Below are 72,089 nucleotides of genomic sequence, written 5' to 3'. Positions count from 1 at the left end.
TGTACCTTAAGATTTTTTAGTTGGCAGTGGTCAAAGCGCCCAGCGTCGTTTTCTATATTTTTTTTTCTATCTGTTTGTAATCCAAACAAAATAAATCTAGGTTTTTCAAGCAAGCTACTAGACTTTATCGTCCATGAATGTGAAGTATTTCTAGGTAGTACAGGATATTCACATAGATCCCAGGTTCTGAACGCACATGATAACGTTTTACGTGAATCTATCACTTTCAACAGTTTTAATTTTTCTTTATCATTAACTCTGATTATAGGCATCTTCCATATCACTTTAATCAATTCAATCGTAATTTTTTTATTTTTTTCAACGTTTTCGGAGGTTCCGGTTTGCGTCATACGTAATACGTCTAAATCGGTAGACAAGCGATTTAAAATCAGTTGTTGATTGCAATTTAGTAATATTTTTTTATAATCTTCGCAAAATCCGAATAAATGTTTTAGAGGTATACAACCAGTAAATACATCGTTGCTCATAAAATTTTTATTATCTTCGCCGTCCATGCCCGAGTCCCAAGCACAATTGTCTAACGTATTCAAGTCACTTGGTGTATATGAACAGTATGCTTTCAGGCAGGACGATACTCCGGGTGATTTCAATTTTTGTATTTCTATTCCGTTTATTTCATATTTTCATATCGCATTTCAGAGAATAAAAATGTCAAACCATTATTAGTAAAACGTACGTCTCCTTCAGCATCTAAAGGTTTTCTTAGCTTTCCTTCAATGTAAGTTTCAACGTAAGTAAGTATAGTAAGTATAGTTTCAATGTAAGCTGGTTACATAAAACGTATACCAAATGTCTAAGCGAGATATCGCATTTGAACTACACAAACCTGCTAGAAAAAATTACATAAGACGTATAGTTAATGTATACGGAAAAAATGATCTATGGCCATTTTCCATTTTCCGAATCTTTTAAGTACTCAGATAATAATATTTTATTTTGTTGTATTTGCCTGAACCAATTTTGTCCTAAATGAAAGGTACAGCCAAAAATTTTACATCGAGGAAAAATTTGCATACCGCATTATGCGCTGCCTTTTCAAAATCAGCATGGAAATTGATTAAATTAATTTCATTTCTCGTTATTTCTTAGCATATATTGTTAAATGATTCAATGATTGCCACATTTGTATGTAAGTATTTGTGTGCTTGTTACGTAAAAATTATTATTTGATAATAATAAAATTTGATATAAAAATTCACCACAAATTCCATCAGGACCTACTGACCAATTTCCTTTGAGAGCGACAGACCATTACAATTATCATCCAAAGAGAAATAAACATTATTGGGCAAGTCAAATTTTGAAATATTAGGTAGATCATTTGTAGTATTAATAGTATTCGTTGAGTACACCGAAGAAAACATATCAGCAAACATATCAGCAATTTCAGTTTTATTAGACGAAACATAACTGTTGTGAGAAATTTCCATAGACATACCATTATTTGTACGATTTTTTTAAACATATTTCCAAAAATCACTTGGGTTTTTTGCTATTGAAGATTCTACATATTTGTTATAAAGATACTTTTTTGACATATATTTGAAATGAGCACGTAGCAATGAATAATTAGTATAGTTTTGAACATTAGGATTGGATTTATACTCAACATGTGCTTTTTTCTTTTGTATGTTGTTAAGTTTTAATTCTGAATTAAACCATGGTGGGTAAGTAGTACTCCAAAAGTTACTTTTGGGTACAAATTTTAAAATACTTATATGTAAGGCATCAAGCAAGGTATTGAAAGCAATCTCAAGATCTAGGGTAGATAAAGTTGTATTCCGATCACAGCTCCCAATAAACGAGATTACGTTATAGTAATTAGTTTTACGAAAAATATAAAAGGAGTGATGGCTATCTAAAGAATTTGTATGATCAGAGTGAGGAAGAGTTAAGTTCAACGAAGGATGGTATGGGTCACTAGGGATTACTGGTTCCAAGGATTTTTCAACTGAGAAAGGAATATTTCAAAAAATTAGATCTAGGGTTGATCCATGACTATTAAAATTTTTATTATTTTGGAAAATCCCATTAGATGCAAACGTTCCGGGTATACATGCTGCACGAGAACTGCAAGTGAATGAGTAATTAAGACCACAATCATCATTGTCCCATAAAATTTCAGGTGAATTATAATCACTGCAAATGATGAACTTGTAAGAAGGGTAATTTTGAACCAGAGATTCAATGGTCTGGGAATGGGTGTGATAGATATTAGAAAGAGAATTGGGAGGAATATACACACCTCCAATCACAAAAGAATTTGGACCAATCGTGCAAAATACATAAATTTGTTCAACACTCATGTTTGAAATAGTTATAGAATTAGATCGTATGTTTTTTGTATACCAATAAGAACACCACCACCTCTGGTACATAAACTAGTTAATTTACAGCGATCATATCTATATAGTATATACATTATAATTAAGAAATCCAAGTTCGCAATTAAGAAAATTTTCAGACAACCAAGTTTCAGTAAGGATAATGAAAGAATAATTTAAAGCAAATACATTACGTTAAAAAGTTGAAAGTTTTGTTCTCAGCCCGCGGCAATTTTGATAGAATCCAGTTAATGAATAGGACGTTGAGGAGGATGAAGTTCGTTTTTTGACCGGATAGTCCCCACCTTCGGTGATCCATTTTCAAAGTAGATGCGCAAATTCAATTCTCCCCGTGCAGCACGTGACGCCATTTCTTCGTGACAGGAGTGCAATTGTTGTCTTTCAAGTTCGGTCTTATCTTTTACAAGATTGAAACCATTTTGAAGTTGAACACCTGACCGCTTATGTGGTATACCGGTATTTCAGTATACGCGGTATAACCAACTAGGTAAGTTTTACCCCCGTATTCTCTAGTTAATGACACTCTCTAAAATGAATTAGAATGGCACTGTTAACTAGGGAGGTACGATGGGTTTGCGGTAAATCAACTATGCCTTACCCTCGTACTCTTTAGTTAATGACACTCTCTAAAATGAATTAGAATGGCACTGTTAACTAACGAGGTACGATGGTGTGCGCTTGTCGATTCTTCGCTCCTTTATAGTGGAAACGACTCGAAGATTACCTATACCCGTGGTACGTATATCTCGGCGCTGTTTCCTATATAAAGGTAGGAACGCAAGGAAGACTTAAATGATATCCAACTCGGGTTGTCCTGGTCGGAAACACTTTTTTATTAAACTTCAAAAACATAAAATAAACAATCAAAAATTCTATTAATTTAGTCCGTACTATAATCGCCGCTTCACACGTGCGATCGTCGTACCTACACTCTCGCCGACTCACTCAGCGACAGCGGGACTCCCTCTGCCCGTGCGTACGGCGGTCTTATATACCACATTTTTCTTGTCGCCTCAGCACATTTTGCTTCACTGGCCTCTTCCGTGTCTTATTTAAAAATATTTTTCTTTATACATATTAAGTAATAATTTGGACGACTGTCTACAATATACGACAGTTCATTATACTGGTACAGCAAGGATTTTGCTTCCTCTTTGGTAGCACAAACTAATTTCAATGAGCGAGTATTATCTGGACGAGGTTTTCCAATCCTTATAAACTTAACATTCAATGGAAGGAAGTTTCCAAGTGGCAGTAAAATATTAGAAATTGTTGATTTATCATATGCAGTCCGTTCGACTACCAAAGATGTTGACTTAGGCACGCCATGAGCAATCACGTTGAAAGAACAGCGGTCAGGTTAAAGTAAATTTCTTGTAGAATAAGGTTAGTAACTGCAGAAGGATTAATTGAAAGGCTTTTTTCTTCAAGGCTATTAATTTTCAACTTAAACGTAAAAATTTCCTCTTTTAAAGTTTCATTTTCACACATCTGCTTAGAGATTTTTGATACTTCTGCTTTAAGACTATTAAATTGCGAAGATTGTGAACTACAAAGTGCTTCATTAGAGGCGAGAACTTCAGAATTGAAGGAAAGAATAATATTCAACAGATCCTCATTAGAAGTAGAACCTTTGGACCTTGTAATACGGTCAGTGGAAGTTTTGGAACTTGCGTTGGGTGCTTTCGGCGTAGTCATATCAGAAAAAGAAACAATAGTACTGTTGCGTGCCAGTATCAGATTTGAATCCAGATGGTTAATTTGAATTAAAGTTAAACTTAATAACGAAATATGTCTTTATTGCATATAAATAAAATACATGTAACAAATAAAATAAGTGGCTGAGTGACTTGAAAGTGCTCAGTTGTTGATAGCTTTGGTACATCTGTCGTTGCTGGTCTTCGGGCTCCCTTATATATTGTGGTGCGTCTCTTGTTTACGTCGTGTGGTCGCCTTCTGGGCGAAACCAGGTGTCCTTGTTGTTGTTGTTGCAAATTCGGACACGAATTTGAGAATGGGCAATAACATCTCAAATGTATCATTAGTGCACTATAATTATTGGTGCGCTTAATATCCCGACACAATACGGTCATAGTAGCAACCGCATTGCCCTCGACACGAGGCATGGTTATACTAACTTAGCCTTGATATCTTGTAGATATCTTACAGATACCTCATAGACCATAACACCTCCAAACAAAAAAAAAAGGTTCATGTCTGCAAGACAGAAATCTTTACAATTTTTCTTAAATGCACTCAGTTACACTTACAATTTCAGTTTTACATTGGTAACTTAATAATAATGTTAGTTATATCAAATATAAATCAATTAAGAATACAATATACAGAATGTTAGTATAGTATATTTTATTAATATATATATATATTTTTTTTAATATTTAAATCTCCTTCACCTTGATTAATACAATTAAAATAATAAAATAAATTCGTGAATAATTAATTAACATTACACACGAACGTTACGTTCTACCCACATACCAAATTAAATAACTGAATAACTGAATCTACACATAAGATATCAATATTATAAAATGCTTTATTAAGTTTTCATATCAATGCTTTTTTTTTATGATAATATGATTGAATATATTATATTTGGTATATTATTCTACATCCATTCTCATAGATCATGAAATTGTTTTAGTATAGTTACTTTCTCTTCTTCCGTATACTCTACGTTTTTGCGGTTTTAGTTTATGCAAACTATAATTCTGATTTTAGTCTTACGAAATATGTATCGTAACATTGACCTTATGTTTTACATTCTAACTCGTCTGTTCGCGCCAAACAATTAGCGCAACCAAGTGTCCATGCCCGACGACGATCAGTCTCCTTATCTTCTTCCTTTTAATCGTTTCCCTTCTCTTTCATCCACCTCTCCATAGTTACTTGTTGAATTATTATAATTGTTTTGTTAATTTATTATCGTTGTCGTATATGTTATCTATGTAAGTTATTGGTCAGATGTTGCTGTCCATTATCATTTTTTGTTGTTTTATATCATTATTTATTCTTATCATTGTTTGTAGTATTATGCGGCCAACGCCCTAATTATTATTATTATTATTATTATTATTATTATTATTGTTTTTTCTCTCATAGTTTTTGCTGAGCTTTTTTGTATTGTAAGTCGCATTGAGCGCAATCATCACAGCAATTATTGCTATTACATTGTTGTATTTATTATTTATATTCGTTGTCAATGCGACACGAATTTCATTATACTTGTCTCGCCATTCAGGCGTAAAATTATTGGAGTTTTATTTGTTGCGATCTTCTTCATCGTCCGATTTGTCGTGTGTGAATGTCACTACATCGATTCCTACTGAAGGTTAGAGGTTAGTACGTAACACTATACATCGCATACTCGTCGATTACGATCCCTTCGTCTGGTCATCGTGCTGTTCATCTCCCGCATAAGACCGCCAGCACTCGCCGTGGTGTGTGGGAGGCCGCCCAGGTCGTCCAGATCAGCAACCTCTTCGTCAACATCTCAAGACTTCAGTAATTTAAGTCTTGTCCCTAATTGTGTAAGCTCGGTGATCATTGCACCATATCGATCCGACCACCGAGCCCCCTCCCCATAATCAACTTGCACTTTTCCTAAATTCCCTCCCGTTCTCTCCCGTTCGTTCGGTCAGTGGACATTAGGTTGCCGACTTGCCACCATTCAGGCGTTGGCATAGGGTTGCCTATCGATTGCCATTTACGGCGTTTTAAAGGTTATGGCCAATGTACCCAATTTGTAATATTCTCGATATGTCGAGTGGTCCTTCGGGTAGTCCCGAGTGAGGGCTCCTACATCGTCATTCATACCTAGTTTATTCCTTACTATTTATTTAATTCTTTTTTATTCCACAAACCTTTCTTAAATTTATTCATTAATACTATAATCTTATATTTAATTAATCATTTGCTTTGTCATTATAATACTGTTTTACATTATTTTTATGTATGGTAATGCCTCGTCGGCCACGTTGTATAACTATATTTTCATCTCCTATTACTTCAATTACTTCATATGGTAACAAATGATCCCAATTATTTAAATTCTTATCCACATAATGTCTTAAGTACTCGGCCAAAGTTCTATGTGATCTTTCGAGACCTCCATTTGTTTGTGGTCTAAAAGGACTAGTATTAACTTTATTTATTTTTAACAATTTGCAAACTTCCGTAAATGTTTTGCTAAGGAAATCCGTTCCCTGATCTGTCAATATCGTTCCCGGTATTCCATGTACACACACGAAATGTAGAACAAATGCTTCCGCGACCGCGTTTGCCTGATGATTAGGTATTGGTACTCCTAGCGTGTATTTAGATAAGTCATCTTGCATTGTTAAAATATAATTATTACTAGACAAGGTCGTTGGTAATGGACCAACAATATCTAAAAATATTTTTTCAAATGGTTTTGTACTTGTTGATGTAATAGCCATTGGTTGCTTTACATGCCGATTTGAAATTGTATTTACTTGACACGATGTACAATTTTTTACGTACTTTTTAACATCATCTTTCATACCTATCCATCTAAATTGCTTCTGTATGCGTTTAATAGTTTTGTTAACAACTAAATGACCTCCTAGTTTAGAATCGTAAAACTGTTTTAGTTCAATATCGCCTAATAATATATTTTCGTATATTGACTTCTGACAATTATTATTTTTTTTTTATGTTAATAGAAATATTATATAAAGATTGCTCTGTATTACATACGGTGTATTACCTATTACTTTACTAATCGGTAAAAACAAATTAATTCCTAACTTACGTTTTACTTCATATTTTATTCCTAATGTTAAATTTTATTGTTTTGTAATTTTTGTCACTATATAATACTCTTTTAATGCTTCTAAAAGTGTACCTATAGTTTATTTTACATTACCTTCGAATAAAACCATATCTCCAAAATTTTTATTAACCTATTTCCTAATTATATTCTACTCTATTATTTATTATTTTTATTTATTACTAACTTATCGTTAAGTCCTGTACTATTGTCTCCACTTTATTACAGGTATTCTATATTTGATCAACCTCCTTGGTATATATTATCTGATTGAAAATTACTGATATGATTATTCGTGTTATAATTTCTTGTATTATTTGTACGTTGAAAATTATTATTATTTTGCTGTGAAAAATTATTATTATCTCTATTATTAGAAAAATCGTTCCTGTACTTATAATTATCTCTTTCTGAATTATATTCTACTTCTTCTGCTTTTGCCAATTGCCTCTAGCGTCTTAGGGTTTCGTGCCTTTACAATTGTTTTTATAGGACTTATCAATCCTTTTATAAAAATAGTTAATGTTTATTCTTTTAAAGTTTCGTGAATTACTTTTGCTTCTAATTCCTCTTTATTAAGTGTACACGCAGTACATAATTTATAATACAATTTTTCTACTCTATGGCAATAATCATTGACGTCCTCATCATGACGCATTTTAATGGAATTTAATTGTATCTGCAAACTTGAAGCAGTTGTTGTATCTTCAAAAGCATCCATCAAATAACTCTTAATGTATACCCATTTAGTAACATTTTTATATTTTATCATTTCTTATGCTCTACCAGATAACCTAGTTGTTATAAATTTAACTAAAGTCGGTGCGCATTTTTCTTCAACCAAATTTACTGCCATATCACATGCATTTATGAACGGATAGATATCGTCTTCTCCCGTACACATAGGTATAAGCTTAAATGCTTCCTCTAATTTTATGGTAACCATTTTCTTTACACGCGGTTTTCTCCCGAACGTTAACTCAGTATGTTTAAAATCGTACGTAACCTTGCTACGTGTAACCTTTTTATTGTCTAAACTTAAACTTCTCTCCAAACTGTGTTTTATTTTCACGCTCTGGCGTTCACTTGGGTTTCTAAATAGACTAGGGCGTTCTTTCGGGCTTCCAATAGGGCTAGGGCTTCTACTAGGGCTTCCCAAATTAATCAACTGTTGGGTTTTATTTAATACGTCTAAACTCAAATCTGGAGTTTCTAAAGACGTCTTATTCGATGGATTAGCTACTTCCAAAGGAGATGTACATGTGTTCTCCATAAATTGCTTTCACACTCATTTGATACGTTTTACAATCAACTATAATAATATAACTCAATAATATATGCCCTTTAATAATTCTCAATAATTCAATATGCCCTCAATTATAATATAATAACTTAATATTTCTCAATAATAATTCAAATAAATCAATTGCCCTTTAATAATCAAAAAAAAATTGCTAAATAGTTTTTTTACGACCTACTTAAATATATTCAGTTTCTTAAATGATACTTTTTAGGTTTTATACTTTTGTTACATATATCTGTCTAATAATTTAATTAACTATTCACTCACAATAATGCGATGTTCGTTGATGTTGTCATCCTGTCTGATACTTTCTGCAACGTTGTATTTGAATGGTCTTCTACGTATTATGGAGTTATCAACGAAGAAGGGTGCACAGTCTTCCTTGTTTATGGTAGCCTTTGACAGTTTGCCTCCTTGAAAAGTGAATCTTACCGACTGTGCCAAATTGTTGAGTGCCAGTATCAGATTTGAATTCAAATGGTTAATTTGAATGAAAGTTAAACTCAATAACGAAATATGTCTTTATTGCGTATAAATAAAATACATGTAACAAACAAAATAAGTGGCTGAGTGTCGTGAAAGTGCTCAGGTGTTGATAGCTTTGGTACATCTGCCGTTGCTGGTCTTCGGGCTTCCTTATATATTGTGGTACGTCTCTTGTTTGCGTCGAATCGTTGTCTTCTGGATGGAACCAGGTGTCCCTGTAGTTGTTGTTGCAAATTTGAACACGGATTTGATACTGTGCAATTACATCTTAAATGCATCATTAGTTCACTATAATTATTGATGCGCTTACTATCCCGACACGTTTCATGGTCATAGTATAGCATATGCATCTCCCTCGACACGAGGCATGGTCATACTAACTTAGCCTTGATATCTCATAGCCCATAACATTACACAAGAGAAGATTATGGCTGAGTATTGCAAAAGCAACGAGCGTTTAAGTCTCCAATAAGGTCCACCGAAATGTCAACCAAAGAGTAGTGGTAAAGAAAACTGAATTATGTTTTTGCCGGGCGTTGAAGTTACTAAGAAACAGCTGACGTTGCGAATATTGTTTGTAGAATTGATATCGTAAAAATGTATTATGATAACAGAGTTTATGAACTCGATAAACTAACAAACGGATACACAAACAAACTATTTAATATTTGTTTAATACTTGCTTTATACGGAGAGACAAAGAACCCCACAACGTACAATTGGGCAACGATTAGTACTTTACACTACCACAACAACGGATAACAAATAACTTGCATTTAAACATTTAAATTATAAAAAAAACTGAGGACAGTATATATCGGTTCACTGTTATCACACCTGTATTCAACTATGAACTTTTTCAACTCGTCCGATAACGTTAAATGGTTAAAATGGCCAATATCAGTAGGATTTGGTAATGCTAAAAGCTTAGTGAAAAAATCTAAATTTGAAATATTGCCATTTGGAGAAAAAGATAAGGAGTTGGATGGTTTTTCCTCTAAAATTTCGTTGGTCAATAAAGGTGGGTAACTAGATGATGTTTCATTTGCAATAGTGGTGACTGAAGAAGACGGCGAAGTAGTTAATGGAATATCTTGTACAGAAAGTGAATTCCAAAAACTAGGTTTTTCAATTTCGAGCTTTTTGGTAAAAAACTTTGAAACAGATGGTAACAATTTAGTTTTTCTCTCTTCCTCTGTTTTACGTTTTCGTTTACTCGCTCCACTTTCAAATCTTTTCTTTGGATCATTCATAATTAGATAAAATTTTCAAATTCAAGTTGTACAACACTAAAATTATAATAATATAGTACTTAAAACAATTTATTTTTCTTTCGATATTTATTAAATTATATTATATTTTATAAATCAATATTGCCCCAGTAGATAAAAACAATAATACATAAGGTTTTTTAGTGGTTATATGAGTTTATGAGTAATATAACAAATAACATAATAAAAACATGCAGAAGTGACTCGAAGGAGTTATGTATATTTGAATCACTTGATTCACAAAAATATTAATGGGCTGGCAATTTTATATGAGGATATAACAATGAGGTATAACTGGTATAAGGGTAATAGTCTTCTATGATTAATTGTATATACCAATGAAAATATGAAATACCCATTATTTAACCACTAAAGTAACAACTTATAAATTCACTGTCTGAATGCAGTAAGAAAAATTGTTAAAAGGTGGGTATAGTATAAAAATAATAAATTTGATTTGAGGAAAAATTTTCAAGAAGACGCCACTAAAAATATGAGTAAAATATTAAAATGTATAATACAGTAGACGCCGCTTATAAGACTCACGGATATAAGGTTCAGTCGCTTAATAGACTCAAAATCGTCTAGAACGGTCCGGACGTATGCAAATACATTAAAAAAAAATCGGTTATAAGACTCAACACTTCGGTTATAAGACTCAAATTTCGTATAATAAATAGTAAAAAATAAACTTTTTTGGTTATAATTTAGAATTAAATTGGTATTGAAAAATTAAATAATATTCGTGTTGATTATTTCTAGTTTCTGTTGGTACCTTATAACGTATATATAATAATTTTTATCGCAGATAAAAGTTCACATTTATCGCAATGATTATCGTTATTATAGTGTACTGATTATCTGGCGGCTGCACAGTTATCGTAATTACGGGTACATAAATACACACACGTACACGTGCACATGTACATACTCAGTTATCATTGCAGTCAACGGTATAATTGTTGTACAATGAACGATCAGTCGGTATTCGAATTTCAACGTGTGCTTTTATTGTTGTTAGCATGAGTGCTAATACGCGACGTGCTCTTAGTTTGAATGACAAACTAGACATTTTAAGAAAATATGATCAACTTCCAAAGATGGGACAACGTGATGCAGCAGTTAGGCTGAACATTTCACAATCGGTATTGGGTAGAATATTGAAGAATAGGGAAGACATTGAATGTGAAGCATTACAAAATGAGTCGCTAAGTCGAAAAAGGAAAAGATGTGGAAAGGATGATACTGTTGAACGTGCATTGAAAGAATGGTTCGTAAAAGTTAGAAATAAAGATGCTCGCGTGTCAGGTCCTTTGCTTCGCCAAAAAGCTGAAGAATTGGCAGAAAAAATGGGGAAGGTTGACTTTAAAGCGACAGAGGGGTGGTTCCATCGGTGGAAAAAAAGAGAAAAAATTTGTTACCAAAAAATGCACGGAGAACAAGGTGACGCAGATTTTACGGGTGCACATTTTTGGCTAGAAAATGAATGGCCTTCACTCATCTCCGAATTTTCACCCTCTGATGTGTTTAATGCTGATGAGACTGGCCTGTACTTTAGAGCACTACCTGAGCATACTTATGTTCTTCAAAATAACAAAGCAAAGGGAACAAAATCTTCTAAAGAACGAATAACGATCTTGTGTTGTGCCAGTATGACGGGAGAAAAAAAGAAACTGCTTGTTGTCGGGAAAAGTAAGCAACCTCGTTGTTTCAAAGGAATTAAAGCTTTACCTGTTGATTATACAGCGAATAAAAATGCATGGATGACTCAAGAAATCTTTAGTCAGTGGTTGATTAAATGGGATAATGAATTAGACAGAAAAATTATACTTTTAGTAGACAATTGCACAGCTCACAATGTAAGTTTAAACTTGAAAAATATAAAACTGGTTTTTTTACCGGCTAATACCACATCACTTATTCAGCCTTGTGATCAAGGAATTATTCGTACACTTAAAGCTTACTATAGATTAAAAATGAGAAAAAGGGTAATTACTCTCATTGATGAAATGTTTGAATGTGAGTCAACTTCGACTTTAAAGGCTAATGACCTTTCCAAGAAAATCAACATTCTCGAAGCCTTACACTTTGTCAACGAAGCGTGGAATAATATTAGTGATGCGACTATTCGAAATTGTTTTCGTCACGGAGGCTTCGTCAAAACTGAGGAAGAGGACGAGGAAGAAGAAGAAGATGACCATAGTAAAGACCTCGCTGACAAAACATATGAGGATTGGATGGATATAGATCATGATCTCCAAACTTCTGAAGAGTATTCTGAGGACCAAATTTGTCAGTCTATTATAAATGAAATCACCAATAACAACGATGAGGAGAATGACGAAAGCGATGAAGAAGAAGTCGACGTCGTGGTTAAACCACCATCAAATAAAGAGGTTCTGGAGGCTTTAGACGTGATAAGGAGAGCTGTCCATCACCGTAGTAATAATTTTAATATACAATACGAATACGAACAGTATATTTTCGGAATATTGGAACAAAATAAAAAACAAACTAAAATTACAAATTTTTTTCAAAAATAATTTTTATGATATTTTTATTTGTAATATTTACCTATTATAATTTAATTTTTTTTTATCGGGATTATTAAATTTATTCAATAATAATAAAGTATGTAATGTGTAATATATGTTAATGTATTAAAATCAAAGCAAAATATGTAGTAAAATAAAATTTATAAATACGTAATTAATTTTTTTTTTCACTTCGCCTATAAGATTCATTCGGTTATAAGACTCACTTTGTGCTGGTCCCAAAGTGAGTCTTATAAGCGGCGTCTACTGTATTATAAAAAGTAGCAATCCTGTCCACAACAATATAATGTAACGTGATGATTTGCGTACATGGTATAATAATAAAATTGTCGATTTAGGACTACAAGATATATTTAAAAAAATAAATGTATTTTTTAGAAAAAAAATTTAAAAATTATGAACTTATTTAATTTTATTTAAAATACGTAGCTGCCTAAATTAGAATCAAATAATATTATTTTTAAGACGTCATAAATATTTATACATTACACTCCGTTGGGACGTAATGGGAAATGTTCAAAGCCATTAGTTTTAATATTAAATTGTTTTATTCTAGTATTTACGTAACACCAATGACCAACAATGATTGTATACGAATCACAGTTTAATATTGTCTATCAATACAAAATAAATTTAAAACTACTTACCGTAAACAGCGTAAACACCTAGTAACAAGACTGTCTCATAAAATTGTTGGAATGAAATGGAAAAATTTATTTATGGTTGTTTTTTTATCATTAAAACATTAGCATAGGGAAATTCCCAGTATTCTACAATCTATACTCTTTAGTATACTAGATATTATTTGATCTAATATTCGAGTGAAAACGTATTGTCGTCGCATGCCTGCGATAAGACATACTATCTAAACATAATATTAGATACTCGTATAATATCTAATAATATCTATTATTATTTACATTAATTACTAATAGTAGTCTAAATATCAAATATTATCGTGTTGTCATCGGATAATCCGTATACACATTCAGTTATAACTTATCAGTACACTCTAGATTATTTCAGCATTCAATGTTTTTATTTACTTGAATTGAATTTTTTTTTAAATAGTACAGAATTTCACTGCGAGGCCCCTTTAGCGATGAGGCCCGCGGAAAACCCCGCCTTCAATCATATGTAGTTCCGCCACTGGATTGACAGTGTTCATCAAAATACAAAGTATTAAATTGATTACAAATTGCAAATGGTTTGTTCATTTCATTAACAAATACAGACTTAATCAGTCCAAATAATGGTAACATAGAGTTATGCTCTTGACATAAACTGAGAACTATAGGCATATTTTTACAGTTATATACAATTCCTTTTAACCTAATCCATGAAAGAAATACTATATTATCTCTATAAAAATCAAATTTAGTAGAAACAAAAGTAGTATTATTAATATATAACGTGACAACTTCAGGGGACAACGTTTTGACAGGGCCAATATCTATATTAATTGAGTACATATTATAAGTTGTTGCTAAAAGTCGATAGGCAAGTTGGAGCTGTTTTTTTAATGATAATGTAAGTGTAATATTTTTTCTAGAAGTAATAGAATTTGCAGTTTCTTTCAGCTCTTTATGTTTGGCCTCAAATCGCACGCACCAGTGATGTGACAATGGCCCTGATTGAGAAATAATTAATGGATAATGGACCATATGATGGTGCTTAGGTTTTAGATTTGAATGTGATAATCGTAAATACAATTCATGATGTTCTTTAATCAGTGTTTGAAGTAATATTATTTCTTCTCTTTTAACCCATTTACACAATACAATATCAAGAATTTTTTTTAAGATGATATAGAATAACCACAACTCAGATTGTTTTGGCCGAGAACGTACATTAATAGTACATGCGCTCGGTACCGCAATACTCCGTTACGCTGCACTCACACACCGACCGACCTGTGTACGTGTGTATATTTGTATAGCAACCAGGGGCGGATTGGGGAGATATTTCGGCCAGGGAAAATAGTTAAGCACCGGCCCATTTATTGAATTTAGCCAAGATCTATTATACAACCACACAAATTTTCTTTAATAATTCATGAAGATATTGTGTACTATTAAGTTTCATTGCATGTATATTTTAAAGACATAAATAAATAAGAATAAAAAATTAAAAATTTTAAACTTCAAAATCAAATTTTTTTAACTGATTTTTTTTTTTTTTTTTGAACAACTGAACAATATAAAATAAATAATACATATTACTTTTCTTGGTTTATTTACTTTGCATTTGTTATTTTTAAGTGCCTAAATAACATAATAAAAGAAAAAAAATTTAATTATTAATATTATAATTTCTATACTTAGTAGATAGTAAGACAATTTGTTCATAAGCAATGTGCTTTTTGATTTAAGTAATTTAATGATTTCATCATTGTCAATTTCATATAGGACCTCTTTTTCAGTTGCCATAAGCATAAACGCTTCTAATTTATTTTCACTCAATGTGCTACGGAGTCTAGTTTTTATACATTTTAATAAAGAAAAAGACCTTTCACAAGCTACCTGCAAAATAAATAAAAACATATATAAACTTTCTAGTATAAGTAGTAACTTATGTTATAGTAAAATGTTAAGTTAAATAATATTATGTACTTGTGAGCATGGCAAGGTAAGCAGATATTTGTAAGCTAATGCTAAGTTCCTGTAGGCATTACAATATAAATTGTATTTGTGTAGTACAGAGTAGCAACAGATTGCACAATTCATACAAGTATTGCAGTGTGACTTTTCAGTACTTATTTCATTATTATACAAATTATCATCATCTGATTCTACATTTTTGTAAGTTTCATATGTTTGTGGAATAGATTTTTTTAAGTTATTCCAATTTCTGGAAAAACTAAGAAGTGCACTTTTTAAACCATCAACAGTGATTGTTTGTTCAAAAGGTTTAATTTTTTCAGTAAGTTCATATAATGCAGTGGCTGGAAGTTTATTATTTTGTAAATCTTCAAAATTACTAGGAGATAAACAAGCAAAATCAGTGTAAATTTTTTTATTTCCTAAAAACTTTTTTTCAATGCTTGTAATAGTATTGTCCATTATGACATTATATACTTCAATCATATACTTTGTTTCACTGTTCATTATTTGGTTTTTATGTGTTTTTTTTCCATCTAATGTTTTACGTTTTCTGGATCTTATAGAGGGCAATTCATTTTCAATCTCAATATCATCTATTTGTGACTGTTCTAATTTGTCTGACATAATATCTATACATTTTTTAGAAATTTCTTTAACTCCTTTAAAGTCTTTCTGAATTTGTTTCAAATCTGTAATTGCTCCACTAACCATTTCTTGACACTTCAGCAAATCCATGCTCTTTGTTTGAAGATACTTGGATAGTGGGCTAATTATATTAAAAATCCGTACATAATTAAATGCAGTTAAGATTGTTGAATAAGATAAAAATGATTTTTTCAAATTATTAGCTTTTAACTTTACTTCAGGTGTAAATTCATTTAAGTTTTCTATTGTATTTAATGCTAAAATAACTTCAAAATATAAACCTTCATCTCCGAAAATATGTGTTAAAGCTTTTTCCTTAGACCACCACCGTGTGTTACCAATTGCCTGCAGTCGTCTTTTATCATTTGTATCTACTATGTCCACCCAAGTATTCATTCGCTTGTACGATTCCTTGAAAAATATAGCTACATCATTTAATGTATTGCTGCTGCATTAAGTGGGAATTTTGTAGATTCTATGACAACTAAATTTAATATATGGGCATAACACCAAATGCGGACTTGATTAGGAGACAATTTTTCAAGCCACGCTGAAAAACCATTAAATTGCCCTTGCATATTGGCAGCACCATCCGTAGCATTACCAACACATTTCTTAACATCCAAGTCATTTTCATTTAAAATATTAGCTAACATATCAGCAAAACTTTTACCAGTTGATTTTTGTATACTGACAACTGATAATAACTTTTCTTGAACACCTTTTGAATTTACATACCTTACTACAACTGAACATTGATCTTGCACTGAAATATCCTGAGTTGTATCTAGCTGTATAGAAAACATTCCTGATTCTCTAACATCATTTGCTATTGATTTCTTCATTAAAACATTTATTGAATCAATAATCATGTCAACAGTAGTTTTAGAAATAAACGTTAACGAAGATCCTCTTCCTTTACCTTTTCCACGTTCATGGTTTTTTATTGCTCTCTTAGTAATTTTTTCAATATGATCATTTAAAACAACATCATATTTCTTCAAAAGTAATAGAATATCCAAAAAATGTCCATGATCAATAGCAGGATCTTTTAAACTTCTTGAGCATTCATTTAAATGACCTCTAAAGCTCAGCCCTCTTTTTCCAATTAACTTAATTATATCAATTACACGTTCCACAATATTTAGATTTTTTGTGACTTCACTTTTTTTCTTGTGCAATTGGTCAGTAAATAATCTATAATCAATAGTTTTTTTGTTTGAATAATTTAAAAAAGACTCAGAACATAATGTGTGACATTTACTAATTTCATGTTCATGGATTCTTTGGTAAACATGACTCCAGACATTTAAACCTTCAACAAATACATTTTTATCTAATGAAAATGCTAAACACACTTTGCAAAATAAAGATTCAGATGTTGTATCGTAAGATAGCCAACGGCGTTGAATGTTATTTTTCCCATAAAAAGCCTTAGAAGATTTAAATTGAGGAACAAACTCAGGTTGTTGTGGGTGAAATTCAAAAAATTGCTCTAGCTTTGTGGTAAATGGTTTTTGAAAGTAATTAAAATTACTAGGCATACTACTTGATTCAACAATAGTACATACAGTAGTATGTATTTCAGTTATATCATCATCTACATTTAATGCCAATTCTGTGTTTGAACTACATAAAATATCTTGATCATTCTTAGTACTTATACTACTTATAATATTACCTTTATCCTATAATCATAAACAAAGCAAAGCAAAGCATTAAGCAATTATATTTTGTGAAGTGTTAAGCATACTATGTAAAACATTATAATGTGAAAGAAAAACTGACGTGCGTGAAGTTGACACCCCGACTAAGTCATATTGTCGTCAAAGTAATATCATTTTTTTGCAAATTAATTGCAACCATTTGCAACATCGGAAAAAAAAATTGCAACAAGGTTTTACAACCCCCACAACGAAACATGGTTCGGGGTGTCAAGTTCACGTTGGCACCCCGAATAAGTCATATTGTCTTCAAACTAATATCATTTTTTTGCAAATTAATTGCAACAATTTGCAACACCGAAAAAAAAAATTGCAACACATTTTTTACGCCCGTAGAAATAAAATTCACTCGGGGTGCCAAGTTCACGCTGCACCCCGACTTTGTCGTATCTTCTCCAAACTAGTACCATTTTTTTGCAAATTAATTGTTACAATTTGCAACACTGAAAAATAAAATTGCAAATACACTTTTTACTAATCTGCAAAAATTTCAGAACAATTTTTTACAAGAAAAAGTTCAAATTTTATGTTTTCAATTAAAGGTGGTTTGTTTATTAAATTCCTCCGTTAATGATCTATAAAATATGTAGTAATATAATACATAATAGTTAATAAGTACTTAATGCTTATACTTATATGTCCATGTTCGATAACTGTATGTACCCGACTATTGGCAATATTATGTTATTTTATATTAACCAATGTTAGATGATATTATAATTCGAAATTATTTTTTTTATTATTATTTTCTAAGTTTCTAACAATAAGTTGGTATCTAGTTGTTTTGTTTCAATTGACTTACCTATGTAGCGAGGTTTCAAAGTGAATATGCTCATAATATAATTCACTTCAATTTTACTAGTGTAATATATTTATTACACTGTATATATTTTATTTTGTATATAGGTTACATGCAAGAATCTAAATTTCAATATCAAAATGCATTTTATTTAAACATTAAAAACAACTAAAACATTAATCTAGGTTTTTTCATGAGCACTTAACATGATAATTTTATATTATTCACATCAGAGATGGAAATATTTACAATATGTTGAAAACTGACTGTACTTAATTTATCCCTTTCAGACCCGAATTAATTGTAGTAGAGAAAAAAAAATTAGCGATTTATATATGTTATTAAAGATACTTAATTAAGGTTCTTTTCAAGTTTAAAGAGATTCTGACCATCTGGACCAAAAATACAACGATGCACATTATAATGTCCATTGGGCCAATATGGAGATACTTCAGTGCACATTACAATGTACATTGGAATTTGTAGCATAAAACACTATGCACATTATAATGTGCAACGGGATTTAGGTGATAAACTTATTGTTTCAAGAACTATAAAATTTCGTTAATTTATGAAACAAAGACATGTATTGTCTTCTTGTGCACACATAGTAATAAGTTATTTTAAAAAAAAAATTATATTATTGATAAAAAGCATTTTATTGATAACAATATTAAAACAATTTTACCAAACTTAAAAAATTAACATAAACAAATCTTATTTGTGTAACAATTAACATTAATAATTAATAATTAAAAAAATTAAATCAACATTTTAACTAAAAAATACAAAAAAACGCCTACTTGGCAGCATGAAACAAAATTAATATGTTGTCAATAAATATGTATACACTACACAATTTTATTGATGAAATTTTCGAAAACAATTACTTTTTTTAGTAAAACACAAATGGGTACCGCATTTTATACAGTAAACATGTGTACGCCCTGTACAACCTTCAAACTTGCACCGTATTGCTTCTTTTCGATCATCGTACTCTGGATGGTGTCCGTATTGGTCTTTCCTTACTTCTTCGAGCGGTCTTTTATCGACGTTTTTTGGTGATCTAGTTGGAGTTATATTTATTGAATCGGAACTACTGGGGCGTCCTCTTCGTTTTGATAAAGGAGTTGAAAGACTACCAATCATAATTAAACTTTCGGCAAGGTGTTGTTTAAAATGTATCAAATCCATAATTTCTTTTGTAGGAATTTTAAGGTTTATTGCATCTCTTTTGTACTCGAGCCACGAATTAACTACTGCCATATCAAATATGTGAAAAAGCATGCGTAAAGTCCACTTTTTGGATTTAATAAACGTTCGATAATAACTTACCAGCTGGTCGTGTTTGTCTACACCACCCATACTTTTATTGTATAAATAAACAACTTCGGGACATTCAATAAAAACCAGTGATTTTTTTTTACGATCAAATCTTTGTACTATAGTTGGTGTTCCCGAAGAAATGAAATTTGATCCGAGCTGTACAGCTTTATTATCAAACCACTTTACCAAAGCAATATTATGATTTGAACATATCTCGAAACTAGTTCCTCGGCCCATTTTAGCTAGTTGTTTATCTTTTGGAAACGGGGGGTTATTGAATCTATTTATTCGGATTGTTCCAGCAGCAAATATTTTATACTTTGATAAACAGCAAAATAAGTTGTAAGAGGAGAAAAAGTTGTCAAAAAATTAAAAGTGTTTGTTAGGCTTTAAATTTTCAACCAATTTTAAAACGATTGCTCCACCTAGACCAAAATTTTTTTGCATATTTTCATCGATTTGTGTAGACGATCCTTGATATAATAAAAGATTATAGACTAATCCACTTTGTCCACACAACAAAAAATTTTTTATTCCCCACGGCGATGGTTTACCCCTAATATATTGTTTTATTGATAAATTTCCTTTAAAAGGAACAATTTGTTCGTCCACACTTAGATTTTGTTCAACAGGTAACTGGGCACAGCGTTTAATAAATGAATTATACAAAGGACGAATTTTCACAAATTTATCGCTGTTTTCTTTGGGTATGGCTTTATTATCTACGACATGGAAACAACTGCGAAGTTCAAAAAGTCTATTCCTGGTCATGTTATCCGCGATTAAAGGCACTCTAAAATTTTTTTCCCAATACATCCTAACTCTTGGATATTTTAGAACACCAAAAAGCATATGTATTGCAATCATAGTTTTCATTTCATGAGTAGAAGTATTCTTAAAATTTTTCAAATTGTTCTGAGCAGCATATATATTTGTATATTTTGCCATGTTTTCGAAATCGTCATTAGAAAAATATTTAATAAAATAATCAATTGGGTTTAAAATATTGGTCAAAACTGGCGGATTTAAATCAGATTGTATTGTAAAAATTGGAGGAGTAAACGGAACATTTTCCAAAATATATTTTTTTTTAATATTGGAATAAATCTAGACCACTTTTTTGTACTAGTATAAGAACCTAATGTAAAAGAAGTTGTATTTTGAATCGGCTGAAATGATAAATCTAATGGAACTACATTTTCATTTATTTGTTCGTTCACCTGAGAGGCTTCGGGTTCTATTTCTATTTGTTCATCAGCTTCATCCATTTCAACCAAAAAATCAGCCAATCCTTGAAAGTCATTATCGAAGTCGTCTAAAAGATTCTCTAATTCTCTATCAGGAAAATTGACTGTCACATCTTCGTCACTTGACAGTGATGATAAATCAGAATCAAGACCAGTACCAAGTAACCTAACAATATCTTCTTCTCGAATCATTTTAAACTAACTAATAATCTACTGTAAAAGTGTAAAATAAATACAACAACAGCAACACAATAAAATATACGATCTACAAATATTTTAATTCGTGTTAACTGACAACAGCTAAATAAAAATTGATAAAAATGCAATGTAACATGGAGTAATATTACTCTATGCAATGCAATAACGGACATCTGATGATATAATATTGTAAAAAATTCATTCGTCTAATCCATATTATAGTAATAAATAATAATATTACTCTATGGTCTAATCCCATTGCACATTGTAATGTGCATAGTTCAGCGCCTAATATCGTGAGAACGGTTATAGATACAAATCATTTGATAAGAGGTAAACTTATCCATATGCTATTTATTTGTATTAATATTGTGTCACGATAATTTTGAAGTTATCAAGGAACGTTAGATAAATAAAATTAAAAAAAAAAAAAAAAAATCCAAAGACATCTTATTTTTCTTGATATTTTATAGAATCTCACCGTGTTAAAGGGTAAACAAACTTGTGATTACACTGAAATCGAAAATATCACGTGTTCTAACATATGATACAATAATTTTAATCAACTTAACTCTTATCAGTAATTTTATATTAATTATTCAATTGTATGCACATTGTAATGTGCCTGGGGTCTGAAAGGGTTATATAATATTTAAAAAATTTGTTTAAAAGTGTATATAAATATAAAATATGACAAATAATAAATGCTAATTAATGATTATTAAAATATAACATAACTTATTGGTTATTATTATTAATGTTTTATGTAAATCAGCATATGTGGTCTAACAAACTTGTTTTTTGCATCGGTGAATTTATTGATTTTTTTTTGAATATCATTATGATTTTCCCAAGTTTCCCCTCTTTTTATGTACGACACATAGTGATCATTACCATAAGCTATAACGCCATAGAAGTTAAATCTAAAAATATAATTCAAAAATAATATTATAATAAGTATAACTAAACATACCTAGGTACTTAAAATAATTTGGTATTTCATCAAAAGTTTTTTAATTATTGAATTTGATTACCTTGTATTATGAATCAGTAGTGTTGGTGGGAAATCCATTAATGAAAATAATTGTTCATTATCCCCTAGAAAATCAGTTTCCACAAAGATATGTTCTTGAAAAATTCTAGTTGTTTCGACATTTCCACTGCAACCACCTTCAACGCAATTAGTATTGTTTGTCAATGTATAGTTTAGTAATGAATTCTCGAGACTTTGTATGCCATTTTCTAAACGAACTATAATGGTAGCACTATTTCTTTCAATATTGAAGTATGGGCAGTTACCATTAGAACAATGAACATATTCAACAGCAGATGGAGCATTAATAAAGAGTTTAGTTACTAAGTATAATACATTACACCTTGCATCTATTAATTTAATTTCTGTTACTCCATCAACTTCTTTAAAAATGTTTTTTAATATTTGTAAACGCTCAATGTATGTTTGTTTAGATGTTCCGTTGATAGCCAATTGTTTACAAAATTTTAAAAAAAATATTATTTTTAGAATCCACATAATCTCTATATTGAGGGTAGTCAATGTAAGTCATAGTAATTACTGCTGCTACTGCATCAAAAGGGCATGTGTTATGAATAATATATCTTTTGTTTGAAACTCTTAAACATGTGGTCATATTTCCATTTAAAAGAAGTGTGTTGGACTGTGATCTTGTTTTTTTATTCAAAATCATTTCGATTTCTGGAGTAGAGTCCATATATTTGGTTATTCTTTTTTTCTTGTCCTTATTTTTTTTTTTTGTTATTCCGACATCATGTAGTGGTTCAATATCTTCATTTTCTCCACGGCCTTTCCAATTTTCTACTGCGTTCATTGTATTATAATTATCATAGTTGTCAATGTTATCACATAGTTCATCTTCAGATTCTGTTTCGTTATGATAAATTTCTTTCGGTACCATATTTTTATTTTTATTTCACCATCGTTACATACATTAGAGACTCCGGTTACATTATCCAAATAATTGTTAATAGCTTCAGTTATACTATATTCAGATCCAGTTTCGCAATTATCAACCTCATAATTTATTATTTTTTTATCGAATGTATTATCAGTGTCATTATTTAAAATTGAGTTTTGGAGTTTTGATATTTTTGATTTATAATTTTCGACTTCATCTTCTTCCAACTGTATGTTTATTTTCATATTGATATTACTGTCCAATATTTTAATTTCTTTATTGTTATTTTTTATTTGTTCGCTTCTGAATAATTTGCAATTGTTTTCAATATTAATTAAATGTTTGGCGACAAATCGGTCAGCTGTCATAGGTTGACTATTGAAGCGCAAAATTTTATTTTTTAATTCCGAAAAATCACATTCAACTGGAGCCGATGAACCATTTTTGTATGGGGACCTAAAAGAAGGTTGCATAACATTGGTCCATAATGTAAAATATTTACAGTAGCGTATAATATCTCGTGACAAATCTGGAAGATAATAAGCCGATAAACGATCACCTATAATTTTTGAATTATTTTTACAAACATTTTCAATTTCGTTAACAAATAGGTTTATATGGCTATTCGGAGTATAATTTGTATTATCATCATCATTGTTTTCAAAATAATTACACTGCCAATCTGATGCCTCTTCATTCGCGTTTTCTGTTACTTCAATACCTTTAATTTTGTTTAATAAAAACCGTCTACTCGTCTCCGAGGGAGTTTCCACTTTATCTTCTGTCCAGCCATCTGTCTCACTTAACATTACATTTAATAGAGCAGATAACGTTTGTTTAAAATCTTCAATACTAATTGATGTTACCAGAAATCGCATACATCTGACATAAAATTGTTTCAGAGTCCAATTTTTATTTCCTTGCAAATTCTTATTGCGACAGAACATTTTCATAACATGTGCAACATCAATCCGTAGGTAACAATTCGGTAGGTTTGTGTGATATCCAGTTAAGACATCAAAACATTGTTCGACATATGATTTGATGTCACTATTTTTACAGAATGCCATCGAAATCGCTCCTAAAAGTGCCATTGAGAAGTCACATACTGCCTCATTAGGGGGTTTTAAACCACATTTGATCCAATTCGCTAGCCAGTTAAAGATTGTTAACGTAACTTGTTTTTCAGATATCATTTAGGATACAGGTATCTGACCGTAATGTGTACTTATTACAGCTTCATATAAAAAAATATGCGCAGATGGTAAACTTAAAGACGAACGAATTATTTTTTTAACAAGTCCACCAGTTGCATCTATAGAGAGCTTAGCGTACTGTTTACATACATCCTTGTAAATAATTAGTTGGTGTCCGGTCCAATAATGTACATGAAATGGATCAATCCCTATATTATGTAACGAACCAGCAAATATAGAGTTGCGTTTAAGTTCAACCAGAGATTCCACAGGATTTTTTATGACTATTCCAAGAGTTTTATCATTGTATTCTTGTTTACTTTTCCGTAGTACATCATTATTATATAAATTAGCTGGAGAAGATTCCCCAAATTCCATTTCAGATGCAGCTTCACGACGCCAATTACTCGCCAGATCATTTAAAAGCATATTACCAACAATATCCCGTTTGGTACCACGCAATGGTCTTTTAGAATTATGTCTTTCATTATCATTAGTAGTGTCTTTGGCCAAAATACTAAGTTCCAGTGCCTCACCTATAAATGGTTTTTTATTACTCCACCCAAAGATTTCAGAGCTACAATCTTTATATTTACCTTTAAATGTAAGGAAATATTTACTACGATTTAAATTTTTTCTAACTTTACAAGATTTATATATAAAGTTACACGGTAACTTGTGCTCCGTTAAAAATGCATCGTTTATTATATCAGCCCATGTGTTTGGTTTAAGAACATCATATGATCTACATTTTCCTTTTTCTTTATAAATAACCGCCGTTGGCTCAAATTCTATATAACTCTTATATGGTATAATGAGTTTAAAAAGATATCTATCTTTATCGTCATTCGTGTCCGTGCTACAATCTTCATCAGTTGAGGATTTTGTGTTTTCACTTTCACTTTCATACTTTTCCTTTAATACAGGCAATTCTATTCCCAATATCCTAAGTAGTTTACTTTTGATGTCATTTCGGTCTTGTAAAACAGATATATAAACAGTATTTTTTGGAACAACATAATTTAGTTCTTTTATTATATCATCCCATATTTCATTAGAAGGTGGTCTTAAATGTCCGTTATCAAAAATCTCCTCTTGTTTACTTTTAAGTAACTCAAACAAAGTATCTGGATCTATGATTGGTTTTCTACCTCTTTTTCCCTAAAATATATGCGTAAATTAATTAAAATGTACCTATATGATTGTTATAAAATATTTTAAGTTATTAAAATATTTTTTTTTTCGTTAGTCTTAATTTTTTTCAAGGCTGGGCAAGTTAACGATTTTTTTAACTCGTTAAGTTAAGTTATTTTAAAATAATTAAGTTAAGTTAAATTAAAAGTTAACTTTAAAAAAAAGTAACTTAACTAAATTTTCTAATTTTCAAAATAAAAAATTCCAGACACATAATAATGTTTTTTAGATAATTTATGGGGGAAATTTAAAATCATACATCAAAGTATTAACTAGCTATCAAAAAACCTACTTTTCTGAAAATACTACTAAAAAATTTGCATTATTGTTTGGAATAAAATTAATTTAATTTAAATATTTTTGAATAAAATTAACTTGAAGTTAACACGTTAATCTTTTAAAAAGCGGGCAAGTGGGTACCGTTCTGCTATACATTAGGGGGTGGGGTGGACCTCGGACTAGGGTAGGTTAAATTTGAATGCAATGATAGGTAAAATGACAATCTAAATAACTGGTAAAATTTTTAAGTATTTACGACTTATACTATTTGAATAACAACAAATATCAAAAATCGTTTGAGGCTAAACCGTTATTTAACGCGGTTTTGTAAAAATTTAAATTTCAAACACTCATAAAAAGTTTTTGTCTGAATCCGGTAGAGTTTTTTACAGATATTTGAAGAAAATTTATGGAAAATCTTGTAGTAAATTTTCAAAATTTAGTTATAAAAAAAACATTTTTACGATTTTCCAACTACAAAATTACTTGCAAATTTTCGCAATTTTGACATATTTCGTATAAATTCGAACTTTAAGTACTTATAAAAAAAAATTGTGACTAACGATTTCGGATTTTTTTTTTATCACTTTAAGAACAACTTATCAGAAACCTTGTATTAAATTTTCAAGATTTTCTGGTCAGCCAAAAAATGTTTATCGTTATTTTAAAAAAAAATACTTAGAAAAATTGAAAATTTTAACTGTCTATAAATAGTTCAAAAAATGTCAAAATTCTTTGAAAATTTAACTATGTATGGAAAACGCCAATATCAACATTTAGTGAACATTTCAAGTATTTACATCGATTAGTATTTGAGTTATAGCAAAATAAAAAATTCGATTTTGACGAAAACTGGTTTTGCGTAAAAATTCCCGTTTTTCCGTCATTTTTTTTTTTTTGTTTTTCTCGATTTTTTTGAAAACTGTCGGAAAATGTTAACTTTTTACCTCTATAATGCACCAAGGATATTCACTTTTACATCGGAAACCACCCCCATAGTTCGAAATTGGAGCATTATTTCGACTAGTTATAGATTTTTTTATAAGAGTTTAAGTTCAAATTTTTACGAAATATGTCAAAATTTGCAAGTAATTTTGTAGTTAACAATTTATGAACAACTTTTTATAAGTAAGTAGCAAGAATTTATAATTGAATACAAGATTTCCCATAAGTTAGACTTACAATATTTATAAAAAAAAGATGAGCTTTGGATAATTAAAATAAAATTGTATCTAAAATAAATTTTTATGAAATCCAAAATTCACGCGTAAAATAAAGATTTCGTATCAAATAATTTTAGATTTTTTTTATAGTTAAAAATCACTAGTCGTAGAAACATGCAATATACATCAGTTGTTTAAATTGCTAATACCTGTGCATGATTTAATTTTAGGGTATTTACCTAGGTCATTAAAACTTAAACCACCTTTTTCAAAACCCCGAGAAAAATATATAACCTAGACGTCCTAGGCTGACAATTCATCTTCGTTTATATCTTCTTATAACAATAGTAATCTTTTAATTCTTACACTTTTCAATTTCTCGGAAATATTTTTTATACGGGCTCCTAAATTATTGTGAGACGATTGAGACGAGACAGACGCATATATATATATATATATCAGTTAATTGTTTCTAGATAAAAAAAAATTGAAATCACGATATAGCAGCATTGCAGTACTGCACGTCAAAATTAAGCACTATTATGTTGTTTAGTATTATTCTATTTATATTCTATTGTATTTTTCGTTATCGATAACGATAGGCGCGCGTGTGTTATGATGACAGGGCACCCACACAACAGCACCATCACGTCGATCGTATCGATAGACCAAGTTGGTCAAATAATATTATTTTTATTATTTTTTTTTTGTGCGTAGTTTTAAGTCTACTGTCTATAAAATTATATTGAACTTCTACTATTTACATCTGATAGGACATAAAAAGCAGACTTAATAAACAATTCCTGGATTTCAGGGGGGGCTTCCCCCATAATACGCCCCTGCATACTTTAGTGTATTTTTCTAAAAAACTCACGCAGAGATGGATTTTGTAATTTAACTTTAAATAACCTCTAAATAAAGGGATATTTTCAAAAAAAAACCTGGCAGATATCTTCATTTAAGTTATTCGCGTTTATGTTAGAAATTAATGTGTGTTTTGGATTTTTGAATTTGATTCTATAAGTTTTAAATTGATTTTGTGTTTATTAGGTGATAAATGTTGATCTACTAAAAGCTTTGTAGTCGCGTTAACTGAAATTTCATAAATATTTGTTTTAAAAATATCTTTGAGATCGTTTACGTATGTTTGTAAACGACTCCTATTTGGTAATTTTACTTTAAGCATTTTAAAGTTCCGAATTAAAATTATATCAAAACTCACTAGACACAAAATCCGACACAATTTTAAACGTAAAACGCACGACATGGGCTGAAACCGCAAAATTATTTTACTATATTATATAAACAATGAATTTATTATTTATATTAATATAATATAAAGGCGGTTAATCAGTACACGTCACGAAAGGTTATTACTCGCCGTCTTTGTTTGTGTTACATATTAGGCACAAATAGCAATAATATACGACAAAAATAAATATATATATACAATAAAAAACAACAAATATACATTAAATATGAAGATGCAAAATAAAATTGGTGTTATTTCAATGAGAATGATCTTAATCGGGGATAATTCTCATCAGATTTCAAAAACCATAATATATGCATTTGCATATAAATCCGGTCCTTACTCAAAAATATGATTTATAATATTATAATACCAATTTATAAACACAATTAAACAAATGAAATAAAAAATAATAATAATCAATGAAAATGATTATTATAAGTAATTATAACTTAGCCTACTTAATTAATAATTAATCATATAAAATGTAAAAATGGCTTGTTCATTTTTAAAACAAATTTGCTAGAATTTGCTAATTTTATGCTATTTGTATACCTACCTTTTGAGTGGATTAGGTAAAGTGATGCATAAATATTTATTTTTATTTTTAATCCTGATATTTTAATTTGTTTATTGAATATAAACTAAAAATATTTTTTTACAAAAAAGACTAATAATTAATAACAACTCCACTAGGGTAAATTAGAGTTATATTAAGAGTTAATGGAAAAACACTATTTAAAATTTTAAATAATTAATATTAAAAATATTTTAAAAATCAAAATAAGTTAAAAAAATGTATTTATAAATAATAATTTTTATTAGAGATATGGGTGTGATAATGGGTGTAATAGTAATTTAAAATTATTAAAAATAAAATAAAAAGTAAAATATAATTAAAAAAAAAATTAAAGCGTATAATATGATCGGAGTATGTGTGAAAGAGCACTTGTTTTATCAATGTGTAACACCAAAACACCATAATAATAATATTAAAATAATTTTTTTAATGTTATACACATTTTCTTTAAAATCTAAACTTTGAGAAAAATGCCCTAGCAATAGCAGAGTGAGATATTAGCCATACTTAAAATATGTTTTATTAATTTCTTTATCTAATAAATTACAGCCTGTAGTCTTTACTATGGATTAATATCTAAGGAAAAAAAAGTGCTATAATTTCATTAGGTCATACAAAATGGCAAACATAATAATGAAAAATTGAATTACAATTGTTTTAATTTTTAATCTTATAACAAATTAATTCTAATGGTACAACTACAATAGTCTAAAAAACTTACCATTTTAATTACAATAACACGATGTAGGTAATTAAATAAAAAAACAACTACACACAAGCTAAAATCAAAAAGACGATGGATAGTGGATACTGGATATCTAATAATTCAGAAAAACACAGGGCTAAAGGAGCTCGTCACTGCACTGGATTTCAAATGAGAATAGAATTGCTTTGGTTTTAATTTTATAATGGTAAACAAATTATTTTTAAGCACTGCATTATAAGAGAACAGCCAACAATCATATTATTATTTTCAACTAAAATCGATGATATAATATAGACAATAAACACTACGTAAAAACTAGGAAAACCCGAAAAAGAAATACAATAATATGGATTTTTAGTTTTTATTAATGAGCTATTTAAGGATTATAATGTAATAATATATGTTTATAATATTGTGCTGTATACCAATTATTATTACAGACATTGCTATTATAACCTTCTAGACCTTAGTATAGCGTGGCAATAATTGTATAATTAATCCGTGTCTGGATACTGTTTTCAATGTAGATTTAACGCTAAATACCTATAAACACTATACAATGGTAAATCGTAAATATCATGAACAAAATTTATTTCCGCAAATAATTATGCTATTTTAATTTTGTATTGAAGGGTTATGATATATCTATTGGATTATAAAATATAAATCAGTAATATATCTTTGGATACATAGGTAATATTACTATATGACTGTTATTTGTTATAATAATTTATTATTCATAGAGATCCTTGCAAACAATTTTTCGTTGACTTGGAATCTATGAGAAATGAAAAGGAAACTACAGCTGCAGGTTTTAGAAATGTCACTGGTTCACAAGGTTACAAAAGTTGCAATTGCAAATTTAAGTGCCGAATGATTAAATGCGTTTTTCGATCAGCAGGAGCCAGGATTGTTATGTATCTTAAAATGAATGCCTTGTAAAAATAAATAATAAATAATATATATGTACCTAAAATATAATTGATAATACAAACAAATAATAAGACAAATACTTATAAATGTAGTCTGTAATTAATTAATTAATGTATATTTTCAATCACTTATGAAATTGACTAACAGTCATATAAAAATTGTTGCAATTAATTTGCAAAAAAATGGTACTAGTTTGGAGAAGATACGACAAAGTGAACTTGGCACCCCGAGTGAATTTTATTTCTACGGGCGTAAAAAATGTGTTGCAATTTTTTTTTTCGGTGTTGCAAATTGTTGCAATTAATTTGCAAAAAAATGATATTAGTTTGAAGTTAATATGACTTAGTCGGGGTGCCAACGTGAACTTGACACCCCGAACCATGTTTCGTTGTGGGGGTTGTAAAACCTTGTTGCAATTTTTTTTTCCGATGTTGCAAATTGTTGCAATTAATTTGCAAAAAAATGATATTAGTTTGAAGACAATATGACTTAGTCGGGGTGCCAACGTGAACTTGACACCCCGAACCATGTTTCGTTTTGGGGGCTGTAAAACCTTGTTGCAATTAATTTGCAAAAAAATGATATTACTTTGAAGACAAAATGACTTAGTCGGGGTGCCAACTTCACGCACGTGAAAAACTGTACTAACAGTATAAAATATATCCTTACCTTAGATTTAGAAAACATACTTAAAATATTTGAACAACTTTTTTCTTCGTTTTGAAGCATTATCTGTTTCTTTATTCGCACTTTTTCTGCGCCATCTATAGGTTTTTTATTTTTATTAACTTTGGGCATGATGAAAAACGAAGAACGATAAATAATTTTAATTTAATTATTATTAACAATGACCAGAAACAAAATAAATTGAAAAACATAATATTATCACAACTAGAAAAATGTTAAATGTTAAATGTTCATCTTTTTCCAACAAATTACCCGCCAATTTATAATTAATAAAAAGATAGTGTTATCTATTCTGTGGTATTGGTATCTTGTAGTTTGTACTATACGGTGGTGATCACACAAGGTTTATAGATTATCTATATTATTATCTATAAACCTTGGTGATCACAACCGACACTATCTTGGTAAATGTTTAAAAATAAAAATACCAAAAACTATTTTGATACGGGCAGTCGAACAACTATTAGTAGAAAAAATGTATATTTCAGCAAAATATTTTGACCAAAAATACTTTTTAAAATAGTTATTTGTAGAAGCGGCCCACCGGGAAAACTCCCGAATTCCCGGTGGCCCAATCCGCCCCTGATAGCAACTCAAAGGAAGTGGACGGGGTCGCCGAGCTAAGAGTGCTAGTGTGTGGTGGTGTGTGTAGATGTGTATATTTGTGGGTGTGTAAGCTTAAAACTAATGACGGATATAGGTGAACTTAAAAATGGTAACAAGGTTGTATGGTAAAAATGAGTTGCTGTATTGTACACAATTTTAATAATTCACAAATAATATAAACAATAACAGCAACTAAAGGTTATAAAAATATAGTAATATGGCCCAACAGAATAATATGCAATCTACGGCCCTACTGGCCCAACACAGAAATGATATAATAAAAATATAAATAAATTAATAATAATAATAATAATTAACTCACAGATTGTGGAGCGCAGGCTGGCCAGCTGGTCCTAGCTATATAATAAAAAGATTTCACTCACACACACACGAATACAAAATATAATAACAATAATAACAATTAATAATATTTGACACACACACTATGTCGTAACAATATAATAATAAAAATACAATGATAAATAAATGTGGCGATTTGCGCTCGCATAAAGGTAATATAATAATTAATCAGTGTGGCGATTCGCGCCCACACAAAATATAAAAGGATGGCGATTCGCGCCGACACGAAATATATAATATTTTTACGGCGATTTGCGTGCGTAGAATAAAAAAAAAAACTATTATGTTTATCGTTCACACACTGGAACTGGACTGTCGGCTTGGGCGGCTATGCTAATTAATATTTCGCGCAGTCGATGCGGCGGCGAAGATAATTTGCTTATAATCTACATATTATATAACTCACAGATAAACAAAACAAAAATAATAACATAAAAATAAATTGTGATATCTTATGTTTGTGTGTGTGTGTGTTCGCGGTCGGTGTCTAATGATCTTCGGCTTCAACACAGATTGTTCCGGAATCCAATGATCAACCCCAAATATTTTGTTAAGCATAATATTTCAGAAGCAGACATTTTCAAAACGCCTTAACGTTTAAGATTTTCATCAGATATTAATGGTGGTCTATTAATAATATCTGTCGACCCGTAGTTAAAACATTCAATTCTGTCACTTAGTGTATGTATTGAAAAATAATTCAAATTAAAAACCATTTCTTTCAATATAAAACCAATGTCATAGTTGCAAACACCTTCTAATAAATTGTGCATAATATCAATACTATAATTACTTATAACACTAAATGAATAAACCTGATCCCAAACTCAAAGTTCTCTAATACCAGAAATTGAAACAGAATTAGATGCAACATTATATAAATAATTAGCTGCATTTCTTAAACTATTGTCATCTTGTATAGTTTGATTATGACACACATTTCTGTGTGTTTTACAAAACCTATAATGATAACAAGCAACAAAGCTTAGGTAATAAATAATTTTATTATCATGGCCTTTAATTTTCTCTTTCCACAAGGTTGACTATAGAAAGCTATAAATTATTGATGGATCATTATTAACTTTCACTTTTTTTAAATATTCAAGAATTACATCAAAAAAATTGGAATGTTGTAAAATGTTTTTAAAAATAAATCTTAGAGGAATTGTGGTGATTTTTACTGTTTTAGGTTCTAAAATTACTCTACCATGTTGGAGTCTATCGTTTAACCGTTCACCAATAGCTACTTGCTTTGGACGAACAAGTACACCCATGTTTTCCAACTTTGAAGTCTTAAGTACTCAGTTTTAACATTAATAAATGGATTGGAAATAACATTAAATATTTCATTATACATATTCTTCAGTATTTTTTGATGGAATTAAGTTAGTTAAGAACTTTTTGTTTCAAGATATTTAAAAAAGAATCATTAAAATTAGTAATATCTTCAAGTAAAGTTTGAACTATATTTCTTGGGATAGAATTGTTAGAATACCATTTACTAATTAATTGTAAAAAACTTAGTTGTAATTTTTCTTTTAAGTTATCAATAAAATTGGACGGCAAAACAATATTTTCAGAAAAAAGAATTTCTTCTGTGTTTATGATTGGTAAAATTATTAAATTAGATGATTCTGGTTGATTTATTTCTAGGTTACTGTCGTTTAAGATTTGGTTTTAAAGATTGCTATTTAATTTATGGCTATTTTTTAAATGAAAACTACTTTTTGTATGAATTTAAACTATCAAAAATTCTAAAACACTTTGACTCTTTACAAACAAACTCTGTTATATCATTAATGCTGTGATAAATATGAATAATATGTGTAATCAACATATTTACAGACTGGTAAAATGAGTCCCACAAAAAATAGGAAGGCATATTAGTAAGGTTAGTAGCTAATAGTTATGTATAAAATTATATGTAAGAATAAAACAATTATAAAAATAATACCATTAAATCATGTAGGTTCAGCCGAGGTACCGGAATATGGTTGTAAATTTTTCACTAATGTTTGAATGGACAAAAACTGTTTTCCTTTTATAGGATTAACAATACCAAAAAAATGTTGTTTAATGAAGCACCATACTTGACTTGATTGTAATGGATTTTCTAAGTTCAGGGAATGAAAAGCTTTAAAACAAATATCAATAGCTTTGATAGGTGTCTCCAATAAATACTGGGAATTGTTTATGATGACATAACTGTGCAAAGGTTCTAAATCATTAATACCTCCAACTATAACTGTGTAAGACTGCACTATCAAATCCAAGTAAAATGCATCATCCACCTTTTGTTTATGCAATGTTTTTAGTTCATTAGCATTCTAGAACAAATTAATAATTTATATAGGTTAATTATTCATGTATGAACTCATGTATTAGAAATAAATAATTTTCTCACTGAATTATGCGTAATAAATGACCTTGATTGCTCAATATTTGACGGTCTGTATTTTTTTTTTGTTTTTGATGGCTACATTAGTTGGTTGAAACATGTATGATAGTAACATAAGTGTAGCTAAATCATCATCACCTATAATAAAAATAATTATTTTTTCATAAATTACTTATGGTTACTCATAATCGCTATGATATACTCTTACCAGGGCTTTTAGGGTCACTAAGCATTGTTAGGAAATGTGAAGAGTTTGATCCAAATTTTATTGGTTTCTGTTTTAATAAATTTTAAACTTTTCTTTAAAAGAGTCAAATTTTTTAAATAAATACATTTCTTTGCCAGGATACAAATGGTCAAAATCTATATCAATCTAACAATTAAAATAAATATAACATAATATTATATAATTTTAATAAAGTTTTTATTAATAACAATTTAAAATACCAACGAGTAAATGACCAGTAGGTTTTCTCAAAGTTGGATTATCCTTGACATTAACATTTTTTTGACAAGTTAATCTAAATGGTGCTGTTTCTTTCCAAAGCTTATAAAGGACTCCTTATGGTTCTATATTATTTTTAACCAGTTTAAAGAATCTTGAAAATGAACTAATTCAATAAAAATAGTATTAAAAAATTATTATGTTATCAAAATTTAAAATAATCAATTTTACCTATTTAATTAAATTATATAAAAATCTACTTAAAAATAAGCGGGCAAGTGAGTACCGCTCTGCTGTACATTAGGTGCCGTATGGATCATTATTATATATTATAGGAGTGTTAAATTTGAATCCAATGATAGTTATCATTGTATACGAAAAACGATTCTGAACGAAGATGATTTGTCAGCCTAGGATATAATTTCTAGTGGTTGGTGAAAAAGGTGGTTTATGTTTTAATGGCCTAAATACAACAAAATTTAAGTTCTTTTATAATAATTGTAAGTTAAACTTATGAAAAACCTTATATTAAATTTTCAACTCTTAGCTACTTATACAAAAATTTTTATGAAATATACCTACAAAATAATTTGCAAATATTCATGGTTTTGACGAATTTTCGTCAATATTTGAACTTCAAATGCTAATAAAAAAAAATTGTGCCTATGTATTCTTATAATTTTTTAATCACTATAATAATAACTTATGAGGAACTTTGCATTAAATTTTCAAGTATTTTGATAGGGCCAAAAAGATTTTATCGACACATAAAAAAACAATTTTCAGAAAAATTGAAAATTTCAGTTGTCTATAAATAGCTCAAAAAAAGTCAAAATATTTTGAAAATTAAATCACGTAAAGAAAACACTAATCTTAATAACTGGTAAAATTTTCAAGTATCTCGACTTATACTTTTTGAATAATAACAAATATCAAAAATCGTTTGAGGCTAAACCGTTATTTAACGCGGTTTTGTAAAAATTTAAATTTCAAACACTCATAAAAATTTTTTGTCTGAATCAGGTAGAGTTTTTTTTACAGATATTTGAAGAAAAATGTATGGAAAACCTTGTACCAAATTTTCAAAACTTAGTTATAAAAGAAAAAAATTTTATGATTTTTCAACTTCAAAATTACTTGCAAATTTTCGCGTTTTCGACAGATTTCGTAAAAATTTGAATTATAAACTCTTATAAAAAAAAGTTATGACTAACGATTTTTAATTTATTTTAGCTACAATAAAAAAAACTCATAAGGAACCTTCTATTAAATTTTCAAAACTGTTTGGTCATCCAAAAATTTTTTATCGACACTTTAAAAAAAATTTCTCAAAAAAATCGAAAATTTCAGTGGTCTATAAATAACTCAAAAAAAAGTCAAAATTTTTTGAAAATTTAACTTTATACAGATACCACTGACATTAACATTTGGTGAAAATTTCAAGTATTTTCAGTGATTAGTTTTTGAATTACAACCATAAAAAAAAATCGATTTGGTCGACAACTGGTTTTGCGTAAAAATTGCCGTTTTCCGTCATTTTTTTTTTTTGTTTTTCTCGATTTTTTTGAAAACAGTTGGAAAATGTTAACTTTTTACCTTTATAATGCACCAAGGATATTCACTTTTACATCGGAAACCACCCCCATATTTTGAAATTGGAGCATTATTTCGACTAGTTATGCTGTATACAGACACAAAAAAAAAAAACACACATCATTGTAAAATCAATACATTCATCACTTCGTTCAGAATCTAAAACACTATTTACTCAAAATTAATTTCCAGTATTTTTAAATTTTAGATACTGCTTCAGTAGCTTACTGTATGGTATAGGTACTTATTTATTATATATTTATACTTACCCTCTCATAGCACTAAGTTTTTTCATACGAGATGCTAAACTTTTCGGCTTGTGCATACTTCGAATAGAAGTATATGCTCGACTTTTTTTTGAACCATTCATTGTAATAAATAATATTTCAGTGTTTAAGACGTTTAGGTACAACTTCTTTATGGAAAATTAAAACGTACTTACAAATTTCACCAAACGTATGCAATTTTTCAATCAATCACAACAAATGACAATTAAATTATAAATCATATATTTCATATCTTATAATATTATTCCCACCACGGTGTGTATAATACCTAATTGTTTATTATAGGACAGCTCATTGTAGTATGCTTATTGTAGTAGTTGTATAATGTATAGTATAAATTATTATTAGCGATCGTATACTAGGAATTCTTCAATTAGTCTAGACAGTAGATAATAAACCATTTACCTACTATACGGGTTCTGCTCGTCTGCGAATATAATATATATATACCCCGTACCCTGATTGCCGCAACCCGATCCGAATAAACTAGTTCTTTCGTTCGACGATAGGCGTAGCACTTGCTGGCTCAAACATTTTTATAAATTTAAGAAAAAACTATCATTTTGATGAATACATTTTTTGAATACTATTTATTTCAATAAACACCGTATAATATAATATTATAGTTGAAATTAATATATTAATATCTAGGTAAGAAAATATTTCTACAAAATAAAATTCCTTTTATAATTATTAAATATTTACAAAATTAAAAAATACAATTACAAAATTATGAAATCAATGAATGAATTAATGGTAAAGCAATGAAGCAGTTATTCGAAGGAATAAGAAATACTTTTTTTTTAATGTAATTTATGTTTAACACAATTAAATCTTCGGATAATTCATTGACAACATAAATATCTAACAATGAGGACTTAATTGGTTTATTAAATAGTAGTTCATAATGTTGGAATTGTTTACATATTAGTAAAATATCTTTATGTTTAGTTTGAATGATATTAAAAACTTTGACTACTTTTTTAGTTGATGTAAGAAGATAGGAATCAGCTTCAATGTGTGATTTAACAATGGCATTTTTTAATTTAAGAACCTTAAATTGATAATATTTTTCAGTACTTTTAAGTTTTGGTCCATTGCAATGGGGACCAGAAAGATGAAATTTATCTTGATCTTCAATACCTATGTGTTTAGGAACACTTGTTTTTTCATTATATCTGTTTACAATTTGTTCTAAAGGCTTATGAGGTTTTCGTATCATATTTTTTAAAACACCCATATAATTCTCAAAAGGGAAAGTAGAACACTGATCTAATGGACCGAAGTTAGCATAATCATCACATAAATGCAAAAGCCCATGTATATTGTGTGATATTAGATGACGACCATATAGATTTTCAAAATGTTCAACAAAACCATCCAATAATTGACGAGCCAAATCTAAATATTGAGTATATTCAGGACTTAACAATATAATCATTGATAAACTCAGATGAAAAAAATGGTTCCAATGAACTTTTGATAAAACTGATTTAGAAACAATAGTACCAACATATAATAAAAAAGTGCGAAACTCTGTTCCTTTCCATCGATTTACCTGATCTAATCCTCAAGGTTTTCTAGCAATTTCACTCGGACAATTTATTTTAATTTTATTAAGTAGAACAGATATTTTGTTGATTTTCCAAGATGGATATCGAACTCTGACTGGGCCTTTAATCCACAAGTGTATCAGTTTTTGAACTGTACCCAAACATACTAAATGTAAGTAATCTAAGGAAAAACCATTCACAACATCAAAATTGGGCACATAAGCTACTATTGATAAATCCCCTACATGATGGTCTTCGCTTAATTTTGTTAAATAATTTTGGTGTGTGCGTATAGATGGACGCCTTTCTGGTTTTAAATATGGAAAGCAAACACGATTAAGTAAATACTCGCCTTCTTGTTCACATCTTGAACAAGAATGAAAACCAGAGTGACCTTTAGTTTTTAAAATATATGACTTTGCTGGTGCGTCACAGCAAAATACACCATATACTTTTTTGTCGATTTCAATACCATTTTGAACTAACAACTGAAGTTCATCAATAAAATAAGACAAAAAATTATTACTATTAGATGGCTTTTCTTTTCTATAGTAGATTCCTATTGGGAATACAGAACCGTTCGGATGAATATATGCTAGTATGGGCCAAAATTGGTCAGAATTACTTTTGAATAATGGAAGGCCATCTATACCAATTACAAGTTCAATGTTATCACTTTCTAAACATCTATTTATATTTAATTTAATTCCATTTTCCACACCAAAATGGTAATATAAACCTGGTTCAATAGAATAAAAATTTGTTGTATTTTTTGGAATGTTTTGCATCAAAGTCCGCGAGTCTTTTGGTAATGATTTAAAACATTTATGTTGTTTTAATATAGATAGTAAACCATTTAGAGCATGATAAGATATATTATAATCTACTGACCATTTTCTTAAGTTTAATTTAGTTTCATCACATTGTGAGGCTTCATTAAATGAAAGAAAACTTTCTTCTATTACCAGTGGCGACACCAGGATTTTATACCTGGTAGGGCCAACTTGATGCACGTAATTTTACTGTAGGGCCAATATATTATAATAGGTACCTATAATAAGATATGAAATTTTTGCTCCACATTTCCTGCCAAAATGAAGGGATATATAGGGTCTAGAGTCTAGACCATTAATAACAATTTTGTTGAAGTAACGAATAATACATTATTTTAATCATATAAAATGTTGGTTATTATTAGTTTGAACAAGTTACATTTAACAACTTATATTATACATTGAAATATATATTTAATTTATTTTAATAGTATCTTCCTATTTTTATGTGCACTAGAAAATTTATCAATAACTTCATCAATATTTAATTGTTTGGCTTCATCTTTTTCTATTGAAATTATACTTAAACTGGACATTAAGTCATGATTCATAGAATTTCGCAAGTAGTTTTTCACTCTTTTCATGCATGAAAATGTTCGTTCACAAGCTGCCGATGAAACGGGTATTGTAATAACTATACTACACAATTTATACATCTCAGAAAATGCTATTTCATAAAGCTTCAAAAAGCTACGAAATTGGTATATATTGTTTATAGAAGTATTATTTTTTTTTTCATATTTTTTCAATGCATTTTTCAATATATTTAACTCAGATTTGATACTGTTGCAATCAGAAGAATAAGCTATAGCTAATGGTTCAATATCATCATATTTTAAAAAATGTGGAGATTGTGGATGTAATGCAGTTATACTACTCAAGAACTTTTCATTTTGCATAAATCGCTTATCAATTTCAGAAATCATTCTATCTAAAATAAGATTATAAATGTTTATTTTATAATCATCTTCTGATGTGTTGCTTTGTTTCTCTATATTTTGAATAGTACATAAAAATTTTTCCAAATATTTAGGCACTTTTTTGACTCTGTTTTGTTGTTGTTGATCGGATGGAAGTTTTATACTTAGTGAAATAGCTTTCTTCTCTACTTCTTTATACAACTTGTGATGTGATTCTTGATTATTTCTTCGATTATTAAGTGATTCATTAGTTGCTTGTATTAAAATAATAGCTTTACTTATATCTGCATTTACATCTTGGAGATATTTACTAACAATATGAATTTCAGACAGTAAATCATTAAATAAATATAATAAATATATAAACTGGAAATCGATCATATTTAATAAACCAACAGCTTCTGAAGATCTATCCGTTTTTTCTAAAACTATATTATTTAAAAGCAACAAAACAATATCTAAAACAGATTTTAAGTCTCTACAAGAATGAATTTGAGAAGCCCATCTAGTCATACATAAGCGTTTTAATTCAATAGGTTTACATTTTCCAACTTTTTTCTGTAGCTCGATAAATCTACTGTGTATTGTTGATCCAGACATGAAAACATAAATATCTTGAAGTAATAAAAAAAATTTATCTTCTTCTACATTTTTAGCTACATCTACTAATACCAAATTAAGCCTGTGATTGTTACAATGAATATAATAGGCATAGGGAACTTCTTTTCTGAAAAGTGCTTGAACACCACTAATATGTCCTCTCATCACATTAGCACCATCATACGTTTGCGCAACACACTTATTCATATCAATTTTACAATCACATAATAGGTTTTTGATATGTATAAATAAGGAGTTAGCATCTAATTTTTTTAAGGGAGTAAAACCCAGAAATCTTTCTTTTATTTCATCTTGGTAATAATACCTTATTACTATAGACAATTGCTCAGTCTTAGTAATATCTTTGGTCTCATCGGCCATTATAGAGAAACATGATACACAATTAATTTCATAAGAAATTTTACTAAGAATTATATTAGCCATTATATGTATTATTTCTGTTTGAATAGAGTGATGAAGATATCTGGCATTTTTAAGTCCATTAATTTTTTTGTGTACAGTATCATCAAATGAAGCAATTAAGTTCATTATCTCAATAAAGTTTCCACGATTTAAACTTTGCTCATTCTCTCTATGACCACGAAAGGCACTTCCTTGAATGGCAAGCATACGGACAGATAGTATTATAGATTTCAAATACCTCCTATTTTCATTAACCAAACGGTCATGATCAGCACTAATCAATGATAAAATTGATATATTTTTTTCTTTATTAGCTTTATAATCTAGCCATGTTTGACAACAATTTTTATGGTCAATAGAAGAGTTATGTCTAGGAAATCCTTTACTAGACATAGCATTTTTCCAATTTTTATATCCACTACTAGTAAAAATAGAGTCTGGATTATTCAAAGCAAAAAATCTGCATGGAAAACAATAAACACTATTTTCTAATCGACTGTACTCAATCCACTCGTATTGTTCGAACCAACTAGATTTAAAACTCCTTGTTCTCTTAGATTTACCTTCTCCAGTAACAGATTTTCGATAGTTTCTAAGTTTTGGCTGAACTGGACCTTCTTCAATGGTTTGAGCAATATCAGATGTCCCACTAACTTTACGAGCACTAGATATTTTTTCATTATTATACTTTGAAGTATCTCCATTGAGACTAAATGCAGGTTCATTTACTTCCAAGCTGTCTTCACTTGAAATACTAGAATAAAATTATAATTTATAGATAATAATATAATATTTAATAACACAATAACAAAGTAATAATTTCGATAATGAGATAAATAAATTGAATTACCTGCTAAAATCAGTATCATTTTTATCAGATGAACATGAAGACATTTTTTCATCTTCATCCATCAGTCCTGTTTTAATATATGTTTCAACTTCAACATTTTGACTAAAACCATTAAGACTTTTTTAAAACATTTATTTATGTTATAATAATATATTATATAAATGTATATATAATGTATTAAGAATATAATTCAAAATTGTATCAATTTATTTAAATATATCAATTATTTCACCTTTAAAAAAATGTAATTGATTTCTTAATTAGTTTTTTATTTAATATTTTTTTGTAATAATAAAAACACTAAGTAGAAATTAAAAAATAAAATTTATTTTCTAAATTAATTAATTGTGTTAATTATAATGTTTATTAAAATATATTATTATCTATTTTTACTAAGCTAAATTTTTTTTAAATTTCATGAAATATTTGGTATATCATAATAAGTAAAAAAAATTTATAATATTATTTAAACCAAATTACTTATTACTAAATATATTTTTCAAATAAAGTAGATATTACAATTTTAATTCATAGGTAGGTAGGTATCTACTTAATAATTAATATTATAGATTTAGAAGATTATAATTTATAACCTTATAAGTTAGTAGGTTACCTATGACTTATTTAAATATGAAAGTATGTGCTTATTTCTGAATAGATTATCCAAAGGATTTTTATAAAACAGTTTAATAGTAAAATATTAAGCTGAATCAAACTTAAATCATTTAAATCAAATAGCTAATTTTAATTTAATTATATTTAACTTTTTATGTAATAATATACTTAAACAATTAAATATTTATTTAAAAATTATAACTTAAAATTTGATGATTAGTTTACCTGTTACCTATATACCAAACTACTTATACTGTGTTTCAATTTCCAAAATTATCATAAACTTTATAATATATATTCTAATTTTTTAATACTTTGGGCTATGTTAATATTTGTGCATTTTGTTAATGAATATACAAGTATATTGGATAAGTACATAACAATGGTAAATATCATATTTCTTAGCACAAATATATATTTATACTTGATTACAAACCTTTCAAGATGGTCAGCTTCTTCATTAAATGAATCACTATTATCACTATTACCAATACATCTTCTAAAATATAAAATAAGATATGTCATAAATATTTTAAACAATAAAAAAATTAAAGAAATAATAATGTAGATAAAGTAGTTAGAAAATATATTTAACTAACCTGTGGGTAATAAGTTTTTTTTTGTTGGTAAAAAATCGTCAATTGTTCTTTTAGAACTCATATTAAATGTTTGACACTATACAATTAAATAGTAAATACTTAATAGTAAACACTTGTGAAAAAAATCACTTTATTTGGATTAAGATGGCTTATCATTGTATCAACGATGTAATATTTTGCCTATTTAAATAGCATCTAAAAATAGATTATACCAATGATATTTTCGGCAGACGTCATTTTGATAAAACTGATAACATTGATTATAAATAAGTATATTATCATTGATTTCGTATGTTGGTATACTTATTATTATTTTATCGTAATTCGTAATTATTTATTACATAATGTAGAAGATATACGAATATACGATGATACTGATAATCGATATTATACTAATACTCTAAGCAGTCTAATCTATATTTAAACATTTTTAACAATCACATAGGACGTATGTACTAGACTGGTGTTGTACGGATCATTGAAGATATTATTTATCGCGTTTCTATTATGCATTTATATTTCTCTTCATACACATAGTCTACTAAAATATAAGTGAAAATATTTAATAATAACTAGGTTTTTGTCTATATTTTAGTATTTTTAATTTTCATAAAATTTTAGAGCGGGCCAGTGGACGGGCCAGGGGGTTTTCAGGGAGGGCAATGGCCCGCCCGTGCCCACCTTTAGCGCCGCCACTGTCTATTACAGGTGAACATATTTCACGTGAATTTTCTGAATCTAATAAATTATTAACAATTTGAACTGAATCTGATTGGCAATTATTTGAAAATATTATATGTTGAATAGATTTTTCAGCTTGTGTGTTATTAGGTGATGAAATAGCTGTATTATTATTATAATGATTAGAATGAAACTCAGTGATTGGATTTTCAGCCAATATATTAATATTAGATGTTGTGAATGATGTCTTATTATTACTATATTCTACCTCTTCTGCTACGCGTCTTCTTTTTGAGCGGCTACTCATCGAAATTTTTTTTCGATTTGGTATCATTTTTTAAATAAATTTTACCCTAATTTGGAAAAGTATATATTGTTGTTAGGATAAATTACAGAAATACCTACCTAGTTGTTAAAATATTTTATATGAAAAAAAAAAAAATTATAAACATTCCAAATGCAGGTAGGTAATACTTGAGAAATATAAATATATAGTTATTATTATACATTAACTATTAAGTATAATTCTAAGGATTTGGCAACCCAATTAGTTCATAGTTGTAATTGATTATGAGATGTAATGTTTCCTTCTTTAAATTTGTTAAGAGGATGTCAGCGCCTATTTGTTTTCTCTCTCTGGCCCACGCGCAACATAGATAAAAAACATTAGAATCATTTTTTCTATGATTTTAAGTAATCTTAAAGTAAAAACACCCATTACAAAAAAGATAGAGAATAATATATTTGAGGGAATGACATATCGATTTGTCAAAATATGGTCTCAAAACAATTTAAACATCATTTAAATTTACAACTTTATTTTGTTTATTTTGAAAGTCAAATAACAATAAAATATAAAATCGATATGTCATTCCCTCAAAATTATTATTATCTATCTTTTTTTGTAATGGGTGATTTTACTCTAAGATTACTTAAAAGCATAGAAAAAATGATTCTGCGTAAATGCGTTTTGTCTATGTTGCGCGTGGACCAGAGAGAGAAAACAAATACCTAGTGCGCTGACATCATCTTAAACTATTAATTTATTATAAAATTCATAACTTTATAACCAATAGAATTACCTACTTTTAGGTTCTGTAAATAGTTACAACTTAGATCACACTAATTTTATTATTGAGCAATTAAATTAAATGTACTCAATATATAGAATTAACTAATTAATTAGTAGTGTAATAGTAATAATATTATAGTAAATATGTACATCATATATACCTATATAATAAATAACAAGGTATATAATATAACATTGTTAAAGATAATTTTACTTGAGAATATTCTTAAATATTACCCACCTAGGTACCAATAGTATATTCACACAGCAATTCAATGATTTAAAAATAAATTAAAATAATTCATAATAGGTAGGTACTGGTTAATATTTTATAAAAAATGCCGCGAATGTGAAGTACCTACCTATTTTAAGTTATTTTTTTATATGTTATAAATGTAAGCAAACATCTAATAAAAATGTTTGTTGAAAATAACAATTATTCAAATAGATATTATTGCTTATTATATGTAATAAAATAAATAAGTAAATAAACATATTGAACAAAATGTATTTTTACTATATCTATTCAGTACATAACGTAGATAATATAATAAATATTAAATCTTTAGTATGAATTACTGTCGCTAGGTGACTAATCATAAGTCACCTATACTTTCTTTAAGCTTTATAGATTGAAGTAAATTTAATATATAGGTAGTTTATACCTACTAAAAATGACTTACCTAGGTATCTCCTATCTAGCGGCACAGGTTGTAGACGAGGTTGTAGACAATATGTAGCAATGCTTGCCGTTGCTTTTGTACGTAGATCCTTATTAAAAGTAAATAGAGTATTCTCTATTCTATATCTGAAAGACTTAAAGGCGAAAGTATACTGAAACTGAACTACAGAAAACGTTAGCCAACACAAGTGTTATAACTTATAACGATGCCATAAGACATGACGCGCTCGATTGCTCGAATGAAGAATGAATGCGAAAATGAAATATTAAATAATAAAATAATATTATATTTTAAGAATAGAACCGTGCACGTTTCCCGGTCGTGTACAGTATTATACTATTATATTATCTTATTTATCTGTGATAGTACCTACTACCCACTAACCAGTGACATAGTTGGTATATTAGCAGGGGACACAGATAATATTGTTAAATAATTAGGAAAAACCCAAAAGTACCGTGTAAAATTCAAGAATTCAGATATTTATAAATTGACAAGAGTATATCAATTATTATACTTACAATATTGTTTCGCTCATACGCTGTTTAATATACTTCCATACATAAGACATTTAGACAAGTCTCACTAGTCTATGATAAAATCCAGACATCGTTTGTTTTATACACTTTACTGTTCTTACTTCTTATATAAAATAAAATAACATATATTTTTTTTTATAAAATCACGTCACTCAACCATTGATTAAATACGAAAAATAAAATAAACATACAAAAATAGGTACATTATTTGATATTAATTAATCAATAACAATTAGACAAAATATTTTGTGGTGTTCATATTTCATTTATTTGGGTACCTATTAAATGTAATATTAGATATAACTTATATAACTATATAATTATAATAATATATTATTATAATAAAAAATAATAATTTAATAATTTTAATTGACAGGAATACGTCATAATAAAAGTATTTCAATTCACGTTTTTACCGGTTAGCATGTTATTTTCTAGGAACATAACCACGACGAAAAACGAGGAATTACTGTTGTATAATATAATATAATATATATAGTAGTATTATAGTATATTATGGAATATGGGCTATTGGCATGAGCGCCGTGAGGGGGGTGCAAGGGGGTGCAATTGCACCCCCCTGGCTTGACAAAAAAAAAATTAAATTAAAAAAGTTGAATGGTATTAAAACTATTTTATTTTGTATAATTAGCAACATTATTTCTATTATTTATTATTATACATTTATACTTATTTTACATTATTGTCTATGTATATTATTCATATTACCTATGTATTATAATACTTATTTCTTAAATAATAATTGTAAACGCCTAGGTTTTTTTCCAAATTCTTCAATTGAATTTTTAATGAATTTCGTATCCTCTTCTAGTCTCTTTTTATGTACACTCATCATACACAATCCTGACAATCGGTCATCACCCATAGTGGCTCTGTTCCATGTCTTGACTCGTCTTAAAGTACTGAATGAACGTTCAATGCTGCAAGTTGTTATTGGAAGAGTTGCTCCGATCTTGATTGCGTCGGCTACAGCTGGATAAAAATCTTTTGACATTTCGATCAAATCTAAGTATTCAATAGAATCTAATGGTTTTGTATCATTTTTCCACATTTCATACCATGTTGTGGCTTCAGTTACAAATTTGATGACAAAATATTTCCATACAGTTTTACAATATCATTTGATGTGCAAATAAACTGTTCTTTACTCATGTTTTTCATAGCATAGGGATGAAGATCCATTAGAGAAAATGATTGATTGTGAATTTTAGAAAAACGATCTTTTAATGATGATATAACTGATTCTAGATAAGGAACGAAAATGGATATTCTGAAAAACTCTTCATGGTTTGTAGATGAATAATTTGATCTTTGACTTTGTCGTGCAGCTACTCTAGGTGGACGTATTTCAACATCAAGTTCTTCAGCGATTTCTTTAGATTTTGCAAATAATACGGTAAATTCGATCGACGAATCATTTCTATACAACTGCAAAATATCAACTAGTTTGGTTATGTGATTGTTCACTGTTTTCAAATTCATATTAACTTGTTGAAGTAGATTGCATACTGATTCAAATTTAGCGGAATAAACAGCTATTACTTGCAATGTAACAATAAAAACTGGTGTAGTAGCAGCAGTAAAGAATTGATAAGATTTAATTTTGGTTTTTGCATTTGCTGTACTTTTTGATAGTTCTTCCAAAGCTTTTACAATAACAATAAAATTGCCAGCAAAAATTCTAATACTCTTATATTTTGCTGACCAACGAGTTCCACAAAGTAAAGGAATATTGGGAATAATTTTTCTACTCAATGTGCTCTCTCTAAAAAAATTTATTATTTCTTTTATGATCCCGGTTGTATTTCTTACTTCACTTACGTTATTTAAATCATTGAATACAAGATTCAATACGTGACTAGCACAATGGAAGAATAGTGCCATAGGATAAGCTTCATTAATTAATTTTTGAACGCCACTTATATGTCCAGCCATTGTAGCGCATCCATCATATCCTTGGCCCACAAGTCGATTCAAATCTAAATTACAACTTTCTAAAAATTCAATGATGGTTTTGGCAATGGATTTAGAATCTAGTTTTGTAAGAGGCGAGTAACCAAGAAATTCTTCACAAATTTTGTGTTTATGAAACTTAACGTCGTAAAACAAATACCGAACATCTATTGACAATTGTTCGGTGCCACTTATATCGCCAGTCTCGTCAGCTAAGACCGAAAAAACAGATGAAAGTTTCACTTCTTCAATAATATTTTGTCTAAGTACATTAGCACAAGTTTTAATTAGTTCATTTTGAACTTCATGTGAGATATACAACGCATTTTTAGCTCCAGACTTTAAATGCTTATTCAAAACTTCATCCCCTGATTCGACACGGAATTGTAATAAATCTGTAAAAACGGAACCTTCGTCATTTTTACCTCTTAGTGGAAGATCGTGCTTTGCACAAAATACGATTGACGATATGATAGAACAAAGTTTCACCCTGTTTTCTTCTATTTCTCTATTAAATGCCGAATCTATTTGCTCATGAACACTCAATTGTTTTCTCTCTTTTGAGTTTAAAAAATGTTGTGACGTATTAATTGCGTCTTTATGCCAAATACTATTTTCATGAGCCTTTGAAACCTCGTTAAATTTTTGATATTTTATACATGGTGAAACAATGAATGCTCCTTGAACACCTCTATGTACTCAAGGTCGAAATAATACACAAACGCGACATAGTGGGCCTTTAGAAACAGCTGAGTAACTTAGCCATGGATAAAGTGCAAACCATTCTATACGAAATACTCTCGTAGAGTCGTTGGTCAAATCTTTTTTGAAGTCATATGTTTTTGGAGGAACCCAGGAGTCCTTCAATAACTTTAAACGTAATTCGTCATCAACATAGGAATTCAAATACAGTCCAATATCTAATTTATTAGCACCAACAGTCAACTGATGAAGGAGTCGTGGCACTTCTTTTTGTTGGCTACTATTAGAACTATTAGTACTTAAATTACCTATGTCATTATTGCCTTCATTTATACTTGATGAAATTGATTCTATCTTACGTTTCTTTTGCAAAAAATGTCGTATGTCACTCATTTTTATATATTAATAATTTTACGCGAGAACTAAAATAATATATTATATATGGCGTACTTGGTATTAAGCACGTTGAGATACACACACGGACACACTACTAATAATGATTCAAATTTATTGTATCACGGAAAAAAATATTTACCAAATAAATTTGGGTGACGAAAATGTAGTTGGTATAATTATATTTTAGTTGGGTTTGATACAACTATATACTGACATTTACTATAAAGTTATGGTTAGAAATTTAGTAGTTGTACCAATAAAATTTAGTCGGCATGATTAAATTATATATAGGTACAACAAAATTAATGGTTAAACAAGCTAAGACTTATAGTTAAAACTATTTAGTTATATTTACTAATAATACTAGTTGAAGTAACTAAAACAGGTGTCTGCATATGTCGATAGCTAAACGTTTAGGCATGATCACTATATTATTCAGTTGGAATAATTATAAAATAAAGTTGTTATTGTCGTTGATAATATTGTGGTTATACTATTATTAGATGCATAAGAAAAACCAAAATATCGCGCGTATCCTTTGTCCTAAGTCCTAACATTCGTATTCGTGCGTATTCGACGCGCATTGTGTGTCGTACGTGTCAGTACGTATAAAAAATAAAAATTATTACCCATAATTATTATAGGTTCCAATTGTTTTTATATGTTATTATTTTCATTCACCCATCGAGCATCGGCCATCATTACAATAATTTCCAGTTTCCACTGCACTTTTTCAATTACTTGTGATGTGTTAATGCGTGTAATTGTGTATATAAACTTTTTACAGTTGTTTAGACCTAACTACTTATTTTTTTTTATATTTTATATCGTGCTTGTACACAGTAAGTAGTAACTACTAACTAGTAACGGACTTATAATAATATATAACCAAATATTTTTATACCTTCGTCGGGCTTTTGACGTCCGTTATTGTCATCGACACTGCGTATAATTTATTATTGATCGAGTTTCTTCGCTATGGATGAATTTACTGTTGGCGTGCTGATTGAATGGGGATTTGAAGAATTGATTGATACGTTTAAAGGTAATTATTATAATTATTATTATTTATTTAACAATATTGGGTTTAGTTAATATTATGATACCTATACAGTTTTGAATGTACTTTAAATGTTTTCTAATTCTAAGTTCTAAGTTTTTAACAAAATACATAGGTACCTAAGATTTAAGGTTATAGCTTATATATAGGTAGTATTATCTGACTAAAAAATTAATGTTTCTATTGTAATTAATCTATTAATCTTAGTGTTTTTAAATGTAACTAGATGAGGAAATTGGTAAAGATGAGTTTATGTCATTAACAGAACTAATGGTTAAAGAATTAATACCAAAGATGGGTAAACGTGCATCATTTTATAAAAAATTAACTAGGCTAAAGAAATTCAAGTGAGTAAATAAATTATTATACCTACCTACCTACCATATGTATATCAATCATGGTAGTATAATATGTTTGTGTTGGATGTCAGGATATTATATAATATGAATGTCAATATAATTGACAAATCAGTCACTGGAACACTTATTGTACTATACATAATATTTTATATTAATTTATATTACTTGCCTATTTGATTATTTATGTACTTGGCAAGTATACCTGTCGTTAGAAATATGCATTAGAAATTTAAATCTTTATAATCTATATTCAGTATTCTCATATTATGTATAATATAAATTATATTAAAATATAAAACATTAGTTAATACTTCAATATTTACAATGATTTATTGTAAAATGACTAGGCATTTGAACCTTAATTACTTTAAGTACAAAATGTTTCTTATACCTCCCTAATTGATTATTTTTTTAAGTTTTTTAATTTAAGATAAATACTTGACTGGGTATCTCATATAAATGGATTATTTTATAATTATTTTAACCAATAGGAATCAATCAAATGTACTGAAGCATCTATACCTGCAGCTATTGCAATATCACCTTCAGTGCCAGAGGATCAAATGAGTAGGCTCTTAAAAGATTTATTTTTCTTAATACACTTGAATATTTTTATTTCACATAAATACCTAGGTAACTATTTATTTTAATTTGCATAAAATATGTTTTTTAGACGAACATGTAGATAATGTAAATATATCTAATATAACCAACTTTGAGATTTATGAAGATGATTTATTTGGTAACACTCTACTTGAATCTAATGATCAAGCAATAATATCACCATTTATAGGTGGTAGTTCTCAAGGTAGTTCTAAATATTTTTGTATCTTTGGTTGTATTGTATTCATTTAATTTATTTAATATTATTATTTAGAGACTGAAAAAAATGTGATCAACCATATTGGCACTTCAAAGAATAATTGCCATCAGTCATTAAGTACTAATGAAATTGTTGAGGTTTATTCATTTATATTAAAAAAAAAAATGTTAGAACTATAGTACTTCATTATTTTTGTTTTATTTTTTAGGCAAAAATGCTAAAAATTATGTTAGTGACATACTCAATAAATATAGTGATGGCAAAGTAGTACTTAATTATTATGATTCTATTGGCACATTAAATCAATATACAAGAAATTGTTTGTCTTCCATCATTATTAAACATGAAATCCAACAGTCTATCAAAATTGAAAAAAAAAGATTTTCACTATTAGCCAAAGGTATATTCTTTCTGAAGAGTGTTTAGTTTATTTTCACTGTTACACATTTACAAAAAGACTAATTTTTTATGATTTAAATTTTAAATTAAAGGTATTGAACAATTATTTCCATGTGAGACTGGAGAAACCTATTTTACCCCTTATTTTAAAGATGGAAATAATGTACACCCAATGAGAGGGAAATTATATGACAAATATTGTAATCTGCGAAAGCAAATTAAACAAATAAATCCATCGAAAGTTATTGTAACATCACAGTCTGTAGAAAATGATATTTTAATTGATGATGCCGGTATTAATTTCCTATTGTAAGATCATAAATATTTTATATTTATTTTAACTTTTAATATTTAATTATTAGAGTGTAAAGAAAAAATATTGTGGCTTAAGAATAATACACTACCTACCCAGACTCTACATAAATATTGGACTGAAACATCAAATTATAGATTGAAAATAAAAGAAAATTGTATTGACATTTATCCTGCCTTTAAAAGTCCTACTGGTCATTTATTAGTGAGTTTTATGTTTCATTGTTTATGTAAATAATACAATATTGTGCACAATGAAATTAACAAATTATAATATTAACCAGGGTTTTACTAAATTTGTATAACATGTTTATTGTTTATATACTTTATCAAATATGTTGTTTGAAACAACATTGGATTTACTTGTATTTTTATTGTTATAGATTGAAATAGATTTCCAGACTTTGTACCCTGGAAAAGAAAAACTTTTATTCCTTAAGTTTGACATATTTAAAGTCAAGTTAATCAACTATATTGATAAACTAAAAAAACGTTTTTCATTACAAGACGAGTCTACATTACTTTCCGAACTTAAAACCCCATCAAGGCCTGGTAATTAATAATTACTACCTAACTTAATTAATATTTTGTTTAATAAAATTTTTTAACATAAAAAAATACCATTGTCTTTTTAAAGGTAATGATAACATATCTGTCCTCAAACTTTTGCCGCAACTTTTTCAACCATTAACAATCAAGTTGGACAAAAAACGTAAAATAGACGGCAAACATTCAATTTGGAGACCATCGAAGGCTGAACAAGCAGATTCTTTTGTTTTATTTATACCTGTAAGTTTAATTAATACATAGATTTCAAATAATTTCAAGTTTTACTAATTTATATTTTTGATTATTAATTTTTTGGTAAATTTTATTTCAGGATGTCTCTGAATTAAGAAATGTCCATGCCCAAAAAATAGAAAAAGCAATTCAATATGGTACAACATTGCAGCCTTATATAGTAATCGTTGATGACAATGACATTTATGCTGTGATCAACAGCATATATTATAAGTTAGAAACACCGTTAAAGGCATTAGATGTTTGTTACAAATCTTATTTTGCTCTTAACTTACACTATCCTCAAGAAAGTGAACAGATTTGGTTGTTTATCCAAAACTATTTCTTCGATACAACGCTCAAGTCAGATAAACATGTTTTATTTGTTAAAACATTTATAAACGATTTAAATAACATATAATTATCACTTTCTAGTGAGTACTATAAGTACTACACATACACCTAATTATAATATTTTATTTTTTGTTTTATTTTACAATAAGTAATTTAATTTTAATTTAAAAAAAATATTTCATTTAAATAGTTTAATAAATACCTATTACAAACATTAGACGACTTTTGAATATAAAGATGCCTTCTTGTTTTTTGTGCAACACTAAATTCAACTTAAATTCTCATTTGTTAATACATATAAATATTTTTCATGATCCAAAATCTATAGATGAATTTAAATGTAATGAATTAAACTGCTTTAGAATTTTTAACTCTTTTCATTCATTTAAAAATCATTTAAACCAACATAATAATCTAGACACACAATGTATAAACACACCACTGTCCTGTAATTTGCCTGACATAACAACTTCACAAGGAACCTCTGATTTAAACGATTTCCATTCTTCCATTAAAAATCATAATTACCCTCCAAAACCTTGTCCAGAACCAATTACAATTACTGAATTTATAGAAACACTTCAATCCAATACAATATTTTTAGCATCAAAATGGTATAGTAATAATTTAATTCCCAGAAAAATAATTCAAACACTATTTGACGACATTCAGTTATTTAACGATTCATTTTTATGTAATTTAAAAACCAAAATTTTAGAAATCATAAATTTAAACCAGATTGATTTTAATGAAACAAAAGATTTGTTTTGTATGTTTGATAAACTTTCCCATACATTTTCTAATATCAAGTCTGAACATCTCCGTTTCAAAATGTTTGATAAAATGGGAGTTTTAATTCATCCAAAAATGGTTGAAATTGGGTATAGATTAAATGATAAGCTGAGAAATGGCCGTGTTATATTTGAACCTAAGACAGTTACAATGTCTTTTATTCCATTGAGGTCTGTTCTTAAAATGTTATTCCAAGATTGCAATTTATTTCATGTGATTCTTGAATTTATGAACAACTTAAATTCTAATTCAGGATGTAATACTATTTCTAATTTTGTTCAATCACAATTGTGGCAAAGTAAATTAAAAAAAAATCCAGGAAAAATATTAATACCACTATTTTTATACTTTGACGATTTTGAAATAAATAATGCATTAGGATCCCATGCAGGAAATAATAAACTAGGTGCTGTTTATGTATCCTTGCCATGTTTGCCTCCTGAATTGGCATCTTCATTGGAAAATATACTCTTGGTACAGTTATTTACATCCAATGATAGACAAGAATTTGGAAATCAAGTTATTTTTGCAGAACTTATATCTGAATTAAATTTTTTAGAGAATGTAGGGATTGATATATTATATAATGATAAAATGTATAGAGTATTCTTTTCTTTAGGCTTAATTTTGGGTGACAACTTAGGTTTGCACTCAATACTAGGCTTTAGTGAAAGTTTTGTCGCGCGATTTCCCTGTCGTTTTTGTAAATCACCAAAACTAGATTGTCATAATCAAGTTACTCAAGTCGATGGAATGCTAAGAAATAAAACTAATTATGATGAGGACATATCAATAAACAATATTACTCTTACTGGTCTTAAAGAACTATGTGTTTTCAATCAAATAAATTCATTTCATGTGACTCAGAATTTTGCAGTTGATATTATGCATGATATTTTGGAAGGCGTATGTAAATATGATATAGGTATGATCCTAAAAAAAATGATTTATGATTTTAATTATTTCACAGTTGATACTTTAAATAATAGAATTGAATCTTTTAATTACGGATCAATTGATATTCGTAACAGACCACCTCTTTTATCAACTGCTCTATTAAAAAATGGTTTAATAAAAATGTCTGCAAGTGAAATGCTTCGTTTTACAAAGTATTTTGCTTTAATTGTAGGAGATTTAATACCATTGAATTCAGAAATTTGGTGTCTATATATTAGTCTTAGACAAATAATTGGTATTCTTCTGGAAAAAAGTATAAAATATGATGACATAGAGCTTTGTAAAACCCTTATAACAGAACACCATGAGTTGTATATGAATTTATTTAACACAATCCTTAAACCAAAATTTCATCATATGGTACATTATCCAATGATAATAAAAAAGTGTGGTCCATTATCATTAATTTGGTCTATGAGATTTGAGTCGAAACATAAGGAACTTAAAGAAACAGCTAAATCAATAACATCAAGGAAGAATGCATGTTATACTTTAGCTTTAAAACATCAGCTTAATGTAGCTTATAGAATTTTATCAACTAAAAATAAATTAATTGTAAATACTACTAAATTAGGACGCCTTATTACAATACATGAATCAAAATTAACTGAATATAATAATTCTGAATTTTTAAATAATAATTTTAATTTTTTAAATGATAATATTTCATTTGTTTCATGGATTAATTTTAAAGGTACTTTGTATAATTATAATAATATGTCAGTCCTTTTACAATTAAGTGAAGATCCATATATTTTACCAACTTTTGGTTTAATCCTATCACTATTTATTGCTCAAGATGTTGATAATAAACCATTTATAGTATGCAATATGTTTGCTTGTAATTATTTTAATGAACATCTTCAATCGTATAATGTAACTTTAACAAATAAATTAGTGTGTTGCAGTATTGAAAATTTAAATAGTGTACATCCAACGGTATGTGTAAAATCAAATGGTTTATATTATATACCTAAGTAATAAAATACATGTTTTTTTTTAAATACCAATTTTCAATATTATATAAAGTATAAATTTAATTTAGTTACTATAATATATATCTGTAAGTTATACAATATATTATATTGTATAACTTACAGATAATTATTATATTTTTTTTTCATTTAATAAATATTATAAATATGTTAATAAAAACAGTTTTTTTTTTACTTATTTTATTTTTATTTACTTTTATATTACATATTTACTGAACTATTTTAAGGCATTGACTATAATTTTTTAGTAAGGTAACTAAAATTGTATTCCCTAGTGCAACTATATATTTTAATTTAATCAGTATTTTTATTTGGTAGTTTCAACTAATTTAATTAAGGTAAATAACTAATTATGAAGTCAAATTGATAAACAATTGTAGTTATTTTACTTATATAATTCAGTTAGAATGCATTAAAACAATAGTCGTCTTAACTATATGAAATAGTTGAAATGTAACTAACCAATATTTAGTTGTGGTGACTATAATCTTCTAACTATAAAATAATAGTATCCGGAACTAAAAATATAGCTATGCCATAGGGAACTATAATTTACAGTTAATGTACCTAAAATTGAAGTTAGATCAACCAAATATTTTTTTCCGTGTAGAGTGTCGATGTATAGGACATGTCAGTTGTCACGTGTATAATATACACTGTATATTCAATATATAAATACGTAATTTTTATCGCATGCGATAAGCTTAACGAGTTTTCGTGTAGGATAAAGGTTACTATTATCATTATTGGGTTTCCTAATAATAGTCACTAGCCCACATTACATTGGAATTGTTAAAAAAAAAAACTAAAATAACTTTCTATCGTCATACAATTTGAAAAAAATATTTTTACGTGTTTAACCAATGTATTATTATTATTATTATTATTATTACTAATTATTATTATTATGGGCCGGTTCACACTATCCGTTTTCTCCGGTCCGTTGGTAACCGGTGTAAAACTGATGCATTTTTACCGGATTGTGGATTGGCAGCCAAACCATCCGTTTTTGTAATCTGTTGTTGCAAAATTATTACATATATAAGCATTCTTTAGAAATCAGCGTATACCTACTTGCACGATGCACCCCCCTGATAAAATTCCTGGCGGCGCCTATGGCTATTGGGCTGTTTGTAGTGTGTCTTACGTGTTATTGAAATATTCAAAACTATCATAATAATATAATATTATAAGTATCTAATATTATACCTACTTAGAGAAGCAACATATTAAGTTTTTCGCAATAATTATTTATAGACCATTTTATATAAATATATTACCTAAATATTAATAATTTTATACGCAAATAAAAATATTATTTTAAAATTCTGTTAGTTTTAATAACATAATAATCATTGTTACAAAATAATATTTTATTATTTCAATTAAAATGTCATAATATTAATATTTTCAAAATATAATTGAGATATTTTGTTTTTTATAATATAATAATCAAATTTTTAAAATATAATATTATTATTTCTGTTAAAATGTCATATGTTATAATATTCAAAATATATTTTTAATAATCCGTTTTTAATAATATATTAATTATAATTATATAATTTATTATAATTTAATTAATTCAGATTATCAGTTTATCATTTCGTTTATAATGTTCTATAATTAATATTTTTATAATATTACCTTGCAAAATAATTATTTGAAATTGTATTAATATATATTTGATAATATTATTGTTTTAATGAAAATATGATATTAATTTCATATTATCATTACTAAAATGCTATCTGGGTTGATAGTGATTTAAGATTGTCTAAATATTTTAATGGTGCGTGGTCTGTCCATATTTCTATGTGTGTACCGTGAACATATGGTCTAAAAGTTTCAAGCGCATACACTATTCCTAACAGTTCTAGTTCAATTGCACTATACTTTTCCTCATTGGCAGTGACACGTCGAGAAATATATGATACGGGATGTAATAATTCGTCTACTTTGTCTTTTTGTAATAAAACACTTGCGATTCCTATTTACTTGCATCTGTCCATATGGCAATTGGTATGCTTGGGTTGAAATGTTTTAACAACGGTGGGTTTATTAATTTTTTTTAAAGTATTTTAAATGTTTCTGTGTGTTTATTCAGCCATTTTACCGGAGATTTTTTTGATTCGAAGTGGCCTCTAGTTAAATCTGTTATAGGAGCTACTATTTTAGCATATCGTGGTATGAACTTTCTAAAAAAATTACATAATCCTAAAAAACTTCTAGTTTGTTTTATATTTTCTAGCGTAGGGAAATTTTTTATTGCTGCTAATCCTTCCTCATTTGGTTTAACTCTATATTGATTAACGATTTGCCCTAGTATTTTCAATTCAAAATATCCAAATTTACATTTTTTTGCTTTTAATTTAAACCCCCTTTTTCTAATTCGCTCTAATAATTTTTCTATGATAATAAGTAGTTCTTCAAATGTTTTTACATAATTTACGATATCGTCAACATAATTAATGGTGCCTAAATAAAGTAGTCCAGAAAGAGCAGTGTCTACTGCCTTAGAAAACTGTCTTGGGGAGTTTTTATATCCAAATGGAAACCTAGTCCATTCATACAACCCGAACGGGGTAATAAACGCTAATTTATATCGGTCTGTTTTGCCAAGTAGAATATTCAAAAAGCCTTGTTGCATATCCATTATGTTAAAATACTTTGATCCTTCTAAACAATGAAATATTGTTTGTATATTCGTGATTGGAAAATTCTGATATGGTACTTGTTCGTTTATTTTTCTGTAGTCAATTACTAATCTTTTTGTCTTATCAGCCTTATTAACTAAAAATGCTGGACTAACATATGATGAATTTGATGGTACAATTAAACCTGCTTTTAAAAGTTCATTGACTTGTCTTTGTAATTCGTTTTGTTCACATAATGCCAATCTATAGGGTGGTAAATTTACTGGGTCTTCAGTTAAGGTGGGTATGGGTATATCTCTTATATCAATAGCGCCCAAGTCCATATCATGTTGCGCGAAACAATCCGAAAATCTTATTAGTAGTTTTTTTAGTTTTATTTGTTGATTTATTTCCAGTTCTGTGTTAATGTCAAACTCCAATTCTTTATTATCAGCTGTTATATTGTTTATGTTATGTATATCAATGTCTTCGTTCTTATTAATGAGCGTGTTTTGCAAGATTTGTAAATTGTTTTTAATGTGCGCTAATTTACGTTCGTGAAGTTGCCCCCCCATGACCCCGCGGACTTCAAACCGGTATCAAAATTTTGCAATTTTTATGCAACTAATTGCATGTCTCGGGAAAAAAATTGCAATCCTTCGTGGGGCCCGTAAAAACCAAAATACTTATGGGGAGGGGCAACTTCATGTAAGTCCTTCCCTCACTTGATGTCATGGTCCCTTAGACTTCGAATTAGAGTGGATTGATCGGTTTTAAAGAAAAATAATATGATTTTTCCATTATATATATTTTTTATATTAACATATTTTTTATTAGGTACTGTGTTTATTTGCAGTGTATTTTTTATATTTGTCGATTTAAAAATTTTTTTTTTTTATTTAGTATAGAGCTATAAAAAGAAAATTTAAAATACTTTGAATAATCAATTCAAATATATAAAACAATCCTGTTAAAAATACTAGTAATATCATACATTATATGGTTAAGTTGTGAAAATTTCCAAGAAATAATATAATAAATTTTCATTAAACTATAAACAATTTTTGAAAATATTAAAATACATAATGATAAATAATATAATAATATTTTGTGAAAATTTAAAAAAAAATTGATAAAATTATAAAAATAACCAAAATTAGAATTCAAATTTATTCAAATACTGTAGACATTCATAAATATATCCAATAAATGGTGAAATTTTGATATTTTTTCCGTTGTGCATAAAATATGTACGTATTATAATATATTTTTTAAATACCTTAAGTTAGTCTATCAGACTTCAAATTGGTATGAATTATTTTAACATATGAGCACTGTTAATTCAGCTAAATACATTGCACGAATATGTATAATTAAAATTTGTTAAACTAAATTAATCAATAAAATGTAATGTATACGTAAAATAATTATTTTACTCAACATTTTCGAAAAGCGTATATTATTGTTAAACAAATTAAATTAATTAAAAAAATGAAATAAAATAATAACAATACAAATTAATTCTTGAACAATACAATTTTTTTTTCGTATTTGTGATATCGAAAAATTAAAAACAACGCCGAACAATAAATATTCTCCACTTTATAGTGTGAAATTTGGTTGCTTAGCTTGGATTACGGCTTAAGTGGTTCTTAACAGTTTTCGCAAAGTTTTACATTTTGTAAGACGGATACAACACATGCTTGTGTAGCGTCCCTTTTTTTTTTTATTTGAAAACAAATGCCTCGTCGACTATAGGGCCATTGGCTACAATATATTACATAATTTTTACATTCTTGTAATAACTAAGGTAATATCAATAATACAATAAATAAATAGGGGCTGTAAATAAAATTGATTGTAATATATTATAGGTGGGTATATTATACTTATAATATATATTATTTGGATATTTTTTATTAAATTTTTTTATGAAGTTCTGTATCCCTCTAGCGTCCTTTTAAATAGGTCAGTTTCATGTAGGTGTTGTTATATTTACGAATATTTCTTTAGAATTTATCACATAGTGTAAAAAGTGTGAAAAAATTGGACTATTTAGCTTATACTTATAAATTGACTAAAAAGTATAAATATTTAACATTTAAATATTTTTATATTGAAAACCTATTTTGGATTCATTTACATACGTCATACGCGGTTTCTCTGTCCCCCTTAATCTAGAGTCTAGACCTTAGTTTTTCTTATCAGGTTCCTATTGGCGTATTATTATATATATTTGTGAGTGTAATGCCATATAGCCAAGTTGTTTTATTAAAATATGTATTTATAATAGCTATTTTTAGTATTGTTGTCCTTCTGAGTCGATGGATTTTATGGCTATTATTGGAACCAAAATCATCAATTAATTAAATTAAATATGATTTATGCTATTTTTGTACTATAATCGTATTTTAGTAATATTTATTTATTTTATAAAATGTTTAAAGTATATTAATGATGTAATCATTCATTCACCAAATGAATGGCATGGTGTTATGTTCATATATGAGAACACAGTTATATTATTAAATATTATAATTAAAAATCATTACATGTTAAAATTGAATTGTTGTAAAGTTGACGTGTAGGTTCCTAACTTTTTCACATACGTGTTAAGTGTTGTTGTCCAGTTTAAAATATTTCCTTATAAAATTATATTACCTATACCTATTATAGGCTAAAGAATATAATTATTATCACGTTATTATGATGGAACAAAAAAAGGTAAGTCAATTATTTTGTTATTTATATTATAGTTTTTATAAAGTGTGATGATAAATTGTAAAATAATCAATAGCTTAATAATAATTATGGTTAGGATTTTAAATAAAATTATCTATAAAAAACTGTTGGGCACTATCAGTGGCACCGAAGTTTCACCTGACCCCTCCTCTCCTTCAAAGATATAACCTGATTATCTGACCAAATTTTAAACTTGACAAACAATTTTTTACCATTTTTATTTTATTTTTGATAATCTTTCTATTTCTTTTCCAATTAATACGTACGTAAGAATTAATACATAAATGTATATATTGTAAAAAGCGGGTAAAGTTTTGCTGTACATTAAATATCTAGAGAAGTCACTGTTAATGGATGTGTTAAATTTTAATTCAAGAATATAAAATTATTCTATTAAAAAAAAAAAAAAACAATTCTGAGTGAAGTCTGTTAGTCTTTATTAATTTATTATGATTAGGACTAGGTTTTCTATGCGTGTTTTTCCTTGACTTAAAATTGATTGGCTGTCAAATTAAACATATCACGGTATAATTCGATTTTTGAATATATTATTAATTTTAAATTGTATTTATCTAATGAACGTCTATAATAATTTATTTATTTGTAAATTTATTAAATTATTTAATATTATTTTGGTTAGACGAATTAAAGGATTAGGTAAACATTATGCATACGTTATTTTTGTTCTCCATTAAAACAACGAGTTTTAGGCAATAGGCATAAATCGAAACATCGTTTCAGTCACCACTCATTCGTGTTTCAGAATTTGAAAGAACATAATCCTATCGTTACAGAAATATTCAATGTAAAAATAACTACCTACTTTAAATAAAAAATAATCCTATATTTGGATAATTAATAGTTATAATAAATGGTTAGTAACTCAACATTAATTGTATGTGAGAACTCATAGGTACCTAAATTGTTATTTGATAATCACAGGTTTGTATTACCAAATTCATAATTCTAATTTTCTTATATATAAAAATGAATCGTAAAATGTGTTGGTAAGCGCATAACTCAACAATGCCTGGACCGATTTCGCTCATTCTTTTTTTGTTTGGGTCGTAATTGTCAGGAGAAGGTTCTTACGGACGAAAAATTTGAGAAAGTTATTGGGTTAGATAAATATGACGAGGTGGTGATGAAATTACAGAAGCGCCATCTATCCAGCAAATAGTCAACTAAATTATTCTTGGTAGTCAATGGCAACCATTTAAATAAAATAAATCATTTATTTAAAATGTTTTTAAAAATGCATGCAAATAGACATACAAACTTAAATTGTTGTCATAGTAAAGAAATTAAAAATCTTTATATATAAAAATGGAGACAAAAATATATAAAAACTAGCTGTCCCACCCGGCTTTGCCCGCGAAAAAGTCACCTCAGGTGAAAACCGAGATTTTTTTATATTATATTAATAATAATAATAGCTGACCCGACAGACTTCGTATTGCTTACTTCATTTTGCACTTCGTTGCCCGTTAATAATGCCAATTCTATATGACTCAGACTTTCTTCAATACGTTATTTAATATTCGATGGATGATGTTCTAGATTTATCTTAAGTTTTCTATTGCCCGGAATAAAAACTCTGATTCGCAGCAGTATATTATTAGGTAGGCAATCTGTTTGTACGTAAGTGTATTATTTAACTCTAATAAAGTATCAAAGTTATACTAAGTTTGACATAATACGGTAGATTAATATAATCAATTAATACATAATCCTAACCTAGGCTTTGATTCTCCTACTATAACTTTTATTTTATCAGTTTTTATATTTATTACAGTCTGATTTTAGATGTTATGTTTATCCTTGGTTGCCCATGTATTGTAATATTGTAATTTGTCGGCAAAAAATTACTTTACATTATGGTTTTAAAAAAAATATTTATATTGAAATACTAGCTGGCTCCGTGAACTTCGTTGCCCGTTAAAAATGCCAATTCTATATAATATGATTCGAATTTTGATTAATTTGTTATTTAATATTCGGTTTAACGGTGTTCAAAACTTATATATTTTCATTGACCGTTTTGATTCTCAAAAATCTTGTGAAACCACCACTTTAATATGCGAATTTTGTAAAATGCTTTCTTATTGCACACTAAATTTGTGGTACGATTTTACGAATGTACCGTGTAAATTTTAAGCATCGATCTATCATTGTTCAGGCTCTACGTTTATTAGTCAGTGAGTTACTCAAGTCATAATATTATAGTCATTCTGCTTGCCGTTGCCGTGAGACTCTCTTATGATTATGCGAGCAGTATATTATCATGTAGGTAATCCACACGTGGTGGATTGCGGACCCCGCGAGATGTGTACGTAAGCTTATAATTTCTAACACTTAAGTTTCAAAGTTATATCATTTTTTTATTTTACTACGGTAGGTAAAATACAATAATGTGCCATCTCGTGGTTTTTATATTGTTGCCTGTTGGTAAAACAATAAAACTTGGTATAACTTGTTATCTTCGTTTATTGCTGTGAATTTGAAATTTACTGTAGACATTGACTTATTTTGCTAATTCTTATTTTTGTTGTTATGGTTTTAACAAAATATAACAACAGGTCTATAATTATTATATTCAATCATAATCAATAGTGACCTTAATATAGTTTATTTTCTTGCTGGACTGCAGTGACAGTTGTTGTTGTTTTACAACCAGATTCCGAAGTTTTCTGGTGGATTTTACTAAAATTGTACTACATAACTACATAAGCACCTTCTCTTGCGACCAATAGGAGCGAATCATCAGTGAAAAATGTTACAAAAATGGGGAAAATAAATAATGATAACAAAAAAATTGTTACCATGATTACCGAAAATAAAATAGTAATAATAATAATAATAATAATAATAGTAATAGTAGTCATCGGTATTTTTTATTTTTCATTGTATTTTTTTTTAATTTTCCGTGCAATTTTCTTAACTTTTTCTTACATAAGAACCTTCTCCTGGAAATTACGACTCATACAAAATAAGAATGAGCGAAATCGATCCAGCCGTTCTCAATTGATGAAATGTTATACATTTTTGTCTCTATTTTTATATATATAGAAGATAGAAGATAGATAGATTATTGTGAACTAAAAAAAAATTCACTCAATAAATTTCAAATTTCCAAACTAAAATAACTATAGAAACCATAGATTATATTGATTGTACATCGAGCTGATGTTTAGATGTCTACCATAAAGTAAATAAAGACAATGGTATCGAGTTCAAATCCCAGACATCAATGAATAGATTTTGCACTTTTTCTACTTATTCGGTTGACTTTTTAAAAATTTTCTTTCGTAAAAACTTTCTCCAAACAATAACAAATACAACTAAAAAATAATTAGCGAAATCGGTTCAGCTGTTCTCAATTGATGAATCTATACTTATAAAATCCAAATACCACTCACTCACTGATCACTGTATCTCAAAAACTACTCAACGTACAGACTTGAAATTTGGAATGGGGATTCTTCTCATATTTTCACCGTGCAATAAGAAAGGATTTTTCGAGATCCGCATTTTAAAGGGTTGCTCAAACGTGAATTTTGAAATTTACGATGGAAATTTTGTTTATAATTATTGTTTATAGCTGACCCGACACGGCGTTGCCCGTGTGTTACTTTCTTTTTTTGCATTTTCGTATGCCGTGTGTTAATTTTTAATTTAATCTTATTGATAGTGCTAATATTACGTCGAATTCACGACGAAAGATTTGTAATGTGGCAGTTTTTGTGCCTACGTATTTTAAAAAATTCTCCTGAACAGAACCGTCACCCTGGTGATAGGGCGTTGTGAATAAAAAATAATTAAATAAAACATATATAATGATTTAAAAGTAAGTAGTTATAGTTTTAACTGTTATAGTTTTATTTAATTATTTTTTATTCACAACGCCCTATCACCAGGTGACGGTTCTGTCATGATTTAAAAGTAAGTAATCGCTTTATTGTTAATCATGTGAATCATAATTATTATTATTATCATTGTAGTACTTGTGGTATACGATGTTTCTTGTTTGATTACCTGGCGCATAGATAAACAAATCTGATGGTTTTCCAACACGGGAACAGGCAACATACAATTGACCATGTGAGAAGTATGGGTTTTCTAGATTAATACCACAAACACTTAATGATTGCCCCTGTGACTTGTTTATAGTCATAGCAAAAGCAAGACGCACTGGAAACTGTAGTCGTTTAAACTCAAATGGCACATCAGTCGGAATCATTGGGATGCGCGGTATGAGAACATCTTCTCCTTTATACTTTCCTTTGAGTATAGTTGCTTCTATCACATTGTTTAGTAATTTTTTTATCGCTAACCGTGTACCGTTGCAAAGACGCGGTTGGTTGATATTTCGCAACATTATAACCACCGATCCAACCTTTAATTGAAGATTGTGAGGTGGCAATCCTGGCAAATCCAGCGAGTTTAAAAATTCCGGTGGATAGTTGACTACATCATCTTGATTAGTAGCCGAATCAACTGATTTATATATCATCAATTCGCCTGTAATTTGTTCTTGAATTTTGAAATTTAATTCATTTACATCTATGTTTTTTGCAGCCAGTATAGCTCGTTCGCTCAACCAATCATGGTTTCTGTAATTTTGAGAAACATCTGGAAACACCTTCTGAATAAGTTCATCTTTTGATCGAGTTAACTGACAAAAACTTAGAGGAAAGTTAATGCAGCCAGTCAACATGTCTATAGGAAATTTGCCATTACCAATGTCAATGAGTTGTTTAGAGAATATGTTTCCAGATTGGTCATTTTGCAACTCGACACGCATATTCTTGCTTAAATGAAGTACTTTGACATGTTTCCACAAACTGGAGGACTTTAGACATGCATTGAGTTCATCAGCTGGCGTTGATCGTGGAATCACCGGCAATGTTTGACGAAAATCTCCTGCTAATAAAATCATTGCACCACCAAATCGGTTATTATTGCTCCGTAGATCTTTTAAGGTTCTGTCCAAAGCCTCCAAAGATTTTTTATGTGCCATCGTGCATTCATCCCAAACAATCAATTTACATTGCTGCAAAACCTTTGCCATTGCAGAGTTCTTCGAAACGTTGCAGGTTGGAGTTTCATTGCTATGCATATTTAATGGCAATTTTAGTGCTGAATGGGCTGTTCGACCACCTTCAAGCAAAGTTGCTGCGATTCCCGACGAAGCGAGTGCAAGTGCAATTTTATTTTGTGAGCGAATTGTTGCTAATATTAATGAAATCAAAAAAGTTTTTCCTGTACCACCAGGTGCATCTAAGAAGTAAATCCCTCCAGTTTCATCATTTGTTACTTTCATAAGAGTTTCAAATACATACTTCTGTTGTTCATTTAACAGTGGAAGATTTGTTTGAATTAATTCTTTCAAATCGTTGAGATCATACAGTCTTTCTCGATGCAACTCTTGGTTAAAAGCGTCATGCATTGGACGATTGGGCGCGGTCAGGCCTAATTGAATTAATAGTTTGTTTGACATTATCAAGCACATGTCCTCAATTGAAATCAATGCTTCATTGTAAATTTCTTCACTGATTTGTATATTTGGATTTCCCATTCTATTCTGTATTTGATACAAAATATCATCACACATATAATCTTTGTACTTGATCCACAAATCAATTGGGTTTGATGGGAAGCATGTAGATATGATTATAGAAAACAATGTTCGTATTTGATGAGCGTGTGATGATATTACAGCATCATTGAGAGTTTGATCCCAATGAGCGTCATTTTCAAGCAATTGCAAACGTTGACAGGCTTCTCTGTAGGATACACACAATTCACCATCAACAGTTCGTAACTGTTGGAATGATGTTGGGCCACGTACATTGACTAATAGCAGTCGTAAGTAAAAACATTCATCATTGCTTGGATGTACTGAATAAATCCGGCCAATCGCATCGGTGGAATATACATCTGTATATCCTGGAACTGGTTTTCCTTGTTTCCGTCGTATAAATCTCCTTGAGGATTGATTCCAGGTATAATATTTTGGCATTTCAGAATATAGCAATGTTTGTGCGAAATCATCGTTTTGGCATGTCTCAAAAAAACTGGTTAATGTAGTAGATGGTGGCTGAGCAGCTCTTTGTACTGCGTTCTGTGCTGTAAAATACACTCTTTGTCCATTTTCTAAATGCACAGCTAAGTGAACAACAGAAGGGTGTCTCTCATGAATAGGAAAAGAAAATATTCGCCAAACTGCTTCATTACTACTGACATAGCGGCCCATTTGGTATTGGGTAACTTCATCATTGGAATTCTCTGCACCAATTCCAATCACAGCCATATCACTCCCTTTGGCTACATATTTGCAAATGTATTTAATAGATTTCACTGAATGGCAAGATTCAACGTTGATGTGTGCTTTGAATGTCTTTGATAAAATGGGTGAATATGGAACAATCCAACGATTATCTATTTCAATATCTTGTTGATTTAATTTGACAATTGTTGATTTTCCATTGTCTGCTGTCGATCTGCGACGATACAATGGATAACCGTCATTACCAGTAATTGTTTCCGATATTAATGTCCGTGGATATCGTTTTGAACATTTACCATCCATCATACACGGTGAATTTTGATTAAGAGTTCCACAGGGACCATGTATCATGTTTTTGATAACTACCTCATGCAATCCAGGATCTACTTGTACATTAGGGATTTCAGCTGATATCACTGCATCAACTTCATTTGGCCTTATATTTTCAACCAACCAAATCAAAATGTGTGCATGTGGCAATCCTCGTTTCTGCCACTCCACACAGAATACATCCAGCAGCGTGTCTCACCAAACACATTATGTTTTACGATGAAATCCATTAAAGATTTCAACTTTTGTCTAAAGACTCTGGCTGTAATATCATGACGATCAATGGGTGATTGCCAGAGAATAACTCCTGATTGATTTCTATCCATTGCGGATTGCATGTAAATGTGATGAACAAATCTGCTGTACCATAATGACGAACATACGACATGGCATCTTGAGCATATTCGTGCATATGCCGAGGGCTTCCGATGTATGTTGCTGGAAGAATAGTCATCCGACCGACATTCTGTGCATTTCCATCAGTATTAATCGCATCTCGAAGGTGAATATACTCTTCAGATCGGAGTTTGGTTTGATTCAACCTGATGAATGTTAATCTTTCCGTTTCAATTTTAACATACATGTCAACAACATATTTGTGATATAATCGCCGACATTTCAATATGTGATTATCTTCATTTTCCCGAATCATTAGGCGGTATGAATAATAGTTCATTGAACTGACTTTTTTGTTGGTTTCAGAACCTGTAAATAGATTTTGTTTTAATAACATTCAAATATAAAATTAAAATACATAATATAATGACTGAGATATTATCGCCATAGCTAAACTAATATTTTAGTTACCTGCAATGGGATTTATCATTTTTATTGAGAAATCGTAGCCATCTTCACCTTGCCAAAATATAATGGGATATTGCAGTGCATCATATGAGCGGTGTGTTTCCTTTATACGTTGTAATTGATCATTCCGACGACGTAAAACAATATCACGGGATTCCAAGTTTTCTCCAACTACAACGATAGCAACTTCATCAATAGTTGGTGCATTAAAACGTCTTGTATGTTGACCTGCAGGTGTTTTATCAGCTCTGATTACAATTTTGTGATTATCGGATGGCATCAGATCCAGGGCAGTTTTAAACAATATAATCAATTGATTGTGCTGATGAAATAAAGTTTGTAATTGTTCTACAATAGACCTCTTTACTAAATTGTTATGTGCACAACGCAGATCAATTTCTTGTGGTGAATTGCCCATAAAATAAATTTGCAGGAATTTGTTGTCGCTATCTGACACTGGTAACAGTGAACCTGCTCTATGATATATTTGCCCTTGTATCTGTAAATAAAAAAAATATATTATGGTGTGGTATAAATTAATGGATTGTCGGTGATCAAACTTAAATAATATTTGATCTTAAAAAGTATATATTTAGTTTTAACTAATATCTATCAAATATAAAATATAATAAAAGTGTCACTGAAACTGAAACACCATAATATAATATGATGACTAAGTGATATATTTCGTAATGATTAAGAAATTGAAGATTAGTGACACATCTTAACTTTGGTGACAGAAAATTTTGTTCGCTAAAATAATTATGAGTAACTGCTATAATACATACCTTGAAAGTTGGCATAAAATTTTCCCGAACTACATTTGTTGCCCCAAATGAAGTCATTTGAAAGCAATTGTTATATTGTTGGATATTTGTCAAAAAGTGTATAGAATCTGTTCCTATTCCTGAAACCAATGAGTACAATGGTTCTGGTGGTGGATCCAATGGTATCAATTTCACTTTACCATTTGCGCAACACAATCCATTGGCTTCGTTTTGTATTTTAATGCCTTACAGTGTGAGCAAACCGAGTTCATAGAACCAATAACAACACATTGGTAGTTACTGTAGTCAATTGACACATCGTAACTAAAAGCAGCTCGATTCAAACTTGCTCGCGCTTCACGCGTTTGTGAATTAGATCGGTAATTAGCTTGGTTTGTAGCATTTCTGGTTCTTCTACCTAAATTGCTTCGTCTTATAGGAGGCATATCAAATATAAATTATTTTTCACTAATCACGAACTAAACAAACACTAACTAACTAAACACTCTGCACAAAACACGATTGTTGGTTGCCATGGATACGATCAGTATTATATTATAAATATTATAGGAAGGGCTATTTTAAAAAGAAAAGGGCTATTTTTAGGGTTTTTCCAGCAATAATTCTAATTTTTCTAGCCGTAAAAACCATCCTTGGACTTCAACGAACATTTGCGAACATTTGCGTTGTTTGTATGTCTATTTGCATGCATTTTTAAAAACATTTTAAATTAATGATTTATTTTATTTAAATGGTTGCCATTGACTACCAAAAATAATTTAGTTGACTATTTGCTGGATAGATGGCGCCTCTGTAATTTCATCACCACCTCGTCATATTTCTCTAATCCGATAACTTTCTCAAATTTTTCGTCCGTAAAAACCTTCTCCTGACAATTACGACCCAAACAAAAAAGAATGAGCGAAATCGGTCCAGGCGTTGTTGAGTTATGCGCTTACCAAATTTTGCGATTCATTTTTATATATAAGATAAAATGGTTTGCTATAACACCTTGATTTATGTATTAAAACATTATCACTTTATATTCAGCTAATTTATGTAAAAAACATGTAACATGAAGTCGTAAAATACCCTACGCATAGTTCGGCTCTGCGTTTTATTGGTAAAATACACTTTCTTTATACATCAGAGATTAATGCATCTCCGTTTCGCACAGTTTATGTACGGTTATTTCTATTCTTATTTAAAATTGTTAATTCTACAAATTAATACAAATAATTAATATGGTTGTGAACGTTGATTCCAACTGATTATCCCTTTGAATTAAAAAGAATACAATCCCACTCAAAGTTTGCTAATAAATAATAAGTCTCAAGGACAATCATTGAGCATGACAGGGATTGATGAGAGAAAAATGTTTTTCACTTGGACAGTTCTATATCACATTTTTTAAAGTTAGCTCTGCCAGTAGTTTGGTTATTTTAGCCCCAAAAGGGCAGTACTAAAAATACTGTTTATAAAGAGTATTGAGGTGAATAAAATCTATAATATAAAAATGAATCGCAAAAGTGTTGTAAGCGCATAACTAAACAACGTCTGGACCGATTTCTCTCATTTTTTTTTTTGTTTGGGTCGTAATTGCCAGGAGAAGGTTCTTACGGACGAAAAATTTGAGAAAGTTATCGGGTTAGAGAAATATGACCAGGTGGTGATGAAATTACAGAAGCGCCATCTATCCAGCAAATAGTCAACTAAATTATTCTTGGTAGTCAATGGCAACCATTTAAATAAAATAAATCATTTATTTAAAATGTTTTTAAAAATGCATGCAAATAGACATACAAACTTAAATCGTTGTCATAGTAAAAAAAGAAATTAAAAATTTACATACATAAAAATGGAGACAAAAATATATAAAATTCATCAATTGAGAACGCTGAACGATTTCGCTAATTATTTTTTAAGAGTATTTGTTATTGTCTGGGGAAGGTTTTTACGAAAGAAAATTTTTAAAAGTCAACCGAATAAGTAGAAAAAGTGCAAAATCTATTCATTGATGTCTGGGATTTGAACTCGATACCATTGTCTTTATTTACTTTATGGTAGACATCTAACATCAGCTCGATGTACAATCAATTAATCTATGGTTTCTATAGTTATTTTAGTTTGGAAATTTGAAATTTATTGAGTGAATTTTTTTTTAGTTCACAATAATCTATCTATCTTCTATCTTCTATATATATAAAATAGAGACAAAAAGGTATAACAGTCATCAATTGAGACGGCTGGATCGATTTCGCTCATTCTTATTTTGTATGAGTCGTAATTCCGGAGAAGGTT

The 72,089-nt window shown here is 28.9% G+C and overlaps 6 protein-coding genes across 6 annotated transcripts in view; 3 read left to right on the top strand and 3 right to left on the bottom strand.

The window, feature by feature from the left end:
- Positions 1-1,457, bottom strand: part of LOC126554606 (uncharacterized) — a 1,797-nt gene extending 340 nt beyond the window's left edge. The window contains exons 1-2 of the mRNA XM_050209662.1: positions 1,247-1,457; positions 1-622 (exon numbers count right to left, since the gene is read on the bottom strand). The exon at positions 1-622 is cut by the window's left edge and continues 340 nt beyond it. Of these exons, the coding sequence (XP_050065619.1) occupies positions 1-622; positions 1,247-1,457 (833 nt within the window). The remainder of the gene's footprint in view (positions 623-1,246) is intronic.
- Positions 1,458-10,762: 9,305 nt separating this feature from the next.
- Positions 10,763-13,042, top strand: LOC126554602 (tigger transposable element-derived protein 6-like). The gene has a single exon (XM_050209657.1). It carries the CDS (start codon positions 11,262-11,264, stop codon positions 12,780-12,782), a length of 1,521 nt encoding a protein of 506 aa, XP_050065614.1. The 5' UTR covers positions 10,763-11,261; the 3' UTR covers positions 12,783-13,042.
- Positions 13,043-47,412: 34,370 nt separating this feature from the next.
- On the bottom strand, positions 47,413-49,386 carry LOC126554605 (zinc finger MYM-type protein 1-like). The gene is made up of 2 exons (XM_050209661.1): positions 49,090-49,386; positions 47,413-48,915 (listed from the first exon to the last, which is right to left on the bottom strand). The coding sequence occupies exons 1-2, from the start codon at positions 49,384-49,386 to the stop codon at positions 47,413-47,415; spliced, it is 1,800 nt and encodes a 599-aa protein (XP_050065618.1).
- Positions 49,387-50,367: 981 nt separating this feature from the next.
- LOC126554604 (uncharacterized) lies at positions 50,368-53,568 on the top strand. Its single transcript, XM_050209660.1, has 12 exons — positions 50,368-50,434; positions 50,676-50,796; positions 50,880-50,937; positions 51,300-51,375; positions 51,482-51,616; positions 51,686-51,768; positions 51,845-52,031; positions 52,123-52,323; positions 52,393-52,547; positions 52,726-52,894; positions 52,980-53,131; positions 53,223-53,568. Exons 1-12 carry the CDS (start codon positions 50,368-50,370, stop codon positions 53,541-53,543), a joined length of 1,725 nt encoding a protein of 574 aa, XP_050065617.1. The 3' UTR covers positions 53,544-53,568.
- Positions 53,569-54,319: 751 nt separating this feature from the next.
- LOC126554603 (uncharacterized) lies at positions 54,320-55,821 on the top strand. The gene is made up of 4 exons (XM_050209658.1): positions 54,320-54,566; positions 54,648-55,193; positions 55,239-55,428; positions 55,800-55,821. Exons 1-4 carry the CDS (start codon positions 54,320-54,322, stop codon positions 55,819-55,821), a joined length of 1,005 nt encoding a protein of 334 aa, XP_050065615.1.
- Positions 55,822-65,495: 9,674 nt separating this feature from the next.
- On the bottom strand, positions 65,496-70,234 carry LOC126554600 (uncharacterized). Its single transcript, XM_050209655.1, has 6 exons — positions 70,090-70,234; positions 69,810-70,033; positions 69,025-69,520; positions 68,461-68,922; positions 65,634-68,411; positions 65,496-65,524 (listed from the first exon to the last, which is right to left on the bottom strand). Exons 1-6 carry the CDS (start codon positions 70,232-70,234, stop codon positions 65,496-65,498), a joined length of 4,134 nt encoding a protein of 1,377 aa, XP_050065612.1.
- Between the last annotated feature and the right edge of the window lie 1,855 nt (positions 70,235-72,089).

Source organism: Aphis gossypii, unplaced genomic scaffold, assembly GCF_020184175.1.
Source record: "Aphis gossypii isolate Hap1 unplaced genomic scaffold, ASM2018417v2 Contig00552, whole genome shotgun sequence".
In the NCBI taxonomy this organism is placed as follows: Eukaryota; Metazoa; Arthropoda; class Insecta; order Hemiptera; family Aphididae; genus Aphis; species Aphis gossypii.
This window is presented reverse-complemented; position numbering and strand designations above follow the sequence as displayed.

Excerpts from the sequence above, each read along its gene's own strand:
- LOC126554602 (XM_050209657.1), top strand. The coding sequence starts at position 11,262 with ATGAGTGCTAATACGCGACGTGCTCTTAGTTTGAATGACAAACTAGAC.
- LOC126554605 (XM_050209661.1), bottom strand. The coding sequence starts at position 49,386 with ATGAGTGACATACGACATTTTTTGCAAAAGAAACGTAAGATAGAATCA. Across the intron at positions 48,916-49,089 it reads TGACCAACGACTCTACGAGA|GCTCATGAAAATAGTATTTG; the intron begins GTATTTCGTATA and ends GAGGTTTCAAAG.
- LOC126554604 (XM_050209660.1), top strand. The coding sequence starts at position 50,368 with ATGGATGAATTTACTGTTGGCGTGCTGATTGAATGGGGATTTGAAGAA. Across the intron at positions 50,797-50,879 it reads ACTAGGCTAAAGAAATTCAA|GATATTATATAATATGAATG; the intron begins GTGAGTAAATAA and ends GTTGGATGTCAG. Across the intron at positions 50,938-51,299 it reads CAGTCACTGGAACACTTATT|GAATCAATCAAATGTACTGA; the intron begins GTACTATACATA and ends TTTAACCAATAG.
- LOC126554603 (XM_050209658.1), top strand. The coding sequence starts at position 54,320 with ATGGGAGTTTTAATTCATCCAAAAATGGTTGAAATTGGGTATAGATTA. Across the intron at positions 54,567-54,647 it reads TCAATCACAATTGTGGCAAA|GATCCCATGCAGGAAATAAT; the intron begins GTAAATTAAAAA and ends ATAATGCATTAG. Across the intron at positions 55,429-55,799 it reads CCATTGAATTCAGAAATTTG|GACGCCTTATTACAATACAT; the intron begins GTGTCTATATAT and ends CTACTAAATTAG.
- LOC126554600 (XM_050209655.1), bottom strand. The coding sequence starts at position 70,234 with ATGCCTCCTATAAGACGAAGCAATTTAGGTAGAAGAACCAGAAATGCT. Across the intron at positions 68,923-69,024 it reads AATGATAAATCCCATTGCAG|GTTCTGAAACCAACAAAAAA; the intron begins GTAACTAAAATA and ends ATCTATTTACAG. Across the intron at positions 68,412-68,460 it reads GCCAGAGTCTTTAGACAAAA|ACACGCTGCTGGATGTATTC; the intron begins GTTGAAATCTTT and ends GTGTTTGGTGAG.